This window comes from Leptosomus discolor, chromosome 12 (assembly GCF_034619465.1).
Source record: "Leptosomus discolor isolate bLepDis1 chromosome 12, bLepDis1.hap2, whole genome shotgun sequence".
NCBI classification, from domain to species: domain Eukaryota; kingdom Metazoa; phylum Chordata; class Aves; order Leptosomiformes; family Leptosomidae; genus Leptosomus; species Leptosomus discolor.
The window spans coordinates 4,048,948-4,120,587 of NC_141402.1; the positions used below are offsets into that span (position 1 = coordinate 4,048,948).

The window sequence follows — 71,640 nt, forward strand, 5'->3', positions numbered from 1 at the left end:
CAAAGACAACACCTGCTCAACTAGCTTAATGGAAAAAAGATGACCGAGACTGTTATAAGAAATTTCTAGCATTAAAGAAAATTAACAAGCTGCAAACGTCTTCAACTAACAGTTCGAAGTTAAAAATAAAAATCAGCATCAGTAAACCATTTTTTAGACAATTACTGTGGAAAAATTCTAAGTATAGGACTAGATATGAAAATCAGTGCAAATAAATTATATAAATGGCTGCAACTAAGCCAGAGAAGACATTTAAGTTTTCCCTTACAGTAGGTAACGTGGGCAATTCATGACAAAACATCATTCTGCTACCTTTGGCAAACAAGTACCTATATGATGGAGGTTACTGTATATCACAGCTTTTGCTCCAGAATTTAGTTAACTGTCTGAGGATCTGGTGTATTCCTGAATTAGCAACATATTTCCAATGACCTTAACTTCATTCAGATACAACACGATCTATTTTATCTTTAAAAAAAGTGATGGTATCCCTGGACGATGCAGGAAATCCCAGTTTACAGTTCTGAAACCCATGAGGCCACACTTCTACAAACCAGTGGCACTGAGTATGCTTAAGTCTCTGGACCATCTCCTCTCCTTCCTCCCCATCACAGCCATTCTCATTGAAAGGCTTCAGATCCTAAGCTGCCTTGGATCCAGTGAAACTTCAGACCAATTTCAATTAACACATTCCCAACAGTACAGCATTACCTCTTGAAAGATATTCTGGGTGTTTCTGGGCATTACATAGCATCAGTCCCCTGGTAATAGCTTTTAAATTCATTCACCAAACCAAGTTTGAGAGAAGAGCTCAAGTGTCAAAGGTACAAATGTCATGCATTTTGTGACACCTGGTAGCAAGCAGAGTGCCCAAATTAAGAGTTCCCACCAAGGGGAAGATCAAGTTATCTGACCTGCTCAGCATGCCAGCGAGCAAACACACTGGGAGAAGGGCAGCACATCCCTCCTCTTGCCCAAAAAGGTAAGGGACGTAGAAATGAGATTGAAGGGAACCCCGCAGAGAACTGCATGGAGAACTACGGGCAGATAGTGCAGGGACCAGGGATGCTGGTCAAGTATTAGCAAGAGAGCGGATACAACTAAATCAAAGCTCATCTTCCTGTTTATAATGGGAAGCTGAAGGAGACTTTTTTTTTTTTTTGCTATCCCTGCCCATAAGATACTCGCATGCTGCAAACATTTGTAAGCCATTAGCTAGAAGAAACAGCACATGCTGTAACAACAAAAGTAAGGTTTGTTATAGCCTTGGGAATTCTTTCCAGTGAAACCACAGAGAGGTAGGCGGGACAGGATCTCAGGGACCAGCTGAAGCATCACCAAGCAGGGGCAGGTTCACAAACATCCAGACAAAGCTGTAGCAGGTGACTGTCAAACGCTTCCTAAAAGGGAACTCAAGTGAAGGGGAGTCTGTGACCTCTCAGAGTACAGCGCTCAGAGTCACGAAGCATCCCTCATATCTACCATCTTTTTGCCAAAATCCAAACTACAACCTGTCCTACAATCGGCACATAGAGATTACACAACATCAGTAGTTCGCATCTCTCAAACATTTACATCCTCAAACATTGGGTTTTTTAAAAAAAAAACAACAAAACAAAACATACGCACAAAACAAGTTGCCTGTCTCTTCTTTGCCTGAACAAATTATTTCCTTCAAAGTTCTTCCCCACCCACACCTTCCAAATTTAAGACCTGTTGCTGTCGTGTAATAAATTCCTCCCTCACCTGTTTATTTTAAAATGCTGGGCCCAAAATGGGAACAGCAGGGCCTAAAGGGAAGTACTATTACAAATTACAGCGAAGTAATTTTCTTTTGATCTTTCAGATGCAGTTAGCTCATTCAATTTGCAGTACACTATAAGCCTGTAATATTTGTGTTCTAATATCACATACTCCCTGCTATGTAATTCTACATTTTTGTGCTTCTACACTGTAACAGTCCATACTTATCTCTTAAATTTACTTCAATAATTTCAGCAATTTCCTCTAGTTTATCAAGGTCATTTTGAAACAGTGCCCTACATAGTGAAATACTTAGAGTTGGAACAGAAACCAAGTCTTAGCCCTCCCGCTCCTCCCCCTGAATTATTTCTACCCAGAGTTCACATAACAAATAGCTCTGAATGTTTATAAAAACCACAGATTAAGTCAAAATCACTTTATTTGTGGAGAAGTCCCATCAATTGAATGGGCTTTTAATGAGACAAAAATCTAGTCAAAGAAAAATCAACACCTACATTTTTTAAAAAAAAAAGCAGGTAGATACCTATTTTTATTTTGGTTTCAATAAAAAGCCAAAGAGAGAGCTCTGAAATTACTTCATCTGGCTAAAGCACTGTTAAACAATAGCAGAAGCTGTAGTAACACTATGTACTGCTCGTGATAGACTGGCAGGTAAAAAGATAGACCATCTAACAAGCTAAGAGACACCTTTACCTCACATTTCAGAGATAACTAGTCTATATACCACATCAGTTACCTACAGGCTCCATTTTTTCTTACAGCTTTGTATGTCCCTATATTTTTGTGCACATTAAAAAGTGTTGGATGAATGAAAAAGCAATATTCCCTAAAATGTGTCAAGAGATATACAGTATCACCACACCAAAGAGGCCAAGAAAGCACGCTTCATGCACTTCATTCACATAATCCCTTGACAACTGAGAGAGTATTTCTTCCTTTGTAATTTCTACCCAGTTACTAAGTTACTCTGGCTGCCCTGTTTGCAGCTCTGACCAATATAAGTTTTCTAGGTTTCTTGAGTCCTTGTGAGGTTTATCACTGTATTTCTACTGAAAGAGTCAAGAACACTCCAGTTGCGTCCATCCTCTCCCTCCACTCCTAAATCTGTAAGTAACACAGATTCATAGCAAATCAGGAAGGAAAAAAAAAAAAAAAAATCGCAGGAATCTCAAATTAGCCAACAGCCTGGTGATTAAGGCCCTCCTTCAGAAGCTAGAGAAATCCGAACCAGATTTAAAAATGCAAGATGACCTTCTATTCACTTTGGCTTTCACATGCTTCACCTCAGCATCCACAACAGCCATTGTCAGAGACATCAGCAAACTTAAGCCTTTAGCTTGACCCAGAATTGATTTTGTTTCTGTTCTTAAATAACATCTTCTAAACCAGAACCTGCTTCAAAATAATGTCATGGACTCTGCTACATTGTGAACCACAAAGAAAAAAAGGAAGGAATACCTAGTTTGCAGATGCAAAGACTGAAATGCAAATGGAATCATGTTGCCTAACACCCTCAATGCCCAGTTCCAATGAAGCTTTGCTTTAAAAATTAAGCATATCAAGTACTACAGATGATATGAGCCTCTAGAACTGGAGAAGAACAGAGCAGCATCCTTTAGGCCCTGCGTTTTGAAGCCAGGCAGTTAGGTCCCACTTGCATGCACCCTCTTCCATGGGCCCAGCCTTCAACTAGTAAAGATAATTGGAGCACAGATGCTGAGCACAACAGAAATCAGTAGCAGGGGGAAGGGCAAAAACAAACCACAAGAAACATTTCATCAACCCAATTATTTTCATATTTTACAAAGGAATTTTTTTAATAACGCTGACCGCAAATTTTATCCAGTTACATACATTCATTTTCATGATTTAGACAATTATTGCGTAAGACTTGTGGTCATTTACATCTTCCAGTACAAGTGACATTAGGTACCACAATTTTGTATTAAATTCTAGTTACACTTTCAGTTAATTACACAAATGTGAAACAAGAACAAGAGTAAGACTATTCCCTTCAGAAAGCCTTCTTCACATTCGTCCAGATGCAAAGATTGTGTAATGGAGACATTTGTGATGTTTATGATAATCCCACACCAATTTGTGTTGCTTTGGCAGATTGTAGTGGAATGTAATGGCAAAAATAACCCAACCGAAACCCAAAAACCACCGTAAGAGACAAAAAAAAAAAAAGTTTAACTTGCAGGCTGATAAGAACCAGCCACTTCCTTTTTGGCGAAGCAAAGCTGTTACTTCAAGTATTCAGAAAAGTGGAAAACAAAAATTAATATGTTTTCAGTAAAAAAAGTAAAATAGAATATTTAACCTCTGTTAGTAAGTGCCAATAAACTGGTGGCAGTGACTACATCATGCTAGAAGGAGCAGAAACCATCCCAACAAAGCCATACAGAAAAAACCCCACACTCTAACCTAGAAAAACTGTGCTGATGCCTTTTTCTACTTGCCATGGTGGGTGTTCTAAGGGCACGACTGAAAATAATCATGGTAATGCCACTGAAACCAGTGCAAGTGAGTTACTGGGTGGATTATTCTGGAACAGAGACAAGAGACCGAACACAGACAAGAGCATGGCTTAAGAGGGAAGATTACAAAAGGAAAGAAAGATTGCAGGAGTAGCTCAGAGGTCCATTCAGATTTGTTCTACACATAGGCAAGCTACAACACATATTTTGTTCCACAGCACAAGGAAAATACAAGCAGAAGATAAAGAAACAGACAAGAATCACCACGCAGCTTCTGAACAGTGCTACGATATAGCAGGAATATGCTTTTGAGCTCAAATGCACCATCGACCCAGATATTTTCTTCTCCCTTATGCAGGAAAGAAAGAAAAGACAAATGACAAAAAAAGGGAAGGAAAAGTATACAGGATGACTGCTTGGCACTTTTGAAAAATGTTTTGTTATCTAAAAAAGGATCAAGTAATTTACAAATAGTAGCAGTGCTTTACGGCCAATTACCTTCCCCAAGCCTTCGTCAATGCAGAGAGAACCACAGTAACGTCTATTTTGGTGACAAGTATCTCAATGACAAGGCACCACAAACAGTAGTTTAATTTTTACGTACAAAAAATACTAGTTGGAATTGATTCTATTCTTCATAGTGATTTACTAGTTACGTGACAAAGATTCAAACAAAAACACCTTTTTTAGAGGAATACTAAGGGATAATGAAAAGCACGTGGACATGGCTTACTGTTAATTCTCCACTTTAGATTTGTCGACGAAGTTATTTACCCAAAAAGTATTACCCAGGTGAAAGTTAGTGGTGTACAGCATGTGGTCATTAAGCCTTAAAAGAATGTGGTCTTGCAATACTGGTTGAGCACTTTCAATTCCCAACAGACTCGAATGAAAATTTGAACTGCTAAGCACTTTGATTATCCCACTCAACTTTTTTTTCTCCCCACCTTTAAGTGGGAGACTCACAGTGATCATGATGCTACATTCCAGCCAAAATTCATTCCCCTCAGCTTTTTCATGGAATACGACACAGTGTAGAACAGGACTTGGAATAAAGTAGAAGGAAGCGATTCACTAAAGCAACACGAGAATATTTACTCTAAAGGAGAGCTCACCACATTGAAAACCACGAGTGCAATTGCTCCATTCAAAGTTATAACTGCTCTCAAAGTTACCAGCATGACGCAACCAGCACAAACCCTAGATCAAAAACAAAGGAAAAAAAAAAAAAAAAAAGGAGGCTGTGCAAAGGAGGCAGCCCCTGTTAGTAAGCTGAAATTGATTGTGTTCTGACATGATTAACTCCTGAAAATTTGGTAAGAGATGCTGGTGTCACATTTCAATAAAAACAGTGTTTCAACTCACTACAAGAAGATTAAGGATTTTGTTCTGGTCCTGCCTAATCCATTCATGAATTGCAGGGCACAGCCCTTACCACACTCGCCTACCAGAAAAGACAGTTCCATTTTCTTGTTCTGAGAAAAGTAGCAGGCTTAGTGGTTACAAAGTTCATGTTTTAAAGTGCACTGTCATCTTAAACACACTTTCCCGTCTTAAAAAAAAGAAAATAAAACTTTCTGATATCAACAGTTTATAAAAATAACAGCTGCAATATTCCTCTAAAATTGCAACTTAAAATCAAGTCAAACTTGCGAGATTCAAATCTTTTTTTTTTAAAAAAAAGATAAGAACCAAAAATAAAAAAACCTCTTTCTGCACAAAATTACCAAGCAAAACCTCATACACCGTCCTACAAGCTTCTCTTCTAACAGCACCTCACAGCAAATCCATTCAGTTTCTTCCAGCTGACAACCTCAAGAAAACAGAGGTCTAAATAGATCAGTCCTTCCCACCAGTCACCTACATAGCTGCAGGTGTGGATGCTGGTGCAGTTTTTCCACCAACTCCTCCTCTGTAGGTTCTTCCAAAACATCTCTACAAAGATAAAAGCATGAGTTGTTAGGGGCAGCAAAGGGAACTCCTCGGCATTTGTTTTTGCAATGTACATTCTGAGACGCAACGTGTGCTTGTTTCAAGAATGAAACAAGGAACTGAAGCTACAATAAGCTGATGCTCCCTAAAGATGCATCTACTTGCAAGTGATCCATCCTTTACAGATGCGTCATGGAAACCTGCAGCTGTTTTCCCACAAGAAGCAGGGAAGCAATTTCCTGCAGGCAGTACAACACAACTGAAGGTCAGTCGATTTGTTTTCCTGAAAAGGCTCCCCAATGAGAACACGTTCCCAATGCTACTATTGAATATCCAACGTGCACCAGAAGTTCCACTCGTCTATGATCATCAAGTATCAACTCACCACCCACAATTTCATAATAAGCCAAGAATGTGAATCACTTTACTCAACATCCTTTTTCTTCTCCTCTCAGCAGTCCCCCCCACCAACACCTCCTCTCCCATCATGCTATGGGCCCCCAGCATATAAAGGTTAGGCTACGGAGTCAGCTTAAAGCAGGCCGAACTAAAGTACTTACTGAACTTTTCCATACTAACAGATGAAACTGTTTGCTTCACGGGGAGGAAACAGAAGACAAGCCTTTGGCCCTCTTGCAGCCAGCACACTTTCTTTAAAACAGATGAACACAGAGAACTAGATTGATTATCAAGCTCAGTTCAACTCACCTGAACATGAGTTCAACTGTCCTCTGGTATTCAATATCTGAGAGAGGCTCTCGATGACAGCGACGGTCCCACTTGTGAATAAAGTTCTGAAATGTAAAATGAACAGGAAAAAACCTAAAGGCTATTTCTAGTGACATTAGGAAAGAAGTTATATCAGGCCAATGTGTTGCGGATCAGGTTTGGGAGGCAGGTGACGTTTGTTTTTAACACAGAGTGTCAGAGCAGCAATTTATTCGGGCATCAGCATATTTATTGCCTGCAGGTCACTACTTCATTCAAGCCTGTTGTTTGGGCATGAAATAACTTTCTCATCACACACTGAAAGAACAGTAGAGCAAAAGACAGCCCTACTGCCTTCTACTCCTAGCAGGGACTGCCTTCCCCAAGTTAACTGTGTGAACTACCCACAAGAGTTCACCTGCTTTGAATTTTTTCATCTTTAAAAAACGCAACAATATATAAACATACTCCTAGTCCAGGCATCACAACTTAAATTCAGGTTCTGGTTTTGTCATGGTCCCTTATCCATTTTAAATTACTCTGACAAATCAATTCCTATGGAGTAGACAGACAGCTCGGGCAAAATAAAAGGGAGAAAACCAGTGACATCCTGCCCTCCCCCTATAGAATGCTGCATCTTGGCTCTTACAGCAAACTTTGGCCACGACCCTGCAGAAGTGGAGCAGGTAGAAGACTTCATAAGATTAGCCTCCAGCTGGAACAGAGAGTCTTTTCTGAAACACTCGTGGGCAAGACTGAGGCTCTGCATGAGACTAATACCTAAGTTTCTGTCTAAAAGTTCGCCATTCTGCCTACAGTAGTAAATTTTAGTTCTCAGTGCAGTCAACAACAAGACAATCATCTTCAAAAGAAATTTTCATAGGTTTTAAGATGGGGCGAAGTGCCCTCTAGAGGTACTCCATTTCTTCCATTACTTATAAGAGAAGTCTATGATGAATAACCTCGAGTAGATGGCTATGATTAACAGTCCCTTCACCATCACAAATTCAAAAGGTATTTTGGTTTGCAAAAAAGTACAGATACACGAGAAACCAGCAGAACTACATGCTCTTCACACCATCGCTTCTTCAAAAAAAAAAAAACCACTAAAAGATGTTCTCTTCAAAATAAGGAAGCAGTTCCACCCCTCTAGTGCAGAACTGAATAAGGGTAATAATTCAAACTGGGGTGGGAAGAAACACAGGACACAAAATAAAAATGTGAATTTCGAAGTGCTAACTTCATTTGCTGACAAATCAAAACATAAAAATGATGCAGCTTGAATAACTACTGCTGAAGTTAAATGCTAATGTACGAGAGACAAGCAATTTTATAATACTTAAATTATTTTTGATCTTTATAGAGAGTGAGCTATAATGACAAACGTACACATCCAACAAAATGCAACCAGATTTGCATTTCAAAGTTGCAAATAAAACATACGATTGTCTAGGGAAAAAGAAAATGCTTCCTTAACATCTCAGGGGAAGGGTGGCAAAGAGAAATATTAAGTAAGCACATGGACAAAACCAGCATACTTTCCCCAAAAAGTTGCCTGTGTTCTTTTCATTTGCCACACAAATTAGAACCTGTCTTCAGGACACACTTCCTTACCTCTAGAAGCAAAGCTACGAAGAGATTAACCCAGATGACAGAGGAGATCAACCACCAGGCTACAAAATAGATCTTTGCCCACCTGCAGATCAGATTAACAGACAATAAGTAGGTGGTAAATAACCTCACCCTCAAAGTGACCAGAGAGCACCATGAATTCACATTTTCCCTTGAAATATAAAACTACTACTTTCTCAATGTAAAAGGAGGTCTGAAAAAAGAACAACAACAAAAAAAACCAACCAAAAATCTTAGTCTTTTATTAAGTTAGTCAGACTCGCTCCCCCCACTTCACATCCCAGTCCAACTCTGACGGGACAGAAAAGCAGCTTAGTAGAAGCTGTACTGGATCACAGCAAAAGATCCAGCTAGGCTAGCATCCTCTGAGAGCGGTCGAAAGGAGAAGCACAGGAAAGAGTGTAAAATCATGGCAAAATCCCTATGATGCTACCCCCTAAGTGCTCTCCCAATCTCCAACCATTTGCAGTTCAGAGATTTCTTGAGCTAGAGGTAGCTTCCATTCATTGCAGATCCCAGGGAATTTCTCTTCCACGACTTGCCCAGTCTTCACCAGACCAAGTTAAACTTCTCACACAACAGCCTGTAGAAGAGCATTCCACAACTTAACTACAGGCTGGGTTAACCAGCCAAGGATCACTGGAACAGCTCAACCCAGAGGCTATCCAGTTTATTCAAACGTTCCTATAAAGGAATTAAATACAAATGAAAGCTATGTCCAAGGTTTTAAGTATACAAAAAATTGTTCACCCACAGGTAAGACACAGAAGCAGACCAAAATTAGTTGCAGCAACAATAACATCTCAACTCTCTGAGACTGGCTCTACAGCAAGAGCCACCCACCCAACACATGTTGCAAGCCTGTTCATAATACACTTCAGTAATCCACTTTTTTTGGAACAAGGTGACTACCAAGCCAATTTCCAATCCCTTCTACATGTGACAACGGATTTCATGGCATCCACCAAGCACTGGAGCAACCATCAGGTTACCCAAGTTAAAGAACAGCCATGAAGTATAGTTTATTTCCTCTATACCCAATAGAAAGGTGAGCAGCATCCCTCTTAGCAGATAGCAGGAACTGTGCTACACGCATAAGCCTTGCTCAGTTACCTTATAAGCTACGTTTATAAGGGACCTTTTCAGTATTATTACTGCTACTCACGGACTTGAGTATCTTGAAAACGCTTCCAAAAAGACTTGCCAGTTGTTCACCACCATCACATCCCAGAGGGTCACCACCGCTGCCTAAATAACGTAAGTAAAACAGAAGCTGAGTGCTTATGTCACACACTTCAGCCTCAGAAAACGAGGGGAAGAGACAAGCAGAGAGGGAAAGAGGGATGGATTCCATCAATGACCAAACTCACAGCAAAGTCATCAAAGTTGTTTGGCCAGTATTCCAGCTGTTCATAGGTCCCACACTGCAGAGTACCATTGTCATATGTCGTATTGATGGCGCTGTAAGAGAATCACAGGCTCATGTGAGCATCACTTTCTATGTACTATACCTTAAAAACAAGATTCTCCTGAGTGCCTTGTACAAAGTTAAGTATCACATATGGGCAGAAAACAAGGGAAATAGTTTAAAAAAGTATTTAAGCTACAGCAGTGTAAAATTTCAAGCTATAGATAAGAGTTTATGCAACTCCAATACAGTGAGAAGAAACAGGAGGAGTAACAGATAAAAAAAGTCTGTGTGATTTAACATTAAAAGAAGGGTGGCTCCAAGAATAAGAGTAAAAAAAACCCAAAACCAACCACAGACAACTCAGAGGTACCGAGTTGCAGATGCTTTCGAAAAACAGATTCTCACCAAGTAGCGATCTTTAGAATGTTACCTGGCATTTCCCAAGGGAACAACAGCACCTTTAAATAGCATTATGCCAGTTATAGCAAACGCATAGAAAACCACCTGGAAGGAATACAAGTATTAGTTTCAAATATTTCTGTCACTAAACAAGAAAACAATGCAATTAACATGGAATTCATATTAGTACTACAGTTAAAGGAGTTTCATCAAGAACAATGCCTGAAGCTATTAAAGTGAAAATGTCTATTACTCAACTGTTTGCTCTTACTTTTTAATATTCTATTTAACTTTCAGTTGTTAAAACACATTAAATTATTTTACTTTATGACCTGTTTTACTTTTCTGTGTCTTAGAATGCTGACATTTAACTATTAACACTGCAGAATAGTAAATTAAAAAACAAAACCAAAAACCAGCATGTTTACAACGGATAATCTAAATATCTGGGAAGCCTTCCACTTTCCAGATTCAGTGAAATCAAGCTTTTATTAAACTTAACTGAAGGACAAAGCTAAGTCAGTATTGCATCAGCAACTTCTTTAAAAATGTTGTACTAGTCTGAAAATAAAGCTTTCTGCAACACAAAGGATTTTAGAACTCCTGTCCTTTTACTTGTTAGAAATGCAAACTTCTTTTTAAAGAGATACCTTTCACAGTCTTCAGCAGTTGCCTAGGTGACTTTGCAATTTTTATCCTGAAAGGATTGTCCTAGAAATAACTACAACTTCACTCCTTTGAGTAAAGAGCTGTTTGTCCTAGGATGGCTTGAAACAAACTGGGTCTTCAAATAAAAATGTCATTAGTCATATTTCGTATTTTGCTACAAAACCGACCCAAGAGGGAAGTCTGGGAGGGGTGAAAGAGCAACTGCCCTGACCTACGAACCACAGCACTTTGAACACTACTGGATAAGTTGAAGCTGACATTCCACTGCCTGCCAGAAGATGGGGTATCTGGCCTGGCAATAATAAAGTTAATTTTATTCTTTGAAAAAGATATATTTAAAACGTGCACTGCCAGAGAAATTAGCTAATCCATTACATTATCAGCATGTGTTCCAGACTAGCATTAGGAAAGATGTTTTGCATCAGCTGATAATGGAGTCAGACTTCACCACAGTAGAAGCTCAGTGACAGCTTCCATGTAGCCTCAAGTAAAAGCAAATTAAATTAATCAAAGTGTCAAACACCATCGCAGTCTTGTTTCACAACTGGTGCAAAACTACAATTCACACTCCTGGCATTAAGGACAATCAGCAGCAGACACTTAAACCACTTAATGAGTGTTATGTCTTACATACATGGGTAGGGACACCACATTGAAACACCAACATGTAATTCCTAAAAATAAAATCAAGCATATTACTACAGGGTCCTGCCATCTTAGCTATGTCTTTCAGAAATGAAAAGAGCTTCCAGCAGAACGCTACAGCCCAGGTGTATCACACAGCAAACACACACACCTAGCACACAGCAAATCCTTGGTCTCTAACCATTACCTCAAATTAAGGTATCCTAAAAAACCCCCCACAAACCACAACAAAACAACCTACCCAGGCACTACCTTGCTCTACCAGGAAGACACTGTTGCAAAGAGAGAAACTCAAGAGCTGGGAAATAGAGGATTTATGTAATGGACATCATGCACTGCGATCCATCCTTTAATCCCACGTTTAGAGAGTACATGCTCTACACAGACATACCTAAACCAGGATGGCAGAGGCTTTTAAAAATCATGTCCAAATACGCCATCTCAAGACCTTCTCAACCGAAAACAATTTTAAAGCGGTTTTGCTATTTAATTTAACATAAGCAAGCCAAGGTAAGGAAAACTAGGCTACTCTTATTTGAAACTAGAGTACCTACCCTGAGGCAAGCACTCTGAGGAAGTGTCAAAGAATCTTTAAAGGCACTCCTAAAGGAAACTGATGAACAGGCACTGCCATTGTGCAGAGCCCCTAACAAAACAAGACATGCCCTGGAGAAGAACTGGCTGGCAAACGTAAAATGTTACTGCTCAAGGTGATTGTCGAAGAACCTTGTTTACTTTGTGGACGACATACCTTATTATACTGCTAACCATAAGGAAATTACAATCTTGCACCATGACTTACCACAAGGATTCCTGCAAAGGCTCTCAAGTTTTTTACCAGGTCCAGCAATGTAGTAACAACCAAAGCCATGAACTAAAACAAAGCAGAATTTTAAATGCATGACATTCACCATATTTCCAATCCGTATCAAATTATTTTTACTAAAAGGACAAAGAAATACCGACTAGGAAAGCGAGCTATATCTAAATGCAAGACATCTTTTACAGTGATATTTCCATGAGGTACTTAAAATGAATGAACAACGCCAAAGTCCTCATACACAGACATTATGATAAGTTTTAAATACACACAGGCTGTGACTTAAAGGGCTGTATGTCTACTAAAACTAGAATGCAGGGAGGGGGCAGCGGGAAGGAATCACAAGCATCCCACAGCTCCGTGGTGACTCCTTCATATCTGATCCCCTGATCCACATAACTCCTGGTTTACACTTTCCACCGACATTATAACCTCTGATCACATCAGGTAGATATTTACGGCTTATTGAACTAAGATACAAGTCCCGCACCTGACATTAATTGGGGTTTAGCTTTCAAGCAAGTCTAAATGTGGGATTATAACAAACAACCAAAGTTATTTCAATTCAAGTACACATATTCTGGTGGAAATAGCCATACTAGGAAATAACTCAGTCCCAAACAACCCCTTGCATGGCCAAAATGTCTGGCAGTCTCTCGTGAAAGCAAGTCTATCGCCTCCCAAGTACAAAGTTCTCCAGGGATATCATATCCACTCTATCCGATTAACACTGAAGCAATACACAAGTTGCAGAAGCTTTTCTGGATGCGTTTGCCCACTTCAGAATACCAGCATCAATTGTAGTTTCACCAACAAAACTTCCCTGCCACCTCAACACAGAGAACCAGTTAAGGAGACAGTGAGGTGCTGTGCAAGTCTGGTCAGTTAGAGCTGAGTCATATACCCACTCAGGTGCAAGAGAATTGCAGTCTCATGTTATTCTGAACAACAATCTACATGTTATTCTGAAAGGCTTTAATGAACTTTATCGTTTGACCAACAAAGAAATCAGAAGTGTGGAGGAATAAACACCTTCATATTAGGAATAATCCGCAGGAACCTGAACACAATTAACATGTTCACCAATCGCACCATATCCCACAGGGATAATAAGCCCATGAACTCGGGTCTCCTAGGAAAGATGGAAGAAAATAACATATCAGAGAAACAGCCCATGACAGAAAAACACAGTTAAATCCCCCTGGGCTGCAAGCAACTGTAAACTACCCACAACTTTTGGTCAACACCCATAGCCTATTAAAAAATCTGGGGAGAAAAACCCCAAAGTTTTATTTCCTCATGTAAACACTCTTTACAGCCCATGACTGATGAGAGCCCTGCATCCAGTTTTGGAATCACCAATACAAGAAAGGGGCAAACAGCAGCAAGATCAGCAGAGGGCCAACAAGATGGTCAGGGGCTGAGGCACCTACACTACAAACAGAAGCTGCAGGAACCGGGCTCCTTCAGCCTGGAGAGTGTTGCTTCAGGAGGATCTACCAACAGCCTTCTAATACCTACAAAGCGGTCCTCAAGAAGACAGAAGCAAGGCTGTTCAGTGGGGCACAGGATGAGGGCGAGGGACAGTAGGTGTAAGCTGAAACAGTGGAGGCTAACGCTAGATAAGGAAGACCTGAAGAACTTGTTAACCATGAGGACAGTAAGACAGAGGTTGTGCAAGTGTCTGTCACTGGAAGTTTTCAAGACTCAGCTCGATAAAGCCTTGAGTAACTTGGTGCAGCCTCACTTTGAGCAGGAGGCTGGACTGCAGGTCTCATGAAGTCCCTTCCAGCCTCAATTATCCTATATGAAAATTTATAATCTGTAAAAGGAAACACATTAATTTACTCAGCAGGAATCTCAGCTACAGTAAACTCTAGTAACTGATGAAAGCAAAGATCCATTTAGCCTGGGGTTTTAAATATGCATATAGTGCTCTTTAAAATGCATGTTTGTACTAAAACACCTGGGTAAGTGGCCTTCATCCTGCTGGGGAGGAGGCACCAAAGAGGGTCCTTTCAGAAAACAAAGCAAAATAAAAACGCTGCTAACTCAAGATACTCCAGGAACTCCCACAAAGATGGTGCCTTAATCCTCCAGGGTATGCTTGGCTGAAGTTAGGCTTCAAAAAAAGCATTAAGCTGACAGATTGTCTTGCCAACCTTCCTCCTTATACGCATATTCCAAATCTCAGCCTGAGGCTGAGCTGACTTTTAGACCGGCATGCTGGATGCTTCTTTGCTGGAAAGGTGGGCAGGTGGTGGTGGGGTAACAGATGTTAATGAAAAAGGTCCCTCTTGACACAGATGCTGAATCATGATTTGCATTACCAATATATTCAACACTTAATAATAAAAGAAATTATTTAAGACAACACTGCACAGAACACATATTCTATAGTAAGTCACATCTTAGTCCTGTCCTGAAGATGTTACATCTACAGACCAAGCAATGACCAACAGCATACACCGCAAGCAGCATCAGGCCTCAGAATGACTCACATGGGTTGTAATCTGTTTGCAGTGATTGACACAAAGATCTAACTATTACATTCAAGATACTATTGTAGTGTATCTACATTTAAGAATCAAAGGGCAAAATCAACCCCAAATATAATCAATTGTAAGTTATATCAATAGTTAATGCCATTAAATTGTTAGCAATTGATACACTTATGATACACTTAACAATCGCTTTGGGGTGATAGGAGTGCAAGTAGTGTTCAAAAATAAACCCATTTCAAGCCGTAAGGTCTACCAGGTCTCTTCACAGATACTAGTGTAAATTAAGACAACTTCTTGATGGAAATATAACAAATACCCTGAAAAATTAGGGAAAGCCACTGCCTTAAGAGTAAGCTTGTATAAAGAAACAAAGTATCAGAATGTGTTATGAATCACCCCTGGAAGTAAGAGTCAGGAAATCTTCCAGAAGTCCTTTGCTTTCCTCTTTTGTTGTGGTGACAGCTTTCAAATTTTAAGAGATGAAACAATGACGTTTATGTTTTTGATCACAAAAACAAAGATCGGGATAATTATCCAAGAACTGGTTGAACTTATGAAAAATCAAAATACAACTGCTTGCTATTCCAGTATAGATAAACAGTTTAAGTCTGTGGGAACTTTTCTACTAAATTTTACAGCACAAAACAGAACTCAGCCTTCAATCCACATACAGGGTTGAAGAGGCTTCACCAGCTGTTTAGGAATTCATAGAACTGAGCTCATGGACAATCTGATACTGAAACGTACCAGGTTAGTAGCTGGCTGTGTATGTTGTACCAAATGCCCATTCCTGCACCTTTAGTAAGTGCTGGTCTGCTAAGACAATATTTTACATCAGACAAGTAATATAAATGCATCCCTCTCAGAAGAGCTAAATAGATCTCTAAATTTAATGAAAAAAATTAATGATTTTCTTTTACTTAGCCATATTGCATGGCCTCTTGTGACTACAACGAGGAATTCCACTAGGTTTGGTAAATTGTGCACTGGGCTGACAATCACGGTGTGATGACATAAGCATGTATGAATGTGTGTGTATATTCCTCTGACCCACCCCAGACGCTGAGCAAAGGGCAACAGTTCAGAGATTACGTACCAACCAGGATGAGGAAATCCGTACACAGCAAACGTTGCAATCTCCAAAACCTTTAGTTAGGGAAGGAAAAAAAACAGTCAAAACCTTACTTTGTAATTCTGAGTTTCAAGAATTATGTCAGCTTTTTGACAGGAAACATTTTCAAGAGCTTTAAGCCGCTAACGTGACTCACTTTAAAGCTCTGAAATTGTCATATTTGAGTAGGAATTCCCCAAATTAATCCAGTGTACACACATTATCCGGCAGTGACACATATAAGAATATACAGTGAATTACATTAACTGGGAATTTGGCCTCACCTGCCATATGGATTTCAGGCTCTACCAAGTAATCTTCTGCCACTTTCTTTTTTTATTTCAGAAAGTAAAGTGATTTTTAGCTATGTAACAGAGTTCCTTACGTAATTACTCCAAGAACATTTCCAAATAACAGTAAAAAGGCTGCTTATAAGAAAGCTTGCCTTTTCCATCGATTTAAAAAAGCCTACCTCCAGAAAGGAGACCCTAAGAGAACCATGTGCCACCACAACGTTCAAGCCACTGAAAACCACAACACTGACTCATGCTGTTTAACCTAGCGTATTAGCATTGCACAAAAAGCAATTCTACCAGTTCCTAATCAACCTGTGCGACAACTCTGGAAATACAGAAGTTAACAAAAAGCTTACCAGCAAAATTACAGTCAGAAGTCCATCAAATCTATTGCTTGGGTATGACAAGTATCTTTTGAAGCCCATTGCTATGATTTTCAGCAACATTTCCAGGAGATAGTATAGGATGAAGAAGCAGTTGATAGCCTTCATCCCCCAAAATAAAAATAATTATTAGGATTATTAACACCTCAGTGAACAGCAATAACTGTATCAATACTGTTGTGTCTTACCCCCAGGAAGAAGTCATCTCTTTCAGATGGCTGCTTATCTGCATCCATCACCAAAACCACCTTCAACAACAAGAAATATTTTACGAATCCACAGCTTTACTACTGCATAAAACAGATTTTTAAGCACAAGAACAGTCTTTTATGCTTTGCACAGACCTTTTCAAACAGCTCAAAATATATTTTTTAACTGCAGGTATTCTTTTCTAAGTCTTTGCATGACTAAAGCATGCCAAACAGACATCTGCTACAAAAAGCAGTTATTGGAATAGAGACTAAAGAACAAAAGCAGAACTGAAGTCTATAGCAGGAAAAAAAAAACAAAACCACACACCAAAACAAAAATGCCTTTTACTTACACAGATAGAAATAATGTTTGCAAGGGCTACAACATTTCCCAAGTAGCCAAAGTAGGAATGGCCAAAGGCAAACTGCATTTTCTGCATAAAGTGGGATCGGTACTCTGGACTGGGAGGGTGCTGAAAAGAACACAAAGGATTTGCTGAGACACAAAGCATAATCACTTCAATACCAATGCAGGAAAGACGCACCCAACCTCAGATTTCAGAAACAGATATTTTCAAAGCAAAGCTTCAAGGCCACACACTAATTCTGACATTTCAGTAGGAACTTGTTTTCAAGCTCTGGCTATTAGCAGCAAGAGACCATTTTCGATTAGCAAATAGGTTGACGATCATGGCACAATGCAAGGTAACAACAAAGGGAGATAATCCAACTTCTCTCCAGTGCCCCAGGCAGGTAAACTAAACACTGAGCTACTAATTGTATACATTCCTTCCCAACATCTAATCTCCCTTAAAAGATTCAGAAGACTTAGCTACATGCAAACATAGAAAAGAATATTTCCTAACGCTCAAAAAAGTTTGATTTTTTTTTTTCCTTTCTTTCTCCAAGTGGAAAAGACTACTTTCTGCCCAACTTCATCTGAACGCTTCAAGAATCCACATTTCATTCTTTATTTGGGGACTGGAGAAAAGATTTTCCCTAAGTATATTTAAGTATTACCCTGCAAAGGCTAATATATAGTGGAGATGCATTGCTTTAATATAGGCCTGTAACAACAAAACAAATCCCTCACATTTCATCAAAAACAATTTACTACAGACACACTCATTTCTCCACAGCACTTTTCAGAAAGTCTATGCTGTAAGTCTAACTCCTATTCTTTGTTTCCTTGTGATGAATCTTCCTGTTAAACAAAAACAGACACACAGAGCCCTCATCTATTTTGTCTGGCCAAGTCACTTAAAAATGCCGACAGAATAAACCACCAGGCATTAACACTGCCTGGCAATCCCCAACTAGTGCTGTAAAACCCCCAGAGCAAAGCCAGTTGTGTCTATACGAGCAATCCATGAACTTAAAAATCAGTGACAACTGATCATGCCTTGTGTTCAACAGGTTGTGAAGTTTGTTTACACAATTTATAGCAGAATACTATCACTTGTTTTTGCACAAGACCACACTCAACCTACGACACTTCATAAATGATTGTCAGATACATACTTGCTTAATGGCATCTTTGTCTAGTTCTTCAAAGAGCTTCTGAAACTGGACAGCTGACAGCTGGTCACTGGAGCACTTTTTGAGTGACTTCACATGAAAAAGAAACACTCAGATCAACACCAATAGGTATATCTTCAGCGTGTCAATACCTTCAGGCTATCTTAAAGTTCTAGGAATACAGATGTAATACAACCTACACCAAGATATTTGAGTGAGCTTAAACACTGCTTTGCTCTAACACCAGACTGCCACATGACTGTAGGATTTGTCTCACCTTTTCTATTTTCCCTCTCTGGGATCACATGCTGCTTGCTTAAGAAGGAGCACGCTCTTTTGATATACTTGAATTTTTAGTCTCATCTAGCATTGCCATTATTATGTTATGACCCAAGGAGTGAAGGCACTACGTCAGTTATGCCTGTTCTGCAGAAGTTATTACCTGAAAGGATGGAATTATTTCAGAAATTGTAACATGAAGATGACACTTGATTGCATGCTAAACACCAACTGCAACCGCAGCACATGCAGCAACAGCAGAAATGGAAAAAATCCACCAGCAGCAAGAAAAAAAAAGCCTAAAACTTGGATTTGTGTACCTAACAATGCAATGGACTGCTCAGTGTAATTACAGAGCAGGTTGCTTATTTTCAGGCCACTGTTTACATATCCTCCATCCCAGACAACAATAACTGGAAGCAATACATGTATATCTCTTCATTCCACTTCCAGCATTGGAGCCAGCCAACTGCTGATGCTATAACCATCAGCTCTGAACTGCCACTTCCTTTTGGCAGAAGATCTTGCAATCTGGACTTCCAAATCCTGCTGCAATGTTGCTCTCAAAAGACAACATTACTTTTAGATACTTCTTCTGAAACCACACCAATAACCTCTGGATCTCCTATTAGAGCTAAATTCTCTAATCTCTGAAAATCATGGCATGAACTGCAACGTTAATTAAGTCTTTAGTTAAGCAAAACCACTCTTCCTGTAGCCTGATACAATTATTAATACCTAGAGGGAACAGCACAGCTAACATCCAATGAAAATAAGACATGTTCAAATGATAGAGTGAAGCTGCTAGAGACAGCAGCTCTAGACCACAGTGAGAAATACTTTACTTCCAGAGAGAAAGTAAAGCAATTGAAAAAATCAGCTCTGCAAAACAAGAGTTTTCATTACTCCACACCTCTCCATGTGCATGCATTCCTCGTCACACCAACCAAAGCAGCATTCTTAAGGTGAAATCATTGCCTAGAGACTGTTTTTGTTCTGAAGATCAAAACATAAAACAGACACTGAGCTGGGCTTCAGTTCACACTTCAATAAAGTGGCATACAGAAGGCTGATCTGAAAGCTACTATTCCTAGATCAATGGTGTGATTAAGGAAGTTTCAGTTTCCACAGCTGTCCTGTGAGAGGGTTTGATAGTCACCAACATAAAGACTAAGAAAATCCAGTTCTTACTCTCATGATGGCTTGCTTGCAGCGAGAATCCATTTCAACTTTCTGCAGCACTTGTAGTAAGGCCCCAATGCTGACATACGACCTATTTAAAAGAAAATAGTGAGGGCCCCGAAAGAGGTAACTGTCTTTATGGCAAAAATAGCTGTTCCAAATGCATTCCTGCCTCTTTCTTTTTTTTTGAAAAGCAGGTAAAATTAGAAGTAGAAATAAAAAGGAAACACACCCCATAAGAGTCCCAAACAGTGCATTATAAACATCTAGTTAAAGAAAAAAACAAAAGCAATGAGCCACAAACTGCCATTTTCCAAGAAGGGATCCTCAGTAAGCGTATTAAACAGGACAAGATGACGAAAAATCTGCTCTTTTTTCCCAGATAACCTACTGTTCCAACATTCTTCACTTACTGCTGTGTATTAGCAGGAGTCTCTTTCAGGGAAGAAAGCACTTCAAACGCAGCCCTGATTCCCAGTCGCCTCCTGAAGAGGGAGGACTGAACCGATTTCTGGACAGCAAAAATATCACAGAGGAGACAATTTACTTGCATTTATTTAAAGGAAATCCAACTAGATGATACAAATAAGACCTGTAAATTATTTGTGCAGCCCCTAGAACCTACTGCAAGCCTCAGAAAGGGTCCTATCTGTTCAACTAAAATAATTTTTCAGGAGGCGAGACTGTTTTCTTTCTCCCACTGCCAAAGTCCCCATCATAGTCACTAGATCTAGTTATCCAGATCCTGGGCCCAACCAGCCAGACACTCCAGTTTAAAAGGGATACCATGAAGAGTCATTGGCTGAAATCAGTGAGCCCATTCCTACAAAAAGGACTTGGGGAAGATCGGGACTACCCAGCTCCTCACCCAGTACTACGTCCTATGGTCAGATAATCCACTGATCCTCTGGCACACACCCCAGATTTGTGATCAGAGATCAGAACAGGAGATTTCCCTAGGCCTCGCTTCCTGCAAGAGCTTCGTGTACGAGAAGGAAGGAAGCAAGCAAACAAGTCTCTAGCATTCAAGTAAACATCCAGGCCATGGTTTATTTTTAATTCTGGATTGCACACGTACACGTCTCTTCTGGAGACAATGGCAACAGCAAAGCTGTTCACAGAAATTCATACTATGGTGCAAAGAGAAGAGTTAGACAGCTTGTCCAACTCTAGCTTCTTACCAAAAAAAAAAAAAAGCCAAAGTCACGTGTTTGGGGGTTTTTTCCCCCCCACAGTAATCACTTTCACACTCAGGTACTTTATTGGGAGTCAGATTACAGCATGCTCTCACATGGGAAAGAGGAAAATTGAGAAAGAAGGGAAGAAACAGCAAGAGAAGAAGATAATAAAAATTCCTCTTTGCAAATACCAGGTTTAAACATCCCTCTCCCACAAGAGGGTGTGGGTCATTCATTCTGTGTAATATTGCCTAAGGCTTACTAGCCAACAAACTTCATCTTCTCTCTGGAGCTCTACTAGAGCAGCTATTATTGTCTCACTTTACCCCCAACGAGCCCTCCACTCCTCTGAAGGGCTGAAGGAGCTATAAGACTATGTAAGTAAGGGAAGGAACTATAAAACTATATAAAAGGGAGAAGTAAGCAATGAAGGAAATAGAAGACCATATGTAAGGGGGAAATCACACCCAAAGTCAAAGTCACCAAGTTTCCTTCCACCTGAAGGAAACCGTAGCCATGAGAAAAGACCACTTGGAACGTACACAAACCGAGAACCACTGTTCATTCCAAGCTACAGAGGCCATCACAGCACTGGTACAAAGGGGAAAAAGCTTAACCCATAGCCCAGAGGTGTAGCTGTCAAGACTCTGGTGCTTTTGCATAGCACTGCCCTGACTCAGCTTTACTAAAAAAACCCAACCAAAACATTGCTGTTGAGCTGTGAAGTTTTACAAAACATGCAAGAGGAAAGTAAAAACACAGGTAGAAGTGTGAAGAACTGAAGAACTCAAGAGAAAAATTTCACCACGACCAAAGATTCAGTTGTGTGCCACCAGTGTGACAACTGTTAATGCTCAGCCTAGCACCGTGTTATTTCTATGAATCCACTATGTGTGTTACCTGATAAGAAGCTGTGGCGCTCTGTATTCATCGATGGAGATAAACCCAGTCTTGGAGATCTCCAGCTACATCCCCAGCTAATGAAGTGATCTTTCCTTTCATTTGACTTACTTTGTCTTTGCTTTCTAGAATACTCTTGCCTTAGCTCATTACAATTTCTTCCAGATTGTTCAACTGCACTCTCTCATACAGAACACAAAAGCACTTGCACTATTTACTGCCAAGGGAATCCAGACTACACTCCCAGTTGGAGACTAAACAACTGGTGAACATAATGCCACAAAGCACATTGCACAGCTTGTTAATAAAGGAGAAAGAACTTTTAGTGATGAGTTTAACCCTCACCACAGATTACACACTCCTCTAACAACACGCAAAAGCACACTTACTTTGTTGGCTTTTACTTCTCCAATACAGACAACTGAGTCAAAAGAGGTCATCACACTACACAGCAGATTCATGTTCCACATAATAGAAAGAATCACGTATGATTAGGTGTCTTCCAGAAGCACATGACAGTATTACACAGATGACTGGCATTGCATGGAGCATTAGCACAGGTTCCTTTTATTTGAGACTGAATACTACCAACAATAACTACTACACCTCCTGGCCACTGCATCTGGTACAAGTCAATCACAAGGACTGACCTAATCATTCTAACAGCACATCCACCCACCATGGTAGGATGAAGTAAAAAATACCAAATGAGAAGATGTTTTAGTCAGCGATTCTTTTTTATTGAAGGCTTCTAATGCTGTGCTCCTCGGAGGAATTCAGTGCTAGGATCTGCAACAATAGCTATTAAAATAGTACAGCAGGTTTACTTCAGAAACCAAGTTTAAGTTACTTGTTCACTTGCCCTTGTCCAGTTTTATAGTAGTTAGATTATTTTTTTTTTTCCTATAATAGCCAAAGCTGCAGACCCACAGCATATAGGGAAATACACAAGTAGGTAATTTTGTCATGGAAGGGGATCAAGCCACAAGAGCATATAAGGGTAAAAGCACCTACAACCAAAGAACCTTTAGTACCTTAATATTATATCTACAACCAGGACGAACATTGGTTTAACAGACAGTTAACACTTCTAATACTCAGTGCTTCACAGTTTTAAGGTTATGGTAGAACACAGAAATTAGGAATGTTTTACTCACCAGAAGGTATCCTCGAAACTGATTGTATATTATTGCTGTAAGCAAGTTCATCAGAAACAAGTTGCCTATTGGAGAAAGAGAGGCAGTACAAATTACTGAAACACATATCTGTTTCTCAAAGAAGTTTCAATGTATATAGTAAATCATATGTAAAATTTGAAAAGGATTAGTTTTCTTGCATTTGCTCTCCAAGATGTTTTTAACGTTTGATTATACTGTAATGTATCCATTCCTCTATGATATGTTACTAAAAAAACCAAACCACAAGTACCTTCTGTGAAAATTATCTTACAAGACGCTACGCAGTAATTGGAAGAAACACAAAAAATGGAAAAAACTTATGATTAAACTTTCCTAGAAAAATAAAACACTGTAGCTGGTATGTACAAGTGTCAAAATTAAAGTGCATTTAAACTGCTGAAGACAAGAGGTAACTTACCCAATACAGTGAAGAGTATGAAGAAGATTGAATATGCTCGATTCTTAGAATATGCAGGAATCATCACTGTATCAGATTTAAGAAAAAAGGAAATAAGAATTTAATGCTTAAGATGAAAACTGGGGACCTCTATCAATTATTGGCAATTAGTAAAAGCTCTCATATAGCTCCACTTCAGAGTTGCATATATAATTACACCAAAGAAAAGGCAAAAATCAAGTTACTAAAGGCACAAAGAAAATATCTTTACATAACCTTCGTCTAGTTGTAGTAAGAATCATCAGCTGAAGGAATGGTTATAGTAGTCTGGGGATAATCTTACTCTATTATTCTTAGAAAAGAGAGACAAGAGTTACTTCTGAAAGACTGCTCACCATCAGGATTATTGGCAGTAGTGAGCAGGACCAGCAGTGATGTCAGTGCATCTGGCAAATTCCGGAAATACACCACCCACTCCTTATCCTGCTGGCCATCCTAGTCAAAGAGATGTTCATTGTTAGAGAAACACTGAAGAATCACTAAGACTGTCTTACCAAGGAAGGGGAAAAAATAATTTAAAAACAAATCAATCAGTCAATAATCAATTTCTTACACACACAACCAAATCTACCCCATGAAAAAGGCACAAGACAAGCATAAAAATTAGGACAATTTGTAGGAATACAGTGCAGTCACTTCACTTATTAACAGTCATTGAAAGACATGAGGAAGAAAAGCAAGCTAAGACAGACACAGGAAGCTCAATATAGAAGTTATGCCTAGCTAGCACCTCAGACCCAGGAAGAACAATAAAGTCACCAACAATATACAAGTCTGAAGCCATTCTTGGTTGACATAAAAAGCATCACCTCTTAGCCTGTAAGAGATATTCATGTACTGGAGACAAAAGGACTCCCTAAACATGATCCAAAAAAAAAATTTAAAAACCACACAGACTAATACCATCTTCAGTCTCAACTTGCATTATAAAAATTAGCATAGAGTAGAAGGCGATTTCTTTGTTATTCGAGGTACAGCATGCTGTACCTCAGCATGGATGGAAACCTCATCACCCTGAATTGTATACCCTAGGACTATGCTCCAGCACTTGGCCAAAAGTATAATACAATTTAAGGAAAATATTAAAATAGACCTTGTCTATACTGAAGAACAGAAACAAAACAGCTTCCTCAGTAACGAACAGCTGCCTCAATTACTACCGTGTTACAAAAGATCCTTGCCTACAGATTATGAGCTCCTCCTCTCAAACACCTGCAGCTCTACTAGCATACTCAGAGTGTGAAACGTCTCTCACTTCTCCTTTGACTTCTGAATAGAAACCTTAACAGCCTCCAAATTTGTTATTTGCACAAAAGTTGCTACCGCTACTCGGAACACAGGTTTTCCCCTTTCTCCAGTTACCCCTTACACACTCAGGGGGTTCGGCTTAATCACAGTAATATCTACACAGAACACAGCCAGACAAGTTTTAGGTCTCTTTTCAATAACATACATGAATATGTACTTAAAAGTATAAGTATAAGGATAAACCTTATCTTATTTGAGAGGAAGTAAATATTTACACAAATAAGAGCACACAATATAAAGCCATATGCTGTAACAAGCATTACTGCATACTACAGGAGTTGTTGGGCAGGTGGAAAATACACAACTGTTCTCTTTTGAAAAGAACGAAGATTGAAAATTTTATGTACATTATCAATGCAAACATCACATAGATCTTAACCACCTTGTGGGAGGTGGAGAGATCAGTGCTACAGCGCTCAAAGAATATCTGCTAATACTTTGGTGACTAAGGTCATCAGAATTATTTTGTGGCTCAGTAGAAACATCCAATCTGCTAAAGCTCTGATGATATCAGAATTTTCATCAAAAACACACTGGGAGGCTGATCTTGGATCAGCCACATATTTGGTTTTTCCCCCCCAGTTTCAAGTGGAGACAGAGAAAAAAAAAAAGATGCAGAGTGCAAACAATACTAACATGAATCATGCAGCACAGAACAACCAGCCCTTGAATCTGCTTCAGACTGGAAAAATGAACCTCTAGAGGACATACACAAGACAATGCAAAAATCTAGAGGCATGAATTTCATTATTAAAATGTATTTTTAGAATGGGCTTTCAGTGTTTTACCTTGATACAATTAGTTTGTACAGGTATTAGACTAGCAAATCAAAAAAGGAAAGACAGACTGCTCCCTAATTTGTTATTTTTCACCGCAATGTGTACAAATTTGGTTCAGGTATACAAGTTATATTCCCATTTGCTGGGAAAGCTCATAACAGAAATGAGATGTGACATACAGAAATAACACAAAGATACAGCATGCAACTACACAAAGAGGAAAATAGAGCTCTGCTTCTAATCTCAGAAATTCTGTAACATAGGAATTCAAGGAATTTGCCGATCATAAGGATGACTAGAGGCAGGCTCAAGCACAAATTGCAGTAGGAATGAAGGTGCAAAACTGAGATGAAAGAGAGGTCTAAAATTATGGGAGAAGTACGCATCAAATCTTTGTGCTCACAGGAACACACTTACAGAAGGCCTTAAAAATTAAGGACCAAAAAAAGTATCTAAGTAAGATACATTAAGATACAGGAAGTTTAGGAGAGAGGGAACATATCAAGAGCACTGGAACACAAAAGTGATTTTAACCACAAAATTTTAAATTTGCTTTTCGGGAGCAAGAAGAAGAAAAATCAGAGATATCAGAAGAGAAATCAAAACATCGGAGTAATGCAGGCAAAAACAGGCAAAAACCTACCGAAGCATGGCCAGGGATACCAGTATTGGAAGAAAAGAAAAAGACAGAAGAAAGTAAACTTAGCAAAAAGCTAGATAAGGAAAAGAGAAAAAAAATGATTGGTAATATAAACAAAAAAGTGACAAGATTAAGAGCTTTGTCTCTTAATGTGTCTCTTAAAGCAACACAGAACAGCATAGAAGGTTTCCACAAAAGCAGAGAAAGTAACTCAAAGGATCAAACTGGAGCACTGTATAATGAAGCCTCTTTAAACTAATCCCAGCAAGTTTGACAAGGTAACATGACCTTTTCAGGGAAACAAGTTTCACCACTTGAATTACAAAACTAGACATGCAGCAGCTATGCAAGTAAAGAAAGAAACAAAACCCAACACACCCAAGATCTACCAAAGCATAAATACAATTGGTTACCCTTGTTCGAGCAAACAGCAGCATGGCAAACATGGTAAAGAGAGACAGATGAACAGCTAGTAGTAGAACAACACTGTTGGAAAGAAAATACATATGCATTAATACCAACTTTATCTTAATATCCTTCGCTAACAATGCCAAAGGATGCCATATAAAGAAAAGCAGGGGTATTTTTAAGAAGCTATACGGAGTTACCAGAAGATGACCTAAGTTTTGATTCAGAATAAGAATCAAACTTGTTCAGGACTCCTCAGCACAAGCCTAGACAGTTGTGAGGTCAATGAGACTCTAACATTTGGTTTTTTTTTTTTAAGTTAGGACCATATTTATACCCCCTGATCAAAATACAACATCTTGGCTTGCATACACCTTTGATCCTCCTGGGACTGGTTAGTTAAAAGTAACAGGCAAGGACAGGGAGTTCTGTGAGCTGTGCAAACGACCCCTGTCAGGAAGGGGTCTCTTTCAAAAAGCATCATGCTGTCTGGTTATGATTTCACCAGTGGGGTTTCCAGTTCAACCTTTCTAATGACAGTACATTTAGCACACATACGGCTACAACCATTCAGGAATTAAAAAGTTGATGTAAAGGACTCTGAAGATGTAAAGAAAGAGGTTATCTTCTTGTGTGGCACTCATGACTGGAAGACAAGTACATGTGTGTCTACCCATTCCCCTGAAAGGCCACCCTGGAGAAAGCATAGACCTTTGTCCAGATGATGCCTCAGTTCTTCCCTTCAAAATGGCTGTACATAACATACAGAATCAAAACGCCCCACTCAACTAACATAGAAACCTTATCTGTCACCTACAGAGTCACATCACATGCATTCTAGAGAAATTTACAGACTAAAGGAACCAACAAGTTAATACAACATTCCATCCATTACTACCCGAATTCACTGACCACTTAGACCATCAAGAAAGAAGCTACTCAGATGTCACACTCCAGAATACTAATGGTAGCTATACACACACTGCGAAAGGAAGGTTTCTGTGCTATTACCTACCTTGCCATTTCAGGCAATGTGCTGTTGATACTTTTTAATGTTTTCTTCATCATAGAAGAGTTCTGAAGGAGAAAGAAAGGACGAAGAATTCTTCTTATTCTCACATCCTATAAAAAAAAAACCAAACACACACAACAACCAATGGATCAGATACCAAGTTCCCATAAGAATAACACCACAAGTATGTTTAACACAAGTTTGTCAAAAAACACTGATACACACATCAACAAAGTCAACAGTGTAACATAAAAAGGCTGTGCTCAGAAGCAAAATCTGTCCTGCTGAAGTCACAAAGCATGAAAAAGACTTTATACATACGGGTGCCCTCTTAAAACAATGAGGGATTGCTTTAAAAATGCACACTGACAGTTCAATAGCCTCATCAGGCCACCAATTATAAACAATCTAACTTTTCTGTTGGGTAGACATAACAAGCAAGTCAAGAGACAGCATTTTCATATTTTCTGCCAAGGTCCATTTCAAGAAGGGAATTAATAGCAAGCTACTTCCAGTAAAAGCAGATACACATTTTGAAAATAAGCTCTTGATGTCATTTTTCTTTTTATAATTAAAGGGCCTGCTAATTACTCAGCATTTTCTGCCTCTGACAAGACTCAAACAGGCAATTGCCTTTATTTTCCTTAACATACACTAATGCAATTAAGCGGTTTGAAAGTTATCTGAAGGCAACAGATAACGGTTTTGACACAAGAATTTACACAAGCAGCAAAATTCAAGACTTCTGCCTCGTTCACTTCCCAGCATTTTTACCAAACTAGTGGTTCCTTAATGATGATTGTAAGTGAACAACGACTCAAGCATTTTTATGCCATGGCAGAGAAAAACAGTGGGAGATTGCATTATTACATAAAGGAGAACACTTTTAGAACTGTTTCAGAGAATTGTGTCCTGAGAGGACTCAGTTGTTTTGAGCACAACACAGCTTTATCTTAGAAAGCAGTTGTTAAACTGTAGTTACCTTTACTTACACATCACTACATAGACTCTGCTGTTGGACCAAGTTAACATGATTCTCCAACTGTATGACAAAAATCAGTGCTATGCAACCAGCGTTTTCTCTATACTCTTTGACTGTTGACGGACTATCACAACAAAGCTGTATTTAATTTCACCAATGAACTTGCATCTTATATTAAGAATCAAACAGAATCCCTTGAGAAGCTACATTACACCTAACACTTTCTGTGTTTCAGCGTACCACCCAGCTATCAAAGACCAAAAGTGAACCAGCTCACCCTCCTCTCTTAATTCTCCAATACACCACATACACCCTGCTGACTCTCCCTTTGCAGGTTCTCCTCCCCTCCACAGCTAAGCTGCTGATGGTTTCTGCAGAAAGCTGTTCTTACCTCTGTGCAGGAAAAACTCAGCGATACAATCCAATCAGTAAGGGAAACAACTAATGTCAGTATATAAGCCATTAGCCATTTATTTTTCCAAAATTCTTCCCATCCAATTAAGTAACTCTAGGGAAGAAAAAACCAAACCACAACTCATTGTAATAATAAATTCCAATACCCTATTAAGTCAGCACCTATTGTTTTCCAAGTATTTGTAATTTTACATCAGTGCTCATAAAGAACTCCCTGAAATCCAAACAAAAATACACTGATCACAGAATTTTTCTACAAGAACTAAATAGAGATCAGCAAAAGCAAGAGAAGCACACAGGCCACACGAGAGGAATCCTTTGAATGCAAGAAAAACGTTCATTTAATAAACATTAAAAAACACTTTCCAAAAACAAATATCCCAAGAAGAGTTTGGTTTCCCACTATTTTAATTTTGTTCTGTTTAACCGAAATGGCATATATCATTATATATCCCAATTTTTATAATCTGACACAAGCAGCTAAGCCAAAACCATTGCACTCTTAGCAAAATTTATTTCACTTATTCCACAAGAAACAGGAGTTTATTTTTGACCTAAGAAATAGAAAGCAATACATTTTTTAATTCAGAAAATATGCACTTTCTAATTTTTCCTGGAAGTAGGGCTTTAACAGAGCAAAGCAATCTCATCATGCAAATCCAAGATTTGAATAGCAGTTCTAAGACATTTCCTAAAATATAAGATAGAGAAAAGCCACGCTGACTACACCTACTGAGCTGCCCAGCACACCTGGCATTTCATTCAGTACCAGATGAACATGATGCTCACCTTCACGGAGACATCCACCACGAACACAAGAAAGCAAAGCAGCTCAATGCTTTCTGTCAGGCCACACGGAGGATTCCACGCAGGAAGGCGGTACCGTACATCTGACGTGACAGTAAGTGAAGAAGGCTTTTCAATGAAAGCCAAAGCCAGGATTACAGTAATGGTTAAACTCAAAATCCTGTTTGGATAGAGGTGAAATTTAAAACAAACAAACAACATAAAACAAACAGAAACATACCCCAAAACACCAAGCCCACAAAATGAGTCAAAAGAATAACAAAATTACAGTAAAGCAATTTTCTTAGAAGTAAAAAAAGCTTTACAATGTCATATTTAGCACAAATGAGTCAGACCTCAATGCAGCACTCGATCAGCATGCTGTTGCCTGTGTTAGAATAACATAACTGCTGATCACCAAAGACCTTTTGGTGGTCTTCTCTGGAGACTAACAGCAGCGATCTTGCTGATTTAACACGCTTAGAAATAGACACTTGGAAAGCTCTAAGGCACTGTGCTGTAAACCACACCAATAGTCTGTTCATGCAGCAGTCCTATGGCTCTTCCAAAGAGCCACCTACATGATCACACTTCCATATACCTTCTTGCTTTCCACTGCTATCATGTTCACACGTAGTCAATCCACTTGCTTCCTACAGTAAGTTCTTATAAGGAGAAGAGCACAATTATCTAATTATTTGACAAGAAAGAAAGATGAAGAATAATTTTTTATATAAAGACTTACTCCTAAACGAAAAAACAAAAAGAATATCAAATCCTTACCACTGGCAAGTTCTTGAATAGTACCACCGATAAAGCCACAGGGATTTGGAGTCCACACGGTGATTTATAGATCGATACTGAAGGCAGAAAGCAAAAAGTATTATTTAAATAATTACATTCAGTCTGTCTCAAAGACAAACATCAAGTTACCAAAACAAGCCGAAATCTAATCAACAAAGCTCAAGTCTTGAGATGATTTCAGTTTCACAATTAGATAAAGAAATTATTGTACAAGTTATTAGTTATTAAAGTATCAGTCACCAACAACCATAGCTGTAGTCTACATGTGTGCAATGGGAAAGATTTAATGATGTTTTCCTAATCTGAATACCACACAGTTGCTCAGATAATCAAACTGTGTGGCAGTCACCTGAAGCAAGCACTGTCACCATTACCAGCAACAGCACCTCTAACAACTCAGTGCCTATTCTATGTACTTGCCAAAACGGTCCACCCATTCAGTTCACCTTCCTAGCATTCATTCCATTCAGGTCTTCTTTCGTCTTTCTCTTCCAAAGAGCCACAAGACGCAAACAAATATTAATTTTGAATATAAGAGACCTCAAACTACATCTTTAAACAAAACCTGCTTTAAGTTGAAGGAAGTACCCGTGATTCTTCAGGACAGGCCTGCTTTTGCTGAAATCTGCTAAGCCCCTCCTCTGCAGCTGCTCCTGGGCTGCTACTCTGCTGAGAAGCATCCGCTTCCAGAAAGCTGTGCACACCTTAAATGCATCTGATCCCCAGAAACCTCCCAACCAAAAGCTATCTATCTGAAAGCAGCTCAGATAAGAGAGCTCAAGAACTGCCCTCCAGCATTCCCACTGCCTACAGCTAATAACTGGGAGATGACAGGATCTAGGAACCTGCAGCAACACCAGTAAAGGAGAGACAAAGAAAGAAAGACGACTTTCAAAAGCACTAAGTTCAGCTGAAGCAAAAGGGTTCCAGCTTCTCGCTTGAAGCTAGCTTTAAACTCTACCAGCTCTTAAGCTATGCAAGTCATCAGAGTCAATTACAGGGTTCGTGCAGATAATTTCTCTTCGCAGTAAAACCAATCACTCTCAAGAAGTGTCCCAAAAAACCCACACACACCCAAACCCAAAAACCACCCCACAAACCAACATCGCTTTTGTTTTGACAACTTTGAAGAGAAGATACTATTTCATTGTGTGGAAACCGCATGGTTCTCCTAGTCAGAAGTTCACTGAAACTTGCGTATCACAGGAATCTGGAGTTCTGATTTTGCTTTGTAAATCAGGACGACGTTAGATGGAGGTTATCTGAACACATAAAAACGTAAAAGCTAGCAGAACATGCAACAAATATCCAGCACAGCAAGCATAAGAGTTAATGAACAAGTTATAGTTACCTGTATTGCATCTTCAATAAATACTATGGCTTGGTTTATATAAAGGTCATTATCAGCTCCAGTACCTATGAAGTTAAAAAGAAGTAAGAATCACTTGCTGTATTTTGGATAAAGCCTACAGCTTACTTATTCGATAACAGAAGCTCCACAACTGTGGTTCTCATGACAAAGGTACTAAGGTTTAGATTGATCTCGTTCTCTCCAAAACCAACCGAAATCCCCAATCAGATGAGAACAAAATTAAATCCTTTGTTAATTTGTCCTGAGTGTTATTATTACCATATCAAACAGATCAGAGTTCAAGACACAGGAAGGGGTGAAAGTACACAAAGTAAAATAACATATCACCAAATTAGTTACTACGCAACATTTCAAAAGCCATTACTGAGAAGCCCATACGAAGATACACACATGAAGAATAAAGGGCAATAATCCCTTACACTCACTGGAATGACCACCTTTGAATAACTAACCTGGCAATTAAGCCAACAAGAGACATAAAGGCAGGTAAGACCAAAATAAGGAAGGAAAAAAAAAAGAAAAAGAAAAGAAAGCTGAGAGTGCCAGAGATATGAAAAAATACATGCTAGTGCAACATTCCCACAGAGGACAAGAGGCCCAAGGAGCACTTCGTACAGTCTCCTCCCAGGAGACAGCAATTGCAGCACGGGATACAATGAGAAAGTCAGTCCCAGTGCTAGCACAACGTTCTCCAGACGTCAAGCAACACCATGAACAGTATTGATCTGAGTCCCAGACGATTTCATGTTCCACATGATTCAGCGGCATCACTTTTCTACAAAGACTGCAAACAGTTTTTAAATGTCACCATTTATCTGAGCATAAGCAACAACGCAGTTTTGTACTAGTTCTGATACAAACCACAGTGCAGTTACTCACAGAGCATGACTGGGAGACAAGCTACGACTCACCCAGCGAAGACCTTACCTTCTTCGAGACATGACAAACCACTGAGACAAAAACAAAGTTGTTTAAAGGAACGGCGTTAAAAGGAGAGCAAGGACTGCAAAAGCTTTACGTTCTTGGAGCAGACAGCAAGCCTAGCATTGATCGCAATGACTTTGAAAGGGCAGAATGGAAACAGCTGTTCTCAATATAAAACTAAAACATGGAAATTACCAAGAAATGTTAACGTTAGCCGTTTCAGTTTTTTTAAAAACAACACACACACATTCTCCACGCAGGCTACCGAAAATATCCAATTTATTCTGCAACTCAGTCACACAGCAAGTGACACTTAGTCACAAGCGATGATTAAAGTCCCGCTCCGTTTGGGCGTGCAGGATCTCTCAGACCCCACTGCACTTTTACACCGAACAAAACCAGAAGGTTCGCTTAAGTTATGCGATACCCTGAGAACAGAGAACCTGAGGTCCAAAAGAGACTTTCCTAGAGGAACTGAGAAGTCAGACCTCTAGCGCTCGCCGCGTTAGAGAAAAAGCTTATCAGCACCTTCAAGAAAAAAAAAAAATTAAAAAAAAATCTCAGGCTGAAGCAGTGCAAGGCTTGCACCTAAGGTCAGTGATAGCAGCTCTGTGCCTTCAGGCAGCCGGGGCGGCGGCAGCTGGTCGGTCCCTCAGAGCCGCTCCAGCCGGAGCTGCCGGGAGCAGCCGCCGCCGAAACGCCGGCGGGGCGGCAGACCCCCACCGAGCCCGGCCCCTCGGCAGACCGGGGGGCTTCCTCCTCCAGCGTCCGCCCCGCTCCCGGGAGAGGACGAGCTTTGAGGGCAAGGCAGCGCGCCGCCACCCCCCTCACCGCCTCAGGCACCGGCTCCCTCAGCGCCGTCCGCCAAGCCCGCGGCGCCGGGCCCAGGGCACGCCGCCACCGCCCGCCTCACGGCACTCACCGTCCTCAGCAGCGGAGCGGGCACCGCCACCCGCCCGCCAGAGCCCCCGGCCCGCCCGCCAGCTCCGCGGGGGCAGCAGCGGCTCCGCCTCAGCGCCGGCTCCCGCCTCCATCAGCAGCGACCACCGCGCTCCCTCCGCGCCGCCGCCGGGATGGGACGGGGCCGGGGGGCGGGGCGGGAGGGCCGCACGTGACCGGCTGCCGGGGGCGGGCGGGAAGGGCGCTCCTCCCGCCCCGGCCGGGTTTGCCGCCGGGACCCGCTGTCCCCTCAGAGACTTCTCCTTCTGGCAGCAAACGGGCCACCGTCTCCCGCCCCGGCAACGTCCTTCGCTTCAGGAACTGGTATTTTTAAGCAGTCGAGGGGCGATGAAAGACGTGACGGTAAGTCTCTGGTAAAAACGGTAAGTTCTTCCCCTGAGCTGACGAGAGCAGCTCACAGACATTGTTTCCGATTAAAAAAATAACATCCCTCACGAGGAGCTGCAGGTTTTTTTACCTCACGGCAGCTGTGAACTCGGTATCCGCGGCCGAGGGTACCTCTAGGCCGGTCACTGCCTCAGGGGGAGCAACACTGCGGCCGTGGGGGGTCGGGTTGGGAGTTACTGAGGAACAGCGAGGACAGAAAGGATTGCTGCCTGCTCGTATTCACACTCTGAAACAATCGTTGACATCCCTAGTCGCAGAAAGTATTTAATTTGCATTTAGCTATGGAGGCATCCCAGAAGCAATGATGGCCTTACTTCATGCTACGTTTACTGTTAAAAGATGCGTCACTTTTGCTACTCTCCCCCTTTCCTCATGGTCCCCTTCATACACACTTCCACTGTTCAATTTGATAAAGCTGCAATTTCCGAAGAGTAGATGTCAGGATAACTTGACAGCTACACTTTTCTGCCACATACTGGGAGCTACGGCAGCATAACGATTAAAAAAAAAAAAAAAAAAAAAAAGTGTACTGATCCCTCATTTTGGTATTCCAACCTGAGCAGTAAAAGTAGATCCATCTTACACTCTTTAATTAGGGATGGGGTAGTTTTTGTCTTCAGCTGCACAACCAATGAGTCAAAAAAATCACAGTTTTACACTGTCTTCTAAATAAGTCAGGGTGCGATCCAGCAAGATAAAAAGCAAAACTTGGTGACTTTACTGTTACCAGAACAGTCATCACTAGCAAACAGTGAACATCATATTATATTATTACATTATTTCCCATTCTCAGTAGACAGCAAAGCACTGATAAAAGTGGAGTTATTTTTTATAACAGTTGAACTAGAGGCATCAGATGGAACAGGTACAGTGAGAACTTCAGGATAGCAAAAGGAAAAAAGCGGTGGGTTGGTACAATCTGTATTCAACGCTAAGAAATCAAATGCAATTTGCACACATGCTAAAAGTGCTATTGCTAAGAAACAAGAGTGTCCTTTCATTAAGTGTCTGAAATCTTCAGGGTAACCACAGTAACAGGCAGTGCATGTAAACACTGTATTATTTTTGCTACTACTTTTTATGTGAATGAAAGCAACTGTTTCCTTCTTTCCTCTTCTGTGATTGTCAGGAAAGAGAATCAATAACTTCAGGAAGAAAAAATAAAAGAAGAAGCCTTCAAATATATAATGGATTGCTGAACTTCTGTTTGAACTTCTGTTCAAAATCCATCCACTCCCTCTGGCTGGAACAGGAAGTGGAAGTGCCCAACTGACAATGAAGGCAGGCGAATCTCAGCTGGGGTTTTCAATCAGATAAACATTCTTAGTACCAGCAACGTCCACTGAGGTAAGTTAGCTATGTACTTAAATGAATACCATATAATAAAAGCACCAAGAACAATGCAGCATCTTTAACCACAAGTGAATCAACTCTGGTTTTCTGGATCGAGGAAAACAAATGTGGAGAACACGCCCTTCAGCAGACATTTTCTATTAGCACGATGTACAGCTATTTTAATGAAAGTCTCACTCGGTCTAAGCTGCCCCGCTGTCGTGGTTATAGCATTGTTTGCTCAGAACCTCATAAATGCATTTCTCATTTCCCCTATTAAAAGCACATCTTTCAAATGAAATTTAAGAAAAAAGCAACAGAAGTGGCCAAACTTTCAGTGAACAAGTAGAAAAGGGACTCAAGTGAAGGAACGAGCCTAGCCTTGTACCTTTGTTATTGTTCCACAGCACTGGACACACTTAAAAGATCAGTGAAGTTGGGAAGTTAAAATAAGTTTTTGCATATAGTAGTTGGAAGGTGAGTAATGCACAATTGAGCTCAGAGGAAGTTGGCTTTATACTTCATTTTGCAGTATTGACTCCATTTCCAGATGTTTTACACCCAGAAAGCTTGATTCCAACAGTAAAGGGATGATATGGGCAAGTCCAACCACTCACCGATGGCCTGGTCAGTGACAACAGATCACAGCTCCTGGACAGGCAGCCCCTGAGTTGATAGGAATAACAGTGGCACGGACACCAAACTTGTGTCCTCCCTATTCAAGATACCATGCACCAGAAGACATTTCTTATTTCAGGTACACCAAGTTACCCTTACGTATCAAAAACGCCTGGAGGGAAAAGACACCATGCCAACTTTATTCAAAATCCTTAAAATACAGCTGAGGATCTTGGAGAGCAGTAACAATTAATCAATCCGTGAATGCCCTGATGAAGTAGGTATTACTCCTCTCTGGAAAATTAAGTCAGAGATTTTAAAGTTAATTGTCACAAGTTACACAGCAAGTAGATGCAAACCACGAAGCTGAACCCTAATTTGGATCTTGCTAACAAGGGAGTTACCCATCTGCTTCAAGTTAGACATGCTTCCAATACCTTGCTAAATTAGACCTTATGTGGCCATTCAAAACGTTGGACCAGTCGACACAGCCAATGCTAGATAAATAAAAAACGTGTAAAATAAGAACCAAGTCAAACAGCATTATAAAATTACAAGTTTATTACAAAGTAAAATGAGTTTTTCCCCTCAACAGCACATGCCAGAACTGTTAAAATTTTATACTTTCAGCTCAATGTTACTCAGAAGTCATATCCAAATTATTAGAACCAAACTTGATATTTGTATATGTATTCACTTTCACAAGACTGCCCTGCTTTTATTTATGACTGATGGCCTTATCCAAATATTTTCAGTTAAAGGCAATTAACTCAAGTAGTTGAAGAAAATCCTTGACAAATGACTCCTTAGCCAAACTACAGTTTAAGTATATTGGGAACAAAACAGGGAATCAATCAAAAAAAAGAAAAAAAAACAACCCAACTTGATTACAAATAGCATTTAGAATGGCCATCTCGACAATTGGGTCATTGTTGCTCATCATCACAGTATACTCCAGTTTTGAACATTCTGCTTAGCAAATTAATTACTACAGTTAAATGAGACAGCAAATCAATCCACGTCTTCAGCAAGAGAAATTCCTTCCTTTTTTTCTAGCTTGGATACCTGTAAGTTAAAAGGAAACTGATTCAATAGTAAAAATCAGCTTGCATTTAACATCTCCAGTCTTTTTAGATGTCCCTCACAAAACAGTGTAGAGCCCATACTTACCAGGACCAGACAGCGGGATATGCTCTAGGGGACAATTGAGCTGAACAGCGTGTTAGCTGCAGCCGAAAGAGAAGGTCAAACCTTCTTCCCACCCACCCCCTTAACCTCCCGCCAGCTGCACGCTCCCATCAGCTCCTAGTTTTTGTCAGTTTGGTGATTTCATTTGGCTGACCAAGGAGCGAGACAAGCACCAAAGCCATCTCAGAAGCCAGGGGAGACAGGAAGGGAGGCAAGACCGGCCCTTTCAGTTACAGCCGTCAGATCAGATCAGGCCATGGAACCCTGCCCGTAACAGGGAGCCTAGAATCATTAAAACAAACATAGGCAATGCTTTTCATGCACTCATACGCAGTTTTATAAAACTGACCTTCACTGTTCTTAAAACTTCAGAAAAGGAATTACCTTATATTAAGCTAAGCTGTTGTTAAGACTTAACAATATAAATAGTTTCAGAAAGGATTCTACACACTCATGGAGGGTAGACCAAGAGCACGAATGCAAAATGATGTTCTGCATGTTGTCTCTAACTCTGGAACAAATTCAGTTCTACGTTCCCCAAATCTATGGGGATATACAGGGAGGGTCATATTATAAATTCCCTGTTCTCGTGTTCTTATTTCAGCAGCTGCTACTGGTCATGAAAGAGACACACAAAGATACTCTGGTTGATAAATCTTTCAGTCTGACCAAAAGCAGCTTATCTTGTGGTACGACCAGTAAGCACTGGAAAAAGCAGAAGACAGACTGCAAATACCTAATCCTTGGGGGTAGGTGTGCCAGCTGGCTTCTGAGCTATGTCACAGTTCCTTCAAATTATGCCAGCTATTAAAATCCCAATGAACATTTTGGCACCTAGAAGTTGTTACAGTGCATGCTCTGACCACACATCCTTTACCTCAGACAGAACTCAAAGGCAGAAGCTACAGACAGCGCTACTCTGGAGTTCCTAGAAATTTCATCACCCTGTGGAACCTTCAGCTAGGTGGAACTGAATGACATTAAGACTCCAAGGGCAAATCTGGCAGTTCCCAGCAAACGCTATGAACTCAACTTCCTCTTACCCCTGTTCCTTCGGCAGCCAATACAGAGGGAATTTTGCACTTTGAGTGGATAACTAAATTGGCTTGACTACACTACAAACATCCAAGGTAGAAAAGTACTTTCCACAAATCCAGCAGATTTCTTTATCATTAGCACTCCAAACCATTTACCTTCCCAAATGAGCTCAAGCCATAACTTGACTCTTCCACAGGGAAACCTGGCACTACCCAACTAAAGGTGTTTTTCATGTCCTTTACAGTTTATGCCTTATTTTCAGAATCCTGTAACAATGCCAGAAAAACCTTAAGTGCAGATTAAGTCCCAGGAGCATAATTATCAGCGTGACATTGTCCTACAGAGTCATTGTCTTCAGAATTACAGTTGTGCTGAATATGCACACTAAGCACAAACTCTTACAGTATTGCCTTTCTTTAACAGGGCAGATCTCATTCACGTTATTGCAAGTCATTCTTTCCCAGTCTTGCAAAAAACTATCCATAGCGATGAGTTATCAGTTCAGGTTACTGCCAGACTTCATCAGTTCAGGTTACTGTTGCCTACAAAACAGCTTCTTCCCCAAACATGACTCCTGGTTTCCAGGAATAAGTTGCAATGACTACTACCCTTGCATAGCACAACATGTACTACATAAAATCTAGTTAGAGTGTAACAATATCCTGGATCGTTAAAAGATCTTAATCCCATTTACTGTAAGCATAAAATAATTGCATTTTGGTCCAGACCCTACAAAAATATCTTACCCAACACCCAGTGAGGACAAAAGAACTTTTGTCCTGGACTTCAGTGAGGAAAAAGTCCAAAATGATGGGAAAAAAAAACCCACCATACAGAGCTACAAGAAAGCACTGCACATGGTAGCTTTTATCCCAGGTTTCAAGGTAATAAAACACTATTACAGCATGTCTGGCATTTCACAGACGATGGAATTAATATTTTATTCCATATACAAACATATTCTTAAAAGCAACTGAGGTGTAAAAACCTCTGGCAGAAAAAACTTCAAGGTGCTAAAATTCTTCAGCCCAGCACTTCTGCCATTAAAAAATGCATTAAAATAACACCGAAGGTGTGACTAAAAACTACAGAATGCTAAGCACAGTTCTGATAGTTGCTTGAGGCCCTCCACACCTCACAGTGCCCAAACTGAGCACTGTGCCATTGCTGTTTTTGAACAAACACATATTTGTGAGTCAACTGACTGGAAGGTTAAAAAAGGAATTGGTGTAGAAGCAGGTGGGAGAAGCATTCAGAATGAATTGCTGCCTCTTACTGGCTTTTCCCACGCAGATGTAGGTCAAGTCTTAATCCTGCAATTAAACAGATCCCTTCAGGCAGGTTCTGAACTGAAACCGAAACACATAAGCTTGTTCTCCACATTAGCGCAAGACTTCATGAGTATGGGTACACCTATTAGTTTCTGGCATCAGCACATATATTCTCTTCTTTTTTTTGCTTCTTCTTGCTTTCAGAGCAATATGACAAGCTGTACCTGACAGTGGGGGGGGGAAAAAAAAACAAACAAAAAACCCCACCACCAGCCTACACTGAAACCAAAGAATTCTTAGCCTCACAGTTATGTGAAAAGAACAATCACATTTATTTCTGTCTTAAACTATTATCCTAAATGACTTTTGCTGGATGTTCACTGGAACTGGGCTTGTCCCACTGCAAGGACCTTAAACATAAAACCCCACAAGCAGAGGGCGTTTACCTGGTTATCTATACACCTGAATTGCCAGGACCACGTGGTGTTATAAAGGAAAGGCCTCAGGTCAAATCGGTTGTCATCCGGACTGTAGTTTTCAGCATGGTAGGAGGGAGTGAGGGTGGTCATTTTATGTCTGTTAATGGAATACATCCTGAAGAAATGCTTAACCTTTGATGCCACCTGGTGTACAAAGAATATAGCTTTTAATTGGATGAAGATTGTTAGTATTTAAAAATTTAGCTGAGAATGTGTTCTAGCTTTACACATCCATTTTCTCCTAGTAACATTTACATAAATTATCTACCACTACTAGTATGAATCACTGTGGATGACCCTAACTGTAAGAGGCATTTAAGGTCATTTTCAAACACCACCTCAGTCTCTGCACCTAGCATTTACCAACAAGGAAGTGCCTTGTAAGAAATCTAACAGTAAGTAGGAGCCTCTGCAACTCCGGTGGCAATCTGAACCTTTCCTTCACGCACAAGATAGGAAGAACTGTGCAACAGGAAAGCAGATACCTCTTCTGTGTAGGCAGTCTTTCAAAGCAAGGGCCGTTTTCTGTCTCACAATACATAACGAAAGGCTTCAAGAGTCATTAGCTGTGTATATTTCAGAGAATAACTTTCCCCTGAAGGTACAGTTCTGAAGTAATTGTTTTCAAATTATCCAATTGCTCTTCTAACAATTTGCACCACAGACAACAAGCTCCAGTAATTTCAGAGATGCATACCAGTTTTATCAGCATATTCTGCGACAGCTGCAGAATAATCTTTAAACACACAATAACTAAACTATCCCTTTCAGTTAAATAGAACTCTACTTGACCTTTCTCCAAACATACTCTATTTTGGCAAAGACACTACATGATTCGATTATTTCGGGGGGGGGGGGGGGGGGGGGCGTGTGTTATATTACCTCTCTTGGAGTACAAATTTCCTTCCACATATTAATCAGCTTACAGAACATACTGTATGGCCCAGCCTTTGCAATTTTTCTTAATTTGCCATAGATTGAGAGCTCTGCATATGTCATCCCCATATCTGCCTGAAATCACACACAGAGAAAGTCACTGAAAATCTGAACTATGCAAATTATAATTAACAGCTTTATGGAGCAACTACAGTAACCCAGTTTAATCAAAGAAACACCAAAATGAAATTGCCAACAATCAAAAAGACAAAGAGATAGTAATATTACAAGTAGAAGAGAAAGGAAAAAAACCCTGGAATCTCTCTGAAATGGGAGATTTAAAATTCTTCCATGAATGTATTTGATTTGGCCAGTGAAAACATTTAATTCCTGAGGAAGATTTGTTCATTTTCCTCTCTAGGTAGCTTAAATGCAGCATATATCAGGAAGGGAAGGCCAGATGAAGAAAACCACTATTTCTAGTTCAGCAACCCTTTGCTTTATCACAAAGAGTTTTACAATACCCTACAGTTAAATATCCAGCAGCCCTCAGAAACAGTTGTTGGGCTTACCAGTCCTCTCTCAGGCTAGTGGATAGCAGAGAGAAGGGTGTGGGAAGAAGAGGAAGGACTTTGCCATCAGTCATTTTAATAGTAGTAAGGCCTCGACTGACTCACTTTTGATATTAAGAAAGTTTAAACAAACTGAATTTCAGAACACCCATCCTTCTAAGTGTCCAAAACATAAAATCATTCCAAAAAAAGTTAATTTGCTGGTTTGGAAACTGTTGTTAACATAGATAAGGCTGGTGTGGGATACTAGTGCCTTGTCAGCAGCTTTAAGACTGCTTACAATGTGCTTGTCAATAAGCGTGGACACATACAAGAGCAAACAATAGTTATTGGACAAAAAACAACATTTGGGTTAAGGCTTAGCAGAGCATTTTAAAGCCACTGCCTATTACCTCATCAGTTTGAGCCACCTGTCCATCCACCAGGGGCTCCAACTCCGCAGTGGGTGGAGCTGACATGATACTGTAAGAAAAAGGTAGAAAGAAAAACATGAATTCTATCCAGTCTCATGAGTTCCAATTAACAAACAGTCTGGTTTGTTAAAAATCAAATGCTTCATTCAAAACTTTTTCAGGGCGTAAGCTGCTAAAGGACTAGATAACTCTAAAGAAGTGGTACTTGCAAGCTGTTCCAGCTTTAAAAAGCCATACTTTCCAGCAAAACCATAAAGCATCTGGTTCAAACAGTTCCTTCAGAGGAATTAACACCACAAACGCTTGCATACAGTAATTCCCAAGTGGTGGCGTTTTCAGCACCCAGCAGTTGACACTGTGTAAGCATACACAACCGTTCAAAACCAGAGGCAAGTGCAGAACACTTTTCTTTATGAGCATTTGCAATATTACTGCAGCTTAGCTCTGTTAGTAGAGAAAACCAAACCATAAAGTCCACAATACGCTGCATACAAATACAGTCACCCAGTACCGCTGCTTCCCTACTCACCTTCTGAGGGCCGTGAGCTGAAAATTTTCAATGCAATATTGTATGAAGTTCTTCAAATCAGTCTTGCTGATTCCACCAATGGGATTGATATCAGCACTTGAGCAATCGTACTTTGTCAAGTAACCTCGGAGACTGAGCAAGCGAGGAAATTTTATATAGTAACAGTAAATAATAACGTAGCTTTAGTACAATATATAAGTTTATACTACAGAGAATATACACATTGTATAAAGACAGGGAGAAACAGACTGCGTATTGTTAATGTATTTATACATAAGGGGCAAACGTGTTCAGCTGCCACAGGGCTACCCTAGAGCCATGAAACTGCCACGAGGAGGAAGATGGTATTTTAAGCAATGATGAAGCACTGCAAAACTGCCCACGCTAAGGTAATGTATTTGATGCAAAACACTTAAAATACTGTCCTGACCAATTAAAAAAAAATAAAGCCCAAACCATCCTCAAAATCAACACACACTACTCTCACAGCTTTAGAGGTTATCAATCCCGTAATCTTATGGGGATTGCTTTAATCTTCAAATAGTCAGCTCTATTAATTTTAAAATCTATTTTTCAACTCAGAGTTCGCAACTTCATTCCTAATACAGTAATTGAAAATACAACAAGTAACGGATTGAAAAGTTAACCTGGGAACTGCACAGGCAAGCTCTACTGAAAACAGCTAAGGAAGGAACAGCCTTCTAAGTGGAAAACTATGACAATACTTTGGCTAAACTTCTGAAAAAATACAGTTTTCCATTCAGGTTAATTCATTAATTTCACTGCTATCTGTGTATCCTTAGCTTGTTACCTCTTCTGAGTAATAATCTACACTGGGATTTGTTAAGAGTTGAAAGGAAATGCAGTGACCTGTTCCCCGTTCCCCTGGTTTTAGATTTCTAACTTTCACCAACCTTTCATCCACATTGGCTGACCCTAGCACCAGAAGTCCCCCTGGCATCCCACGAGTCCAAAGTGTCAGCTGAGCAAACAGGTAGGCGAGGACCATTCTTATTCTGGCCTGCAAAGCAAAATGAAAAATAAAGTAAATTTACAAAGCAGAATAATTTCTCCCCAATCACTTTTATTAATCAATTCCCTAAACACCCCATAAAGAACAAAATGCGAGAGAGTGTTACTGCAAAAAGGAGGGTCTTGTGGAGAAGATGCCAAACACACGTAGGAAAGCCTGGTTCAGTATCTGCTGCTGCCTCAGACTTACAATGACAAAGCAAGTTTATGCCACTCTTAAGTTGCAGAATGGGGAGTAGTTGCCATTTTCTGCCTTCTACAAGCACTAACAAGGATCCATGAGGTATGAAATATCCAGATAAACCCTCTGTCTACTACACCCTTTTATAAACTATTAGACTAAAGGGATTTATTTACATAGGATTTGTAAAAAGTACTCTTTGTTTTGTCCCCATTCCAAAGCTCAACTTTTTCTAAGGATGGTAATAATACCAAACAGACCTGAGATACAACCTCCAGCTCTAGCCAAAACTGTGTGTGATGTTACCACACTCCTCTGTGACTAAAGCCTACCCCTTTGCCAAAAAGCTAATAAAGGATTCAGTGCTTCCTTCCAGAGACAGCTGGATTTCTCCAGTGATGCCAGGGGAAGAAAGATCAAGTTCTCAGCTAACAAAAACTATCAAACTCAATAATCAATATTTAGCCAGAATTAAAACAGAGTTGCTGGTTCGGTTGGAAACTTTTAAGAATAGGCCAAAAAGAAAGCTATCAAGACAACAAACAAAAGGTACAACCAGAGCCAGGGACTAAAAGTCAGCAGGCAGCTATGTTTCCTGTGATCCTACAGGATACGTACACCAGCACTACCCAGGCGTAGCACCAGTCTGTTCTGACACAATGCAAACGCGTAACTGGAAATGTGCATTTGAGCTGCATTTTATAAGCCTATTGAAGATTAAATACTTTCAGCTGTAAAAAGCCTTCTAACACTGAGGACATCCAGAAATTGCAACGGGTAAGCCTGACATCTCACACAGAGCCTTTTAAAGGCTGCTAACACTCCCCAGAGGGAAGTCTAGTACACATCAGAAGTATTTTTGAGTCTTGACCTGCCACAATCCCACTGAACTCAGACTTGACTGTTAGAATACTTCGCTGCTCATTCTGCTGCAGACGAGAATTTACTGGAAGCCCAGTCTTCAGGGACACAGCATAACAAGTTCAGGTTTTCACAGCAACACAGTTGAAGGGCCCCCTTGCTACTTTACTATTTTGTACTCTTTCAAAAAAAAAAAAAACAAAAAAAAAACAGGGTCTGACCCGATTCAGCCTACATGAAACACACCTGCACATTCTGGAGTGCCAGGTTTTCTCTGCTGCTCCCTCCGTAGACAGAAAAACGGGGAGTTCGACCTGTCACCATGCTGAAAATTCCCACAATAGCTTTCACAGCCACATCTATGTTCAGATTGATGTGATAGCTGAGAAGAATTCAAGCAGAAGTGACTCAACTAGCACAGACTATATAAAATAGCATTAGAAAAAGCCAACAAAACCCCCACCCATCAAATGATGTTTTAAGGCTGCTACCATCTCAGATTTGGTATGAAGAAACTTAGAAAACACTTTCCAGAGTCTGTTTCCAAATTTCCATGTCCTTCACCAAATGTTTCTAAGTTTACCTCACATTTACACACTCAAATAAGATCATCTGTAACACTCCCACTTAGCACACCTACTATTCCTCTCCTATTTTTTCCCATTTTAGAGTTTGCTGGAACACGATGGTTTTTTCCAGCACTTCTCAACTTGTACCTGCCTATTTGCTCAGCCAGAAGCTTAGCTCTGTTGCAAGTATCCTGGGAGGAGTTCTCACTAGCCATATAGCAAGTGGTAAAGATATGCTTGCAAAATTCTCGAGGATCCTCAGGGACATAGGTCTCATCATTCACAATCTTGCGCACATCAGCCAGCACATCTGCATCTGAGAGCAAAGCAAAAGAAACAGACAAGAGTGGAAATTGCTGCGCTCCTGCTATCCAGGATATGCAAATACCGTGTGTGTTTCTTGTATTCCACTTAAGCTTTACGCTGCCCCTCATGAATAAGATGATTCCACCATCTGACTCCCCAAAGACATTTTCACATATCAAATAAAAGAATTACTGATTTCCTAATTTGGAACACGGAAATATTAAATCCTTTTGTTCTATGCCTTAAAGAAACTTCGTAGAAAATAGGATCCAATACGTACAAAGGCTTAGCTAAATGCATTAGTCTACTTAAAGCCAGTTTAAGAGTTTGAACCATGCCTATCTATGTTTCATAGTGCTGAATTTAATAGAAGAAATTCTCATGATAAATTGAAATCCCAAAACCACATCAGACAACATTTTGGACGATACTCCAGATAGAAAGTAGTCTGAGTTCCACATCCAATTCTTAAACCCAAACTGAAAACTATCAAGCCAATTCAAAGAACCTGAAATCTGGTTCTTTGAATTGGTTTAATAAAGCATTAAATAACATTTTATTTATAAATAAATTTACTTTTAATTTTATAAATAAAAATAATAAATATTTCATTATAAATAAAATAATAAAAGAAAAATTCTCAATTTTTTGCTGGAATTTCTGTAGAGCTACCAAGGAGTCCATTAGAACAACTGGGCAAGTCTGCCATTAAATGACCTTTTGCATCTATTGCACCTAGCAAACATTAACCTGTCTGTAACCACTGGTGAGCACAGCTCGCCAGACACACATATCGACTTACTGCCATTCTTGACTGCCAGGCAAACCTGGTGACACATAGAGTACACTAGGCAAGCTGTAGCAGAGCTGTCAATTCCACCACTCAGAGGTAGGAGAAATCCTGCCTTGAAAACAGAGCAAGGAAGACGTTCCAATCAGCAAAATTAGAAAAATATATATTATACCACAGAAATGTACTCTTGTAAAAGAGCTGCACGTGCATTGCTCAAGTCTGCTTATATTCTACTGGCGAAAACCAAACCAAACAACCAGACCCAGCAAACCCTCTTAAACTCTCATCCACTGGATAATCAAACAAGTAGTCAGTGTAAGCCCTTTGGCCAGAAAAACTTTCATTATGTCTTCACCCTCTAGTAAGACGGAGGAGCTAGCAAAAAAAAGATTACATTTTTCATATGCATTTCACTATTAAAGTGAATTACCAGTTCACATCACTCCGCTTATTTTAAATATCTCCATTATGCTATTAAAATCTTTTCGTTACTGAAAAAAAATAGTGTTTCACAGAAAAAGAAATCCCCTGCATTAGGTAAGCTTGACTGTTGCTTTCAAAGCAAGCATGATTCCTAAGGAACTGCTCTGAAGAGCACACTGAAGTCACGCTTTACATACGGGTTTTAAGTGAGAATGAGCTACCAGTGCAAAACTCCAACCTTGCACCCTGGACAAACGCCACTCTGCGTTAACAGCAGTGCAGGATAGCAGAGTGTGCCGTCCCCATGGCACAGGAGAAGAGGTGTATGCCGAGGCAAGGAACAGAAACAGTTGCTCTTACCTGTTTGCTGCGCCTTAAATAGTCCCAAAGCCAACATGCAGGACCAAGGCTGAAAGTACAGAATATGCTTATTCCAAGAGGGTTATGGAATAAGACCAAAGCAAGTCAGCATATTTACTGTAGTCTTCCAATGAGATACTTTCTTCACTTAAATATAAATACAATCTTATGTTTATCTCTTATCTCTTTTTTTGGTTTGTTTGAGTTTTGGGTTTGGTTTGTGATTTTTATTTTTTTTTTTTAAATCATGGGGGTTTTTTTAAAAATCAAAATCATTTTCAAGCAATAGATTCAGTACATGCTTACCTGATCTCTTCCTCAGGACTATGATGTCTCCACTGGATGGGCATACAAGTAGGTACAGCTACATCATCAGAACACGACAGAGCAAAATTCACTTTTACCCTGGGATAAGGGTTCACTTTACTTGCCTAAACAATAGTACAGAAGAATTGGGAAGACATCAAATTTAATGCAGCATTAAAATTATAAATACCTATAAAACATCAGATCTATAGAATACTATGAAAATCAAGACATGCAAATAGTTTTTAAACTCAGTAACTATTCGAACATGGCAGAGTTTACAAACCTAACTTCCATAAAGAATTCTTACCGCTAAGTTACGAGATGAAATCTCTGCTCTGTAACTTCGAACATCCTCCAAGTCTAGAGTGGCAACCAGCACCTCCTACGGAAAGGCTTTCAACATTAGACTGATTCTACACAAACAGATAAACAGTTTTACAGGCCTGGACTACAAAAAGTGTCGGGGAAGAAGAATGCACGCAATTTTCTTCAATACCAATTTTTAAGCTCACTTCACGAGTCATTTCTGACTCAGCAGAACTACTTACGTTACAAAGCGAGCACCACCAACTCGCTTCACCAAGTACACGAGGACACTCCTAAACCACAGCAAACTTACTGCGCTTGTCAGATGGCTGAACAATAGGTTCACCATCGATTGTGTCAAACGACAAGAGGAAAAGGGAAGAAGCACACTGGGGAAAGAGAATAACTTGGCACATAACGTGAGGAAACCTACAGCTTTGATGACAAATCTACCAAGAAAGGGCTTTTTGAAGTAAAGCTCAACCTATCAAACCTTTTGTCTACCAAACTGGATCCTAATTAGAACACTGCAATCTTTGCCCTTTTTTTCCTCAGATAAGGGAATGTAAGTTAACAGGGTCTCTCTAGAACATGGTGATGGCACACGCAAACATTTTCATGAAGTTCCTCCACTGTGACAGCTTCTCCTCGCTTGCAAAAGCAGGAGAGCTACTGCAGATCAGGTCTGAGCAATCTGACTAAGAAAATCCTCAGATCTAGTGGAACAGCATAGTCAAAATACAACTTTTTTAGTCTAGAGACATGGAGGTACTATCTGGAATGTCTGGGAAGTGTTGAGCATAAATGTAGCCATAATTTCAGCTGTGACCAGCAGCTATAGGTTGAATATATTACCACATCATCGAGTGAAAACTGGGATCCTTGTGCAACTGTTTCTCCATTCATCGAAATCATGGCACAGCCATCATAATACAGACGATCACCATCACAGCCTTTCTGGTTAGCTAAAATATATATTCCACCATTCTGGGAGGAAAACAAACCAGCAGACAAAAAAATGCTTTTCAGAATATAGCACCTGACAGTGTTAAAAGACAAAATGTTATTTCTGTGTTCCTGCCCTTCTTATAATCTTCCTCAGTCTTTACATCGTGAATGATTTATAGCTAGGACTCTCTTGTCATTTGAAAAAGTACTCTGCATGTGATATACACAACAGAAACAAGAAATTACAGAAATAAATGCAATTACTGAAAGTCAGTTAACTCAGATTAACTATTTTCTATCCATCATATGAGTGCAAGATTTTTTTTCTTCAGTGTTTAATGGAATTAAGATCAAGGATATCAAATACATTTTTGGAGCATGTATCTCCAGAGCTGGAAGTTATCAAGGTGTTTTAAGGTATTCTCACTCTTCTTTATAGATGGGTATGAAAGACACACAGCATGCCAGTGCTCCCAAGCAAAGTTTCTTCTGGGAGTTCCCCACAAACACACAGAGATAGGTTTGTATCCCTCCTATTCTCATGCAAATACCAAATGGTCTCTCATTTAGTCTGCTGCCCTACGGACCAGACAGAGCTGACCTGCAATCGAACAGCCTCTGGCGTTTGGGGTCACAGAGCTGGAAGCAAGTTACAGACAGGGCTTCAGTTAGAGCATGATATACAGCAGGGTGCCCCAAAGTAGCACAGTCCCCCAGCCAGAGAGCTCTTCCCCTATAGCTGATTCAATCAGGGAAGGTAATTACAGGTAAGAAAACAAGAAACTAATATCAAGGACTGGCAAGGCCCCCCCACACTCATGCTATGTCCTGTCCCAGGAGAGGCGACTGTTTTGAAAAAAAAAAAAATTAAAAAAAGAGGTGCAACCCCCCAAAAAATTATTTTTTAAGCGTCTACCTTTGCTGTGGCAGAATTCACCAAATCCACCCGGGTGTGAGCCTTCCTCAGCACATGGTGACTCGCTGAAGAGTTAGTGAAAATTTCCACGCCATCAAGTCCCATTTCAATATGAGGGCTGTCAAAGCAAAAGGCAGAAAAAAAAATCAGCTGGCAATATACTATGCTGTGCATACTGCAGGTATCATTCAAAACCACTGACAAATAGAAACATCTATGTCATTGTCAGTTTTCTGCATGTCTTAGCTCAAACAAAACTCTCAAAAACATCCGTTTTCTTGCATTGCCTGACTCTTCTGTCAAAGCCCAGTGGTGGCTGCAGAGGGCAGAAGGGCTTTTGCTCACTCCGTTCTACGTGAAATGCCGCCTTCTTTACTCTATACAAGCCTGGGTCTCAAAGAAAGAGAGCAAGACAATCTTGGGTCTGAAAGGGCAACACGGAGATACTCCTGCAAGGTCAGTTGTCCCATTTTCCTTCCCTCTTAGTAAATCCAAAAGCATAAGCAAACTGAACCACCAGAAGGAAAAAAACTTTTACTGCTTTTTTCTTTTTCCAACATCAAAACAAAGAAACCCTAAAAAAAAAAAAAAAAAAATCACATCTTTGTCTGTAACCTACCACACCTTCTGCAGTTACAAGGAAACAAATGTCTGTAACTGAGGGATTTGGGAAAAACCATCAGCAATGTTTTGTTTATTTTGTGTTAAATACAACAGCTTTCATGCAACCATATTTCCACCCCCACCCCACATCAGACCTTTGTGAATGGGAAGAACTTTAAAGTGTAACAGGAACTAAAATAACAACAGGAAAGAACACTTAAGGGCAGTGGGCTTTGCTTTCCCTTAGCGACCTTTTGTGGTTTCCTTCTGCATTGTCTTTATGCATTGTGTGATGCTGGTTAAAAAATAAAGCGGAAGGATTAGGCTAGCAGCTAAACAGACAAAAAAATAAGTGATACGTCTCAAAGCGATGCTGCCTAGAAGCCTATGCGCTAGCTTGCCAAATATGAGAGAGCTAAATTTGTCTGTCAAGCGGAATGCTTTGGAGGAGTTGGTCAAAGCCAAAGATAAAAAGAAAAAAGTAAATAAAAAGACCTACTAGTACTCTCACATTTTTAAGACTAGGCACAGTAAGTGGGAACAACACAGGATTATAATTGCGAGGCAAGACCGATACTACAAACAGATACTGAATAACTTTGTGACTTTGACCCTGTATCAAGTTACAGAGATGGATCCAGGGAGACAATTTCAACCTCAGGTTGAACTCAAAGCTGAACAACACTGTACCTATCCGTCACTTGTTTCCTCAGGTCACCTTTTTCATTCCACTTCTTTTCTGTATTTCTCTCCTACCTTATGTTTCAAATTAATTTAGCTGAAGCACCTAAAACTCTTTTTGCCACCCTGCATCTAGCCTAGCGAACTCCTTCCCATAATTAGGAGCAATAAATACATCATATTTTAGCTAACCGGCACTTTCTGAAAGAGATACTACCTGGGAGAATAATAAGCAGATTTTTTCAAACATTTATTTCAGACAGGTCTAGGATACACATCAGTTTACTTTTCATTTCTTCTTCTCCTTTACCTGTTTGGTGCCCAGAGTTCTTCACATATTTCTGCCCCTAGGCAGGTATCTTTGGTTGCTAGCACTGCATCCCCAAAAGGAACAGTTTCCTGAGAAAAAACCAAGAACATCCTTGCACACATGTAGTAGAAGATTCTATTCCATTCAAATACTTAACCACAAACCTAAAAAAATACACAATTGAATACTCGCTTCTGTGAAATGAGTGACACGGTATCAATCACATTACACCTTCCTTCATTTTATACCAAGTAAAAAAAAAAAAAAAAAGCTCTAAACTCCAAATCTCTGGATTGTACTGAAATTTTGTGTTGATTTTTCAGTAATATTCAGATCCCGTGCTTTGCTTCAGGACAGGACGACTGCTTTTGAATTAGAAAACAGAGACTGTCTTTTGCTAGGAATCACTCCCATGCTTTAGCAGGAAATAACCTAAGATTTGGTCCCTTCCAAATCAAGGAGGTTTTGGTTTTGTTTTTTTAATCTCAAAACATATACTCATTTCTAGTCTCAAGCACAGATAAACCCAGTACTAGAACTGGGCAAAATAAGACAATCTTCAAGGTCCTGTACATATAAACAAGGCAAATTCAAAATTTACTTGTTTTTCTGCCAAATACTAACATAAAAAAAGTCACATTATGCTCTCATTTAATGTAACTGAGAACTATCACCGACACCTATGAATTTGCAACATGACTGACAGTAGAATTTGGTGGACTACAGCTTTATGCCACAAATCCTATTCGTTTAAATTGCTGAGTCTGGAAGATGCTAAAGGTAAAAAGAAAAGAAAAAAATCCTTTACAAACTTACCTGTCCAGTCACTTCCTGAATTATTCTGGGTAGAAAGTATTCCTCCACATGCCTAAAGCAGGTTTATAGGTTGTGAATACATTGTCATGTAAATCACAGCACAAAAAATGATTCTCAACTCCACAATGCGTCGCCTTCTAACACTGACTAAAGAAACGTGATTCAGTTGTACGGGGCTGTGTGTGTTTAAGAAAAAGGACCTTCCTGCTTTCTGTGAACTTAATCAGAAATGTTAAGCTTACAAGCTTGCAACATCCCACTTTGCTTCAGAAATGTGTGGTAAACAACACTCCATCCCAGCTACAAACTAGAGCTGCCAAAGAACACACGATGCAAATCAAATACCAAACACAAGTTTCTCTTTTTGCAGTGTTTCCACACGGTAACTCAGAACTCATCTGCAACTGCCTGCGGTTAAGAGGACAGACACTCAGGGGCTCGCTCAGAAGTACTTTACTGAGACTGACCACAGGATGAGGGCACGGCAGCAGAGACGAGCATCAAGTGTACCTTGCAGCACCGTAAGGTATGCAGCCTTTATCCCCTGCAGTCGTTAAACTTCTGACAGAGCTCATCCATTTCACACCGTTTTCCAGTTTAATACTGAACAGGCTGCAGAATCGAGCAGCTAAACACAGGCTCTTCCAGTTCTGAACTGCATGTAGGTAGAAAGTAGACCCACGGAAAACAACACTCCTACACTGGTTGCAGGATCAGGCAGCCACCCTTTTCCCTCCAGCAATTCAGAGTTCAACTGTACTTCATCACCCTCCTAAGTGAGCTTCATTCCACGGCTTAGCTGCCTGTCTTGCTGCTCACCCCGTCGCAGCACTGACGGATTGCTGTAGAGATTTCGGTCCTTCTGCTGTGGCTGCAAACAGCAAGCCGTGTTTTTAAACACAACCTTACGGGTAGCCAGCCTACCTTGCTTTGGTCCACGGGGTAAACCACCTAAGTTCCCTGTAGTTTCCTGCATTTGCCAATGCTGTTTTCGGTCTGATCAGAAGAATTTTTCTTAAAACATAAAACAGGAAGGACAAGTTAATGCCTGAGGTACAGCCAAACAAGACTAAATAAGAACACTGACTAGTACAACATTTTTTTCCTATTATGATGCACATCAAAAATTATTGTATGTAATAATTGTTTAAAGTTTCTGTTTGCAGACTTCAGGGTTTTTTTCTGCAGTCTCTCAGAAAGCAGTGAAAATCTAGTTTCTACAAATTCAGAAAGGAAAAAGAGATCATGGAAAATATTAGCTGTCTCGCTAAAATTTACTAGATAGGAAGACAACTCCATCGCTCTGCATTGCAGAATCTTTCCTGAAGGCCAAACAGGTTTCTGAAAGGATACACTAACGCATTGTCTCACAAAACACGTAAAGTACTTACTTATTTAAAAAGATCACTCGACAATTGTAGCGAACGTTTCTGTGCAGAACAGGCCTGCGAAAATAAGAAGCAAAGTTACTGGTGGCTAAGCTCGTTAAATGAAATTTTAAAAGCTACAGAATCTACTTCACTGCACAAAAACTACTTTAAGACAACACTTATACACCATATCACTTAAGGGAATTAAACAAAACAAAATACCACGTTTTAGCTTCTAATTTTATAATTCAAATAGTTGTTTGCAAAAATCAGAGTTACTGACCATTCTGTCAGCCTCAGAAATATCAAGTTGCCAGATCACTGGTGTGCCTGAGAAATACGAGCAGACCAGAAGAATCCCCCTGGCTGGGCTAACTTATTTCATCAAACGTGACTCCCTGTGGCACTACCAGGCTAGTTCAAAACAGAGCTAGCCTTACGCATTTCTATCAACAGTAAAACAAGCAGCTGTACATATGTTAATTTTACAGTAACAATTTGTCGTTGGTCACTGCCAGCACGTGACTTACAACCATTTCAGTGATTTTGACATGCACATATACTGCTTATAAGGGTGCCCACCAGTCAAAGCAAGTTACTTCAGCCCTGACACTGCTGAAAGACAATTTATAAAGCCCTTTACGTGACCTAGAACACAAAGTCTTACCCCAGGCAATAGCACCCAGCCATGAAGGCTCCCAAGGAATAACTGTAATGATCCTATTTCTTTCTTGAAGGGCTCAATCACCAGAAATCTTTGAAAGGATTATCGTTCAGAAAGCATTTCACATGTTGTAGTTCTAGTCATGGGAAAGCAGTGCAGTTCCTAGGATGTGTTTAAGTTTGGTGCAGAGCCCTCACTACCCAGAAACGCAGCAGAGGCCGCACTCCCTAAAGACCTGCCCCTTCATCAGATGTACACAAAAAAACTTACATTCCCACATCGCAGATAATATCATGAGTAGCTGGAGACTCCAGAAGCTTTGCCAGAACTTGAAATGAGTGCAAGAGTGTGTCAGACTCATAGTAGTGATCCGAGCAGCCATAACCACTACATATAAAAACACACAAAACAAAAAATTCAGCCGACATCAGAGCCAAGGGTCCAGCACCGCCTCAGACAAGGAACAGGCAAGAACACCCTCACAGGCAAGTTACACAGGACGTGCAGAAGCAGCGCTGTCAACACCATCCCTGCCGACAGCAGTTAAAACTCTGCGGCATCACTGGGATATTCAAGAGCCGCAGCCTGGGCCTAGGCGGAACCCAGAGCACTGCAGCTCTGCGAAGGAAGGCGGGCTGAATAAACGGGTCAGCCCGTTACCGGTACCAGTCACGCGTCCAGGACAAAAGAACCCACCTTGCGCTTGCAACTATAAGGCTTTTCTTTGCGCTGACAGCCGCACACTTTGAGTGATGTTTTGGGCATTACAGTACCACACGGCCGGGCATCAGAGTACCACAAGGCTGATTTCCTTACTGGCTGTTCTCCAGTAAATAACTGGGAACGCACCGAACCCGGAGCCCACAAACCGCTCTTACCAGATTTCGAGCTCTGGGCCAAGCCGGTACCGCGCTCCTTTGCTCTTCGCGATGTCAATACCTGGAAGAAGGCTGGATTAAACATCGGCCGGACGCTCAGGCCCAGCCCGCCCTGCCCAGGCGCCCCCCGGCCCCGCGGCTGCCGACACCGGACCGCACAGACCAGGCACCGGCCGCCGCTGCCGCGCCGCCGGGAAACGCCCGGAGGGACGGGCCGAGCGCTGCCCCCGGGCCGCTCCGCACAGCACCGCGCCCCACCGCCCCCCCCCACTCACTTCTGAAGATCCTCTCCAGGTTGCCCCCAAAATCCAGAGCCCACTGGTTGAGGGCGCAGGCGGCCACCGTCACCGCCCGGCCCATGGCGGCCCTGCCGCCTCCCCCGCCGCTTCCGGGGCGGCGCCGGGCCGGGCCGGGCCGCCCGCCGCTCGCTGGGGCCGCCCGCCGCTGCCGCCCCGCGGCCAATGCCGGCCGCGTCGGGGGCTGCTGCCCGGCCCCCGTCGGGGGCTGCTCCGGCCGCGTTCCCTGCTGCAGCCCTGCCGCGGGTGGGTGGTGAAACCCCTGAAATCGCTTGTCGCGGAACCCCGAGTTCGGAGGCTGCCGACTGCGCCGGCTTGGGGCGGATGAAGTATTTCAACACAGTTATGTTATGATTTCACCGCAATTGGAAATGTATTAGTGGTGTCGGACAGATCAAATTTTAGCTGCACTTAATCATTAACCAAAGATTAACAAGGCGATTTAGTAGAATATGTTATAATTAAAACAGCGACTTAATTACAGATTTGAGAATGACAAGATTCATACTAACTTACTACAAGTTATCCTAAATTAAGGAGAGATACAGAGATAGAGATAGAGACAGAGACAGAGATAGAGACAGAGACAGAGAGAGATAGAGATAGAGATAGAGATAGAGATAGAGATAGAGATAGAGATAGAGATAGAGATAGAGATAGAGATAGAGACAGAGATAGAGATAGAGATAGAGACAGAGACAGATAGAGATATGATGCCCCCTCCCTGGCAGTGTTCAAGGCCAGGTTGGATGGGGCTTTGAGCAGCCTGGTCTAGTGGAAGGTGTCCCTGCCCATGGCAGGAGGTTGGAACAAGATGATCTTTAAGGTCCCTTCCAACCCAAACCATTGAATGAGAGTAGCGTAGGGGAAGGGGACCTGGGGGTCCTGGTGGGCAGCAGGATGACCATGAGCCAGCAATGTGCCCTCGTGTCCAAGAAGGCCAATGGCATCCTGGGGTGGATTAGAATGGCTGTGGTCAGTAGGTCGAGAGAGGTTCTACTCCCCCTCTGCTCTGCCCTGGTGAGACCCCATCTGGAATACTGTGTCCAGTTCTGGGCCCCTCAGTTCAAGAAGGACAGGGAACTGCTGGAAAGAGTCCAGTGCAGAGCCACAAAGGTGATGAAGGGGCTGGAACATCTCCCTTGTGATGAAAGGCTGAGGGAGCTGGGTCTCTTTAGCTTGGAGAAGAGGAGACTGAGGGGTGACCTCATCAACATTTATAAATATGTAAAGGACGAGTGTATGGAGCTGGGCTCTTCTCGGTGATGGCCAATGACAGGACAAGGGGCAACGGGCACAAGCTGAAGCACAGGAGGTTCCACATGAACATAAGGAAAAACTTTTTCCCTATGAGGGTGACAGAGCACTGGAACAGGCTGCCCAGAGAGGTTGTGGAGTCTCCTTCTCTGGAGACATTCAAAACCCACCTGGACGCATCCCTGTGTGATCTACTCTAGGGGGTCCTACTCTGGCAGGGGGGTTGGACTAGATGATCTTTCGAGGTCCCTTCCAACCCCTAACGTTCTGCGATTCTGTGTGCATGATTCTATATATATGTATAAATACAAACACACAGAGACAGAAATATTCACACCTGGTGAAGTATACAGACACCCACACTCATGAAGGCAAATGTATATATTCAACACATAGATAGGTAGAGGTGGGTAGAAGAGGCTAGCCTACAGTTAAAATTCCCCTTTTCTTGAGTTTGAAGTAAATACTCAGAATACATTGGTATTCCTCAATGGGCAATAACTGAGCCTCAAGAAGTTGGATTTCTTGCCCTGGCCAGTTGTCAGCTTTGTTGATAGATGGTCTTTGAACCTCAAAGAGTCCATGCCTGAGAGGCATCCCAAATCTGGGGAGATGCTAGTCACAGCCTGCTGCTATCCCAGGGAGCTCAAAGAGGGCTCCCTTAGGCTGTCATATTTATGGGACAGAGTGGTTGGCTCGTAATCAGATCACTCTGTTGAAGGGTAGGCATGAGGTTCCTTGTACCCACAACTTTCTTTGTTCCCAGATAAATGAGTTTTGGAAAAGCCACCTGTTATCAGCGCTCCAAACTCATCTGTATTGATGTTTGCTGTGTCACTCTGCTCCATTGTGGGTGTTCAGAACAGGTTGGAACTAGAGGAGCTCTTGGCTCAGCTACGGCTCAGGCCTTTACCCCTCCAGACCCTGCACCAAAACACAGCCAGCCTGGTCAAGGGGTCAAGCGCACCCGTGTCGCAGTTTATAGGATTGCAAGATAATTGACTTCGGTCACTGTTCTTTCTATAATTTGCCACAATTTTGTCAGGTATTTATGGCTCCTTCCAGAGTGGGCTACGATCCAGGCAGCAGGAGTTTCCCAGGCAATAGGAGTTGCAGGTGTGGTTAGGGAGCCCCCAATTGTCCTAACCGGCTGTCAGGTGGCAGGAGTTTCAGGTGCAGGTAGGGAGTGCTTAATCCTCCCAGCTTACCCTACCGTAACCAGGCCAAGAAAACACCAGCAGTCCAAACTCACTGCCTTTTTAGCCAAAACAGGGACCAGAATGTTGGCTGGTCTTGGCATTGCAACGTGGCCCAGGGGGCCTGCACCACCCCAATCCCCTTACGCAGTTTTGGCAATTTTGTACCCCCAGAGCGGTCTTAGCCCTCCTTTAGCCCTTCAGCTTCCAAGAGGCATCCCTCAAAACAAGTTCAGAATGGGAGCACTGCAGGTAACGGGAGCAGGGTAGTTTCCACTTTCACTGCAGCAAGTAGCAATCAAATGTACCTCTTAGTACCACAGGCACATGGATTGTCTAGGCTCCAGCCTCAGGAAACCCACAGGTGGCATAACACCAAGTAAAGACACTTGTAACAAAAAGGTATTGCTTTACCAGGACAGGCCCTTCTGTAAACAACCAGCTAAAAATAAACACTTTTTCTCGCAAGTGTCAGGATCATAGTAGTCTGCCCCACGGTGACAGTCGAAACCCCTGACTTCAAACAGAACCATCTAAGAAAATGGCCATGAGTTGGATGAACAGGTCTTACACGACATTTGCTCCCAAATGTGACGGGTTGTCACTGAGAAAGACCAGCCTGGCCCGACAGTCAGACACAGAGTTCTGCATGCAGCAGTTGTCAGTGAACCATGAGGATCCTTCTGTTCTCACAGAGCATGAATCCCAAGCCGCAGATAAAATACAGGTCCTCCAGGCTTTGTCTTTCAGTCATGGCAGCCCAGTGCATTTGTTTTAGGGTTCAGAAGTAAAGCGTCAGCATGAAAGAAAGGAAAATGATGCATGGCCAAAGTATAAGGTAGCTGATGTTTATGTATGTCACCTCTACACTTGCTTACCTTGCATGGCTTCAAATGGTCTTTCCAAATGTGCAAGACTCTTTCTCAGCTTGTCCTGTTCTACACCTGCATGTTAGGTTGGGGTTACCATGCACGCTGAGATGCTTCGTGCCCTGCTGAGGGACTTGGCCGCCAGAGAATAGCATCATGGTCCTGCTGCCATCACCTCTTTCTATGCATCTGCCCCACCTGCCTTCTGGTAAGCAACATATTAGGACCATTGCTTGCTGCACAGGCCATACTATGCCTTCAAAGAACTCCCGTTTTCTCTCTCCTTTTGTCTTTCTTTTTTACTTAAAGAAAAATCGAGTGGTACCCCAAAATTTGATCAGTAATAACCCCCCCCCCAATATTATTCCTATAGTTATTCTCAGTTTCTGTAGAAGGCTCTTGGTAGGAAAGAGCTTGGCTTTTCCAACATATTTTTCCTGCTGTTTCTAGTGTATGGGGCTCCAGGTGCTGACTGAAGGCCGTAAATATTTTTGCTGTTTCTCCACCAACAAATTTTCCATTATAGAAGGCTGAGAAAACAGAACGTTGAATTCAGATAGAAAGATGTGCAATGTCTTAGCCAGTAGGTGTTGCTGTTGGACCAAAAACCTGCTCAAGGTCAGTTCAGGTGGGTTAGGAAGGGCTGTATTTCAAAGGGTTTCAACACTTCCAGGATTTTATCCAGCGTTTCCAGATCTGGTCCCTTGAGACTGAGAGACCCCCTTTTACAGCCAGGGACATGCAACACTAAGTGACTGCGCTGAGACACAGACCTCTGAGCGAATCTGACTCCAAGCAAAAAACCACCCCAACCACAATCACAGTGTCCCTCAATCTTCTGTTTAAGTGGGTTATTGTCTGTCAGAGTTTTTAATAATTTTTTTATAAACGAAGTATTCACTATAAAGCTTCACTTCATATACAGCATTTTCCTCCCTGTTGATGAATGTGGGGTTATTGATTGAGTCTTACATAAAATAGCCCACTTGGTGTTGCTAAGATGTGTGTAGAAGATAAAAGTTACTGATGTTTTAGAAAGAAAATGTGAGTCCAATGCCATGCTGACTGTATTATTGGGAAAACCCTGAGGTTTTCTTTCACCCTGTGGTTACAGGATAGGCCAGTTTTCACTACTAAACTTACAATGTTAAAGTCTTTGTTCAGAAGTGTCTGCAAAAGGTAGATTTCTGGGTCCACAGAGAAATTTCTGGGTTCCCTCTATGAGCCTGGGTGGCTTTATGCCAGTCATATTCCTAATTCCTAGGAGGACTTAGATGGGAAAGCACTATCTGGAGGCTCTTCTGTATTACACTAGGGACCATTCTTTCCCTCGTTAGCCTTGAAATCTCAAATATTGAAAGGAGAGCCATTGGTCTCCACTTAATGATGTTGCCAGTTGTGCAGCAAATCTTTTGAGAAGGGAGCATGCTGCATAGAGCAAGGAGAGAAAGTCATGACCGTTCAACAGTTTTACTGGAAAACAAGTGATTTGAAAGGCTGAGGGAAGGGAAGCTGAGAAGCATTAGTAAATAGTGCTTGATGAGGTACTTGGGTATGCCCCACGAGATGATCTCTGGGACGTTTGGCATGTGGGCCTCTTATCTCCACCCCACGCTCTCTCACACACACTGAATGCAGGTCACGTTGTCAAACATTTGCACTCTGTACGAAGACCATTTCACCTACTGCTGGCAAAGCCAAGGTTGCCATATGCAAGTTAGGCAAAATGACCTTCCTACTGTCTCCTGCTATCACAGGCTCCGTGCCAGCCACGCATTTTGGAAGTGTCGTAGACTTTCAGCGTTATTATGGGGATAGTTTGTGGTTTGTCTTTCCAGGGTGCGGTGAGCAGTAAAGCCTGCCAGCTTGTTCAGTGTGGGTGTGCTCAGGGGATGGGCATATCTGAAGGCATTGTGATAGAAATGGGTCACTGAGCAGAACACAAGCGAAGGGGCACAGCAGGGAGTTGGTCATGGCTTTGCACTGCCACGTGAACGCTATCCCAGACAGCATTACGTGCAGTAGCTTGAAATTATTCCCACCAAAGCTAGAAGTTTCGCCACTGATTTCAAGGAACAGATTAATAATTTTTAAACAAAAGGGAATTATTAATTTCTTCTCATTAACGTTTGGGTAGTATGAGGTACAAACATTTGCTTGTTCACTTTTGGATGTAGTTCTTCTGAAGATGATAATACCTTCTTTATGAGTAAAATGAACAGGTTTTGCCCTTTGCACAATTTGACCCTTTCAAATATCTCTGCAAAGCTGTAAAATGAAAACTGGGTTTCCTTCCACATTCAATGGGGTTTTGTAAGGTCTTTATCTTGTGTTTAAAACGACAAGTCATTTTAAAAGAGCAGCATGTGGTGCAAAGCAACTGTCAACTTTATATTGCTTTCATATTTTTGGATGCAGATGATAAAATATTTTACAAAGAAAAAATATACCAGGAATAGTTCATATATTTCTTTTACCTAAAATTGAATTTTCAGTATGTGAAAAATTTCCGTAGCAGCTTCAATCATAATGTGGGAAATTATGTTTGACATTGTTATTTTTAAAACCCAGCATCTTTATTGCACTTCTTTGTTGTGAAATATTGGAAGCAGAAAAAGGATCCTCTTCATTCTCATACTTGCAAATGACCTGGTGAAATTTAAAATCAAGGCATTTAGCATATGTAAGTGAGGTATAAATTCATTCCTCTTCACTTTTTTCATAGCAATAGTTTGAATAAGATAAACCGATAATACTGGTTTTGTTGTGCAGCCCCAGTAGGGCTTTCTTAAATGACCAAATCAAACCAAACATTCCTAGGATACACACTTATCCTTATGTTCAAAGGCAGCTGCTTTCCTTTATTGTTTGTAGCTGTTTGACTTTCCCTTTGGAGGTAGCGTTCCATAGGAAACATCACACAATTCTAGTATCTTTAGTGAAAAGCCCCAAACCCCTATTCAGCAGGCTCTGTACTGTCCTGCTGAGGTGTCTTGGGGAAAAAAGTTTCCTTCACAGAACGTCAGGGGTGGGAAGGGACCTCGAAAGATCACCTAGTCCAACCCCCCTGCCAGAGCAGGTCACACAGGAACACGTTCAGGCGGGTTTTGAATATCTCCAGAGAAGGAGACTACACAACCTCTCTGGGCAGCCTGTTCCAGTGCTCTGTCACCCTCACAGGGAAAAAGTTTTTCCAAAGGAAGGGTCTGGTTTGCAGTCACCCCCCCTGTTCTCCCAGGCTCTGCATGTCAATGCAATCTGCGGGACTCAGGGTTTTTTAAATCCGACTGTGTTTCTTTAGGTGCCCTGTCCTGCAGAATATTGAAGTGGAACCTGGGCGGTATAAACTAATGATTTCAGGTCACTGGTGTGTGTTTGTAGCCCATGTTTCTGCAGACCAAACTAGACTGCAGTTTTTCTGGTAGGATCAGCCCTAAATGCCTAAATACACCTCCAGGAGCCCAGTTTAAGAACCAAAGTTTGTAAATGTTGGATCAGTCTTTTATCTGTTCCTCAGCTCTGCTTATGTTCTCTGCCACTGTAGAAATAAAACTAAAGTGCTGAATCCAAATATTTTCAGCTCTGAAATGCTTGCACATAGGGTGGGATATACTTCTGTCAGTAACATGCCGTCCTCTTGATGCACAGGGGAGTAGAGTAACTTCAGGCATTTGATTTAAATATATTACCTTGAAAATTGACAGGAAGAAATTGCACAGGGGACATATTTTCCTGATTTAAGTTCAAAAATAAATATAGCTGTAGCCTAAATGTGTATTTATCAGCATTGATGCCCTTTGGCCTTACTCCAGTGGACTTTTCTCACTGACATCAGTGGGAAAAAGATGGGCTCCACATAGGAAATCTGTGAATATTTTTTTCTTCTTCACATCCATCTATTTTAGGATGTGCTAAATGCTTGTTCTCTGTTGTAACATTAACATCAGTATGTGGAAACTTGGGTTGCTAAAATAAATCGGTGAAATGCAATATACATGACTTCACATGGAACTGCATGTACATTGTTCAGCACAAGCGCCCCGTGTCTACTCTGCCGTGCCAGCTTTATAGCCTGGTACACCCTATTGTGTCCTGCAGAAGGGGGGTGCTGTAGTGAGGCAGGCATGAGCTTTGTGCTGCCAGTATGTATAGAGTCTCTGTAGTTCCTGAGCTGGCAAAATATTTCTTGGTTGCCACCTACATGACAGTAAAACTGGTATTTTTACCAGCCTTAGAGTGTGGGGATGGCACGGTCTATAGTATTGCACATCTGTTGCATTGTGGGCCTGATCGAGTATTTGCTGGAGGCAATGAAAGTTCCGTTGTTGATGTGTGAGGCATTGATTAGAGCATTGACAGGCTCTAATTGTCTCTCTTTAGTTTCTGTAATTTAGTGATATTGACTCCAAACTACCCTGGGGCATTTTTCTGACTTTAGTAGAGCCCCTCCTGGTTTGTGCTGGTATGAATTAGCACTTTCTCAAGTTAATTTAGTTCTTATTTTTAATGGGAAAATGAAAGGGATAAGCTCTTTATGGGCTGGGCTGTTTTCTGCCCACAGGGAAGTCAATGGGACAGTTGGACTTTGATGACGGTAACGAGGGGCTAGTCCTGCCTCAGAGTCCCCTCCGATCCGTGGGAGCCTGACCTGCTCCGCAGAGTGGTCCTGTGCCTTGACGCCAATTTATCACCCACCATGGTTGCAAGCGCATGGATGAGGAAGGAATCCCCATGGCTGCCGCCTCCCCTGCCCCTCTGGCTTCCGATAAGACATCAAGCCCGGAGCATGCCTCTGCCCCAGGAGGAAGGAGATGCAAGTGCGTTGCTCTGCTGGACACAAAGCCGCTCACTCCTCTCCTCGCCATGGAGCATTGATCTTCAGGGCCCCCATGACTAAAGGAGTGGGGAAAATTCCCATGGAACAAGCTGCTCCCTCTTTCTTTTCCCTGCTTAAGAGGTAAGAGCCGCACAAATTCCCACTTTAGTAGTCACCTAAGAGAGAATATTATGACTGATCTGTCATCAAAGTATTTAGAGCTGATGACAATATCTGGGTTGGGGTTTGAGGTGGGGTTTTTTGGGGTTGTTTTTTTTTTTTACTGTGATGTTTAAACAAAATCAAGAAATCACAGGGATATGACAAGAAACGGGTTGTTTCGCATTGGCAGTAGCTGCTGGTTATACTTGTCCAAATGTACAGAAATGCCCTGATGGTTACTTACCAATGACAACCTGCTCAGGGCTTAACATTTTTCAGTTTCATGGCAAGCTTGCAAGGTTACACATATATACTGAATGAAACATAGCCCACTGGTTATTTTTAGAGAGGCTCTAAACAAGAAGTAAATCCCTGGAGCAGTGCTGCCAGAGATGCATAAAGATCAAATCCAAATTAAAACTGCCTATCTTTGGACTAAATTCCAACCTGAAATTGAGGAAAACTGTGATCTATACCTTGAACTTTATGACGAAAAGTCCTTTGCAATTACTTTCTAACACCTGAGAATATATGAGCGTGGTACAAACACTTGGAAATTAGAACTTGAATGAAAAATATGAACATTTGTCCAAGAATGTAGTACCTGATCTGGTGAGACATTGTTGCATGACTTTAAGTTACAGTAGCTGCACTGGAATTTGGAGATTCCGATTTACTGTGATTCCTAGTTCTAACACATCTTTGTAAGACCAAGTCCTGTAACATAATTGTAAACTTGGGGGCAGGAAGAGCAACATGCTTACTTACCTTTACAGATCTCTTTAATAATGACCTCTGACGTGCAAGACTTGGTTTAGAAATCACCGAGATACAATATGAAGAAAGTAGACCCCTTCTCAGCAACATATTTATACAAAGCAGTTGAAAGTAGTGCAACTGAAGCATGTTCTTGATTTCTTTGCTGAATCAGAGCCTGTATCTTCTTCCTGCCAAGGCAGCGATCTTAATACCACTCCTAAATGTACTAGTAATTCTAGAAGCCCTAATGAAAGTCAAGATAATGCCACAGATTTTATAAATAAGGGTCTTTATTTAGAATACTGGTGAAAACATTCTTGGCAACCACATCGTATAAATATATAAAGTTAAAGTTTGACACTACAAACCAAGCAATATTAAATATTTTTGATTTTTTCCCCTTTTTGTTTTGTGTTTAATTTTTGCCTTTGTTTCTTTTTTTTCCCCTTTATTTTCCTCTTTTTTTCCTTTATTTTCCTCTTTTTTTCCTTTTTTTTGCAAAGCAACTCTTATTTACAATTATACAAAAAGTTTTATAAAAAATGGTCCACAACCTTATTTTGGCCAGAACAGGAGTAATAGGAGGGTTCTGTCATGGCACTACTGTTGTAGATTTCTGTTCTCCTCCACATTCAAGAGCCAGGTTCCTATTCCCCAAAGCCCAGATCAAACATTGGCCATTTCATGGTATACAATTTTATCTCTAGACATATTAAATAACTTTAGTTTACCAACCAATAAATAACTAGGTGTATTTTGAAGTAATACAGGTTTGAAAAGTTATCTATCTGAAGGAATTTTGAGTGATATTTTAAAACTGGAACAAGTCTTGAGAAGTCTTTTCAGTCTTAGAAGGCAGGTCTTGGAGCATGGCTGAGCAGAGCAATTTGTTTCCAGTGCAGTCCCGCTGGACCTGCCTTTATAGCACTTGGTAGATAGGGTTGCTGCTGCTGCTGCTGCTGTTCTCCTGGGGAAGTGGGGTGCAGTTGGTGGGGGAAGGAATTTGGGCTCCACTATCATTCAGGCTCGCTCCTTCTGGGGGGGAACAGGGACTCCCTTCAGCAACAGTTTCCACCGGAGGCAGTATAGGACATGTGGAGTTATCTGTGGAAATCCTCTCTACAATGCTCGAGAGGCAATCAAGGCTGGAAACAACAGAACTCTTCCCATGCTTTGGATCTAAAAAACAGACAATAAGGTGCTCAGTTTATCCGGCGGGTACTTAACATCAGTAGGATGTAGTTCTTTCATAAAACCCCAGTGAGTGGCTGACAGTACGCCACTGTGAGCATGTAAAGATTCAGGGGAAATGAATGTCGGTGAAGGATGCCAATTACCCAAAAACAGAGACTGGAATTTGCAAAATGGAAGACAGACCCAACCAAAGTATGATACTTTTGGGGCAAGGTGGATCCAGGGCTTCACGTCAGTCCATAGAAAGGGAAGGGAAGATTTGAGATCAATCGACAATTTCTCCAGTTTGGGTCAATGACAGAGTTAAAAAAGTCTTCAAGCAAAACATGGTTAAACACTGAAAATTAGTCGGAGAGAGGAATGTACTTTTATCCAGATGTTATATTTTCAAAACCGGAAATGCAGCTATAACATATCACAGTTATTTGCAAATACATCTAGGGGAAATCCAGTGCTTCTACTAGCATCAACAGCTCGCTGGCTGAAAAGGCAGGTTCCTCTTTCAGCCCAGCTGGGGTCAGCTAAACAACTGGGGACGGAGAAGGCACGGGGAAGTTTGCTGCAATGACTGCCTCCGTCCCCGTGTTTCACATGGCCGTGATGGCACTTACTCACCATTTGGCGATTCTGTGTAGTAGCTGCTGTCGTAGCTGTTTCTTCGGCGAGAGCTGCAAGGAGGCCCGCTGTACTCCATCTGGAAAGGAGAGCAATCTGAGTGAGGTCACTGGTTGGGGACAGCATTTACCGAAATCCCAGTAACCAACCAGTTCCATATTTCAGTCCCTAGTCTGTGGCATTGTTCTAGTCCTGGCTGAATTTTTTTTGAATGAGGCAGAACTTAATTTGGCTAGAAGGGGATTCACCCCAGAGTATTTTATGTGGCACAGCTGTTCCAAAGGAAAATTACCATTGTTGTTGTATCGAATGTTGCAGATTTACAAACGATACGAGGTTTTCCAACATTCTGATCAGACACTGCCCTACCTGTACCTTCAATTTACAACAGGGAGACCAAGAGGGTAATGAGACTTTTTTTTGGTTTAATTTTTGAAGTTTTTTCCAAACACAAATTCATCTTAAAAAGCCTCACCTCTTTGCCCCTTGTTATTTCCTTTAGTTTCGTTGCCCATTTCCATTTTGTACAGAAAAAGCCCCAAAACATTGACCAATATATTTGTTTCCAATACTTTAACCCACAATGAAATTACTCTTTCTGACAAGAGAAAAAGGCTGTATCATGAGGAGGGATGATTTGTGTAAATCTTCTCTCCAATCCACCAACCATCTCATAATTGCAGATATTCAACTCAGTAATGATTATCTCCACCACAGCACAGGAAAAAAAATCTCAAGTCTTAAAGCGCTGTCGTTATCCCATCCTAGACAGCTGTCCTGCACACCAGTCACCATGTCCCACCACCCCAGAGTCCGACCAGAGACCAAGCCTCAGACCCAGTGAAAGGATACAGTGATTAGACACCCTCTCTGGCACCCACCCTTGTTCTCCCCTCCCCATAACATACAAACAGGACTGAAAGCCTGGCGACTCTTTCCTATCGCTGGTAAAAGTCTATGGGGGGATGAAGTGCAAGGAGAGATGGAGAACCTTTTCCTTAAGGGTCAAGGAAAACAACCCCTGTTGCATAGACCCTCCTCCTGTTATCATGACGAATGGCAGAAAACAAACCCCAGACTCTTTATCAGCTCCCCTGTAACTACCATGACCGAGGGGGGACCTTCCTCTCTGCTGTCCTTAAAGGATTCAAGGGTATTGACACAGCAGAAGATGGAAACAGAGATGTCTCAAGAGCTGCGGGAGCACAGGCAGGGCTCAGACCTCACCACGCCCCCAGGTACCCATCCCAGGCAGCTTCCCAAAGTGCTTCCCCAGCAGCTCTCCCCCAGGGCACAGGAGGACCTGCCCAACTTCTCATCCCAGGGAAAAAAAAACTGTGTAAGAGATTTTTCTCTTCTTTCCCAGAGATCCTGGCATGCGGGGACCCCACCTCCCTTTGCTGCTGGAGCTCAAGGCACAAGAAAGGACTTTGTCTTCTGCCTGGGGAGGTACGGAAGGCAGCTACAATAGGAGAGACAGGAGGAGGTGACTCGCCCTGCACAGGTTTGGACCAACAGCGTCTGGGGCGCCTCGGTGGCAGGGTGTCCTCCCTGGCGCACTCACCATGCCGTCGGAGCAGTTGGAGCGAGGGCTGGAGGCGTCCGATTCCCCGCTGTAGTGCTCCAGCACTGGGTAGTAAGCGTCCTCCTGCTCCCGCAGCAGTGCCTGCAGGCTCTCGATGTAGCGGATAGCATTGCGCAGGATCTCCACCTTGGGCAAGCGCTGGTTAGGGTTGGTGGAGGTGCAGCGCTTGAGGGTCTCAAAGGCCTCATTGACCTTGCTGAGCCGCCGCCGCTCCCTCATGGTGGCCGCCTTACGGCGGTCGGCATTGGTGGTCTTCCTCTTGCAAGCCTTGCAGGCCCACAGCAGGCAGCGGCCGGCCTGGTGGTGCCCGCTGGGCGCTCGGACGTGCTCCTCTTCATGCGGGTGCCCGTGGTGGTGCCCGTGGTGGTGCGGGTGCTCCTCGGGCTTCAGCAAGCCCCCGACGTGCACCAGCCGGGGGTCCAGGTCCTCGAAGAAGTGCATGTCCGACGTGTTGAAGCACGGGTCATCGTAGAAGTCATCAGCGGCTGCGAAGGAGCAGAGGGAGCCCTCCGTCATCTCCATGGGGCCCAGTAAGTCCATGGGGGCAGCAAAGGAGACAGTGGCTGGGCCAGAGGGGGCAAGTGAGGGGATCGGAAGAGAGGGGGCTTCGATCGGCTGTTCGGGACAGCCGCCGGCCAGGCGCGGTCGCGGAGCAGAGGCCCTCACACCCTCTCCCAGGCGAGGCCACCAGCGCTCGCTGCTGCCGCCGCCGACCCCCTCCCCAGCCGCGCCGGCCAGGGAGCGCCACTCGAGGCCGTATTTATGCCGGAGCCCCCCCGGCGCGGCGGGTCGGGACGGGGCGGGGCGCGGTGGGGCGGGGAGGGGGCCGCGGCCGCCGGAGCCCCCGGAGCAGCGGGGGGGGGGGGGGGGCGCAGCGGGGCGCGCTGTGCCGCGGGTGCGGGGCGCCGTCGGGGCGGCGCTGCGGGCTCTCGGGCTGCTGCAGAGCTAACGCCAGCCGCTGCCGGCGCTCGGCTGCACGGTTGTCTGTCTTTCCCGCCCCCCCCCCCGCTTTTTTTTCGCTTTAAGCAGCCCGCCCTGCCCAGCCAGCCGGGGAAAGCAAGGCGCCCCGACGCCCGAAGGTGCCGGCAGCCGCCCACCGCTTGCCCCGGGGGGCAGCGGCGCTCCCCGCTGCTCCGGCACGTCCCGGCGGGGCCGCGCTCTCCCGCCCGGCGGTGCGAGGCGTTTTGCAGCTCGTTTCCCTGCGCGCCCCGGCCGGTGGCCGGCGGCGGTGCTGCACAGTCCGCAGCAGGGCACCGGCTCCGCTGGTTTCTCCCAGGGAAGAAACCCCCAGCCCCGGGACAGGTTTCTCCGCGGCTCTGCGGCCACAGGGTAACTACTCCGGGGGCGTTCGTGAGGGCGGACGGTGCGGGCGGCACCTCAGGGCGGCGGCGAGGCGCCGGAGCCGGGGCCTGGCCGCGCAGGGCCCGGGGACACCGCGGAGAGCCGGGGTCGTGCCCGCCCCGCGGGGGCAGCGGGTGCGAGGGGAGAGGCAGGACGGAGAGGTCGTGGCCAGCGGAGCCGGCGCGGCGGCCGCGCTCAAAATAGCGGCCGCTTGGTGGCGCTGCGCTGGGCGGGAGGCGGCGGCGGGAGGCGGCGGCGGGAGGTGGCCGCCTCTAGGGGGGGGTAGCGGCCGCCGCGCCCCGCCGCCCGGGCCGGCGGTTCCCGCCGTCACCTCCGCGCCCTGAGCGGGGGCTGCGGGCTGGGGCAGGCGGTGGGGGGCGGGAGGGCGAGGGGCCGCTGGGTCTCCGCGACAGGGAGGTGAGGGAGGGAGGGAGCGGGGCCGTCCAGGAGAGCCGTTACTCTGGAGCCGCGGCTCTCTGCTCTCACCTGGGGAAAAAAATGTCCCAGCAGAAACGGCGGGTATCCGGGGCCCGTGGAAGTGCGTTAGCCTTTTTGTCATGAATCGGGGTGTCCCTGTCCGCGTCTGAGCCAAGTACAGCTCGGAGATTCATGCTGGGGATGGCAAACGGTGCTCGGGTGCTGTTGTTGAAACCATTTGACCTCAGAGCAAAAAGATGGGTGGGAGGTCGAGGTCTGGAGCAGCTGAGACGCCAAGCTAGTGCCCGAGCAAGTCGCAGCCATATTTATCCCAGGAAGCATTTGATTTCTCCAATAAAGCAATGCAGTAATGGTTTAGTAATGACATACCAGAGGAGAGCTGAGGCCCGAGTGACGTTCAGCTGTCACTCCAGCAAATGACTCTTTTCATGTGAGAATGATGTATAAATTTGCATTTCGGGTTCCTCTTTCAACTCAAGCCTCTGCTTACCTTTATTCTGAAATCTTTGAAGAGATTGACTTCACCTTGTGAAGCAGCATTTTCCTGCACATGTGGTTGCACTGCAACTGGATTGCTTGTGCAATATGAATTTGTTGTTTCAGGTAACTAGCAGTGGCAGAGTTTGGACCTTGGAGAAATGGGACGGTTTTTGGTAACATCGCTCAAGGGTGCTATAGAGTTTTTACTCTCTTTTTTGGAATGTCATTTGAGATGAGAAATTCAGTTCTTTTACCAATACAGAAGCACTTCAGCAATTCAACTGTGTGATTTCATTGACTTCATGATTAAAACAGTTATGGGTATTTTTAATGTACCATGAGCTAAAATTAATCTTCATTCTGCAGTTACAAATGCTGGTGAAATTTCAGCTCATTCAAAATCAAAGGCAAAGCTCTGTCTTCAGTGGGGCAAAGAGCTGGCTGAGAGAATCTGAAAAGGTAAAAAACATCCATCAGTTATACAGTCCCCATTCCCCGTGCCTGACTTCTCAGAGGGGCTATCGTGATGGTGGCTTCTTTTGTTGTTATATGATTTGGCAAAAATCATATATAGGCAAAAATTCCTAATCTGCAGCCCCCATTTTCTACTTAAATGTCTTCGAGCGCAGACAAAGATAAGAACTGTTAGTCACATTCTGTCATTATACCCCTAAGATAAAATCTTTATTTAAAGAACAAGGTATGTTTTGGACTCTGTACAAGTTTGTTCTTTCACTGTATCCAATGTTGAAAAGTGATACGTCCCAAGGAGATCAGCTATTGACCACCCTTACATATTTAGAAGTGTATCTCCCAGCTGTTTCTGAGAGGCAGAGTAGCAAACTTGGGGAAACACTTGACTATTATTACAGAGGTTCTTTGATCCAGAAGGAATTAACAGATTTTTCTTTAAAAATATTTATTAAACAGTTAAAAAAGTAAAAATAATTTGTATTCAAAGTAGTGCTAGATATACAATAATTCATAATAAGTGTAGTGAGAAATAGTTGTACACTGTAACAACTGCACATGTAAATTGGGATATGAAGGCTTGGTGCTGGCTGCGTGACCCACTCAAGACACTTAAACTCTCTCCAGATCATTCATTTCAATTGTGGAAAAGGTAATTTACCTAATATTTAGCCAGTGTTGGAGTGTATTCTGCCACTATGTGTTTCCAGGTTACACTTGATCCCAGAAAAGACACCCTGGGACTTGCGTGCATAGTGGTTACGTGCGGCAAAGTGGCAATGGTAACAACTGGTGGGACTTGGACAAGCAATGCAAGGAGACTGCCAGTAATTGCCCACGAACATGATTAAGTGCGTGAATTCACCTAAGTGAAAAAGTCAGGAGAAGGCTGTGACCAGATGGTGGGTTCTGCTCAGAGTGATCTTCCAGTGAAGGTGCCCTTGAGGACTCCTTCCCTGCTGCTGCCACCAGAACTAACGCTCACTTTCCAGCGTTACTCCAAAGGTGGGTTTGTCCAGAACAATGTTGCCTTGTACGGTGGGTCCTGAAAATAAGTCCTTGCAAAGAACAAATCCTGAGGTGCTCTTCTCAGTTCTGTGTGGCCG

The 71,640-nt window shown here is 42.1% G+C and overlaps 3 protein-coding genes across 4 annotated transcripts; all 3 read right to left on the reverse strand.

Annotated features, from left to right (window-relative positions):
• Positions 1-3,655: 3,655 nt before the first annotated feature.
• TPCN2 (two pore segment channel 2) lies at positions 3,656-34,100 on the reverse strand. 2 transcript variants are annotated; one of them, XM_086472100.1, is made up of 26 exons: positions 33,989-34,100; positions 32,122-32,186; positions 30,750-30,826; positions 29,970-30,147; positions 29,158-29,274; positions 27,788-27,894; positions 26,778-26,850; positions 23,973-24,072; positions 23,599-23,664; positions 23,160-23,224; positions 20,338-20,435; positions 19,934-20,015; positions 18,467-18,553; positions 17,299-17,418; positions 16,943-17,002; positions 16,728-16,856; positions 16,061-16,110; positions 13,493-13,592; positions 12,443-12,514; positions 10,358-10,431; positions 9,887-9,977; positions 9,682-9,764; positions 8,499-8,580; positions 6,885-6,970; positions 6,111-6,179; positions 3,656-3,892 (listed from the first exon to the last, which is right to left on the reverse strand). In XM_086472100.1, exons 1-26 carry the CDS (start codon positions 34,098-34,100, stop codon positions 3,793-3,795), a joined length of 2,343 nt encoding a protein of 780 aa, XP_086328226.1. In that variant the 3' UTR covers positions 3,656-3,792. The 2 variants fall into 2 exon arrangements, with proteins under 2 accessions (XP_086328226.1, XP_086328227.1); XM_086472101.1 differs by lacking the exon at positions 3,656-3,892 and having other exon boundaries at positions 6,101-6,179; positions 34,013-34,100.
• Positions 34,101-36,901: 2,801 nt separating this feature from the next.
• On the reverse strand, positions 36,902-55,415 carry NADSYN1 (NAD synthetase 1). Its single transcript, XM_086471975.1, has 21 exons — positions 55,331-55,415; positions 55,056-55,116; positions 54,448-54,564; positions 53,535-53,588; positions 53,068-53,157; positions 52,144-52,195; positions 51,328-51,416; positions 49,734-49,851; positions 48,725-48,856; positions 47,871-47,945; positions 47,561-47,685; positions 47,255-47,303; positions 46,481-46,583; positions 45,520-45,688; positions 45,050-45,185; positions 43,644-43,750; positions 42,730-42,861; positions 42,180-42,249; positions 41,222-41,350; positions 40,307-40,483; positions 36,902-37,428 (listed from the first exon to the last, which is right to left on the reverse strand). The coding sequence occupies exons 1-21, from the start codon at positions 55,413-55,415 to the stop codon at positions 37,375-37,377; spliced, it is 2,124 nt and encodes a 707-aa protein (XP_086328101.1). The 3' UTR covers positions 36,902-37,374.
• A 9,914-nt stretch (positions 55,416-65,329) lies between these two features.
• MYOD1 (myogenic differentiation 1) lies at positions 65,330-68,344 on the reverse strand. The gene is made up of 3 exons (XM_009951507.2): positions 67,784-68,344; positions 66,220-66,298; positions 65,330-65,589 (listed from the first exon to the last, which is right to left on the reverse strand). The coding sequence occupies exons 1-3, from the start codon at positions 68,342-68,344 to the stop codon at positions 65,330-65,332; spliced, it is 900 nt and encodes a 299-aa protein (XP_009949809.1).
• Positions 68,345-71,640: the final 3,296 nt, after the last annotated feature.

Coding starts and splice junctions, on each gene's coding strand:
- NADSYN1 (XM_086471975.1), bottom strand. CDS start 55,415: ATGGGCCGGGCGGTGACGGTGGCCGCCTGCGCCCTCAACCAGTGGGCT. Junction 54,565..55,055: donor GGCCCAGAGCTCGAAATCTG/GTAAGAGCGGTT, acceptor TTTTATATGTAG/TGGTTATGGCTGCTCGGATC. Junction 47,304..47,560: donor AGTCCTGAGGAAGAGATCAG/GTAAGCATGTAC, acceptor CTGTACTTTCAG/CCTTGGTCCTGCATGTTGGC.
- TPCN2 (XM_086472100.1), bottom strand. CDS start 34,100: ATGGAGGCGGGAGCCGGCGCTGAGGCGGAGCCGCTGCTGCCCCCGCGG. Junction 32,187..33,988: donor CCGCTCCGCTGCTGAGGACG/GTGAGTGCCGTG, acceptor TTAACTTCATAG/GTACTGGAGCTGATAATGAC. Junction 20,016..20,337: donor ACTCCTGCTAATACACAGCA/GTAAGTGAAGAA, acceptor TCTTTTAAATAG/GTCGTATGTCAGCATTGGGG.
- MYOD1 (XM_009951507.2), bottom strand. CDS start 68,344: ATGGACTTACTGGGCCCCATGGAGATGACGGAGGGCTCCCTCTGCTCC. Junction 66,299..67,783: donor CCAACTGCTCCGACGGCATG/GTGAGTGCGCCA, acceptor TCTCCTTTCCAG/ATGGAGTACAGCGGGCCTCC. Junction 65,590..66,219: donor CTACACAGAATCGCCAAATG/GTGAGTAAGTGC, acceptor TCTGTTTTTTAG/ATCCAAAGCATGGGAAGAGT.